Consider the following 56453-nt stretch of genomic DNA (forward strand, 5'->3'; position numbering starts at 1 on the left):
AAGAAAGCCTGTGATCAAAGTGTCGACGACAAACAATGCCGGGAAGCCGGATGGCCCCTGAGGCGGCTAGCCAAGGGCTGGTCGTGAAGGGTAAGCACCATGCTCCGGGCCTACTTTTCTCGCTAGATGAAGATGGATGAAATACCGTCTCTTAGTATTGCCACACTAAATGTGCGAGGGTTGGCGGCTAGTCGTAGGCAATGTCAGGTCCTACGGTTGGTAACGGACCATGACATAGACGTACTAGCCGTCCAGGAAACCAAGGTTGACGGAGAGGAGGAGACCGGGAGCATGGTGCGACGATTCACGACTAGGTACTTTGTGGTGGTGAGTCATGCGGTAGGCACCTCCGGGGGGTGCATTCTTTTGGTGGAGAAGCTGCCGGGTTTACATATTCAAAGTGTGTGGTCCTGTCTGGATGGAAGGATTGTTTTATGTGACTTTACGATCTCTGACTTTGAGTTTCGCGTCATATGCGTTTATGCGCCGAATTCTGTAGACGAGCGTGTCCTCTTTTTTTCGAACCTCTCACAATATGTTTGCTGTAATAAGCGCGTTGTGTTATTAGGGGACTTCAATTGTGTGTTGAGTGCTAGAGACCGAGCCAACAATGCCGGCGTGCGTGATAGAAGTAGTGACGTTTTGTCAAAATTAATTAATGAAAATGAACTTGATGATGTTTTTCAATGTCTGGAAGGGGGGCGTCAAGTGACATTTACGCGTTTTCAAGGCAGTAGTCATGCGCGACTGGATCGCATGTACATTTCGTTGGACACGATTCCAAGATGCCACGGTTATTGCGTTGTACCCGTGTCATTTTCGGATCACTGCCTGGTAAAATGTAACATAGGTATAAGGAAAAGGGAACATGCATTTAATTGGCATCTATGGAAACTCAATGACTTGTTATTAAATGATGCATCTTTTGTAAAGGCAGTGCGGGATGCGGTTAATGAAATACGCGAAGATGCGGCTGATACAATAGCAGAAAAGTGGGAATGTGTTAAACAAAAAGTTAAAAATGAAAGCCTTAGAAAGGTCAAGCTGCCTCAAATTTGAGAGGGAATATAAAGAAAAGGGTTTGCGAACACTACTTCAGCAGCTGATAACGCTTGAGTGCAGAGAGCCTGGTCTGTACAAAGACGATGTGCGGAGCGTCAAGGAAAAGCTTGAACAGTTCGACAAAGAACGTTATCAAGGTGCCATCGTGCGAGCAAGAGCAGATGCACTGGCGGCAGGGGAGACGCCCACTAAAAGGGCGCTCGGTTTAGAGAAGGCACACGGAAGACGAAACCATGTCGATCAACTTTTAATGAATGGAGCTGTTGTTGACGACAACGAGAGCATAGCACACGCCTTCCTCCAATACTATCAGTCGCTCTTTGCATTTCAGGAAGCGAATTTAGAGGGTTTCAAAGCGGACTTTCTGCACCGCATGCCGCGTTTGAGTGATGAAGCTAAGGAGCGATTAGAAGGGAAAATAACGGAGAGGGAAGTCGAAAAGGCAATCGACGATTTAAACTTGGGCAAGTCACCGGGACCAGATGGACTCAGCGCCGCCTTATATAAGACATTGAAAAGAGAACTGGCCCCTCTATTAGTAGAAGTATTTAATGAAGCGTACGAGCAGAAATCATTGCCGCCTTCTTTTGGGAAAGCCCACACCATTCTAATTCCGAAGAACGATAAATTAGATAAACTGAGATTCGTATCATCTTATAGGCCCATATCACTAACAAATGTGGATTACAAGATATTTATGAAGATTTTAGCGACCAGACTTCAAAGTGTCATAAAGGAAATCGTCACGGACCATCAAACTTGTGGAATCAAAGGGCGAACAATTTTTTCTAACATCCATAAGCTGCGGTGTGTGCTCGAGTGCTGTGACGTCACCGGTGGCGGCGTTGCAGTTCTTCAGCTTGATCTTGAGAAAGCGTTCGATTGCGTCGCTCACGTTATTTTGTTCTCCATATTGGATCATGTTAATGTCGGTACCATCATCACTGAGGGTGTGGCCTTGGCGTACCAGAACTGCACTACAAGGTTAATTGTTAATAAGTCGCTGGGGGCCCCCATTAACATCATGCGTTCAGTGCGCCAAGGCTGTCCCCTCAGTCCTCTGTTATTTGCTATATACATAGAAGCAATGTGTGTGGCTATTACCGCAAATAACAATATACGTGGTTTTAGATTGGCAGAATCCGAAGTGAAGCTGCTAGCGTATGCTGATGACGTTGCAGTGTGTTGCACAGACGAACCAAGTGTGACTGAAACAATTGCTGTAGTAAAACATTTCTGTGACGTCACGGGCAGCAAAGTCAATTGGGGCAAATCCCTCGGGCTGTGGCACGGGGAGTGGTCTTCGGCACCGGAATACTTCGCCAATGTCAACTGGGTGAAAACTCCGACGAAGTATCTGGGTGTTCCCCTCGACAGGTACAAGAGCAGCGATGAGTACTGGAGGAACCGAACTAATGAAACGAAAGAAAAAGTGGACAGATGGACAAGCACTAACCAGTCTATTTTTTCAAGGGCGACAATTTGTAATATGTTTTTTATAACGAAGTTATATTATGTTATGCAAGTGTTGCATTGTTCCAGGGCAAATGTGCAAAGGCTCCACAGAGTGTTCGCGGTCTTCATCTGGGGATCAGCATGGGAGAGAGCTAGCCGAACCAATTTGTTTAGAAGAGTGAAGGACGGGGGTGTTGGCTTGGCACATCTTTTTGTTCGACAACTTGTCAACCGCTTTTTGTTTTTTCGAGATGTGCGCGATCCTTTTCTGCGCACCGTATGTCAACTCAGGTTGAGCGACGCATTGCCGGCGTATGTTGTTAGTACGGCAAGCATGACCGGAAAACTTCGGGGTTATCTTAAGGAAGTGGTCGACAGTGTGCGCTTCCTTTCAGTTCGTTTTTCAAAAGATTATCTATGTCAAGTGAAAAGGAAAACACTGTATAATGATGTGTGCGACATTGTGTTCCCAGTGCCCTTATACAGAGCCATATACAGTGGAGGGCCAGGACAAGACGTCCTTAGGGGATTCGGCTTTCTGCCGCGCTAGCGAGCGGACGTGCCGATCATGAGCTCCGTAGGAGCGGCTTCAGCGGCCCAGCAGGGCCGCGGTACCAGGAGTTTTGCCTCAGAAGACCCGGAATACCAAGTTTTGCTGCCTCAATTGCCGACAGGTCGGATAGTTTTAAATACAGTTTTTCTGCATGCGGATGTGCGTGCCAGGCCGTATCGTGTGGAACATTTCCGAGATGCGTTGGCTAGCTTAGGCCTACTTGCCGATGTCATCGCCCTAGGGGCGTATCAGATGAGCCACGTTTGGGCGGTTACTTTCAAGAGCGACGAAGGCGTGAAAAAGCTTTCAAGCGCCAAGAACCTCAAGGTGAATGAACATCGGTGCATTGTCGTTGATCCTGCCAATCAGGCCGTGCGGCTGAAGTTGCATTGGATGCTTCATAACGTGTCGGACGAGGATATACGGACAGCCCTGTTACCGTTCGGAAAGGTCACGGACGTTTTCCATGAAAAGTGGTGTGTTCAAGGAGTTCAAGATAAAGCATCGTCGACACGGGCGGTGTCCCTGGTTCTGAAGACGGGTATGACCGTAGAAGACCTGCCCCATCAACTTCGTGTAGCTGGTGAGCAGACCCTAGTTGTGGTACCGGGCAGAGCACCCCTTTGCCTGAAGTGCCGAAACACCGGACATGTCCGACGTGACTGCCGCGTCCCGAAATGTGCAGTATGCCGTCGCTACGGCCACCAGGATACGGAATGTGTTAAGACTTACGCATCCGTCGCAGGACCTGCGCTTCGAGAGGACGTGGCTGACCTGTTAATGGATGAGGCTGACGTTGATGAGGCTTCCCGCGTGCTAGTACCACCGGCGGACATAGTTGCAACACCTTATGTGCCGGCTGCTAAAGCCACGAAGGTGGTAAATGTGCTGCCTACGAGCCCGAAAGATGCAGTGCAAAGGCCATGCGACGAAGGAGCCAAAGAAGAATCGGCCGCAAAATCCGCCACTGCCGAGGAGGCCGCCACGGAGCACGGACCGGCAACTCCCTTGATGGACGTCGAAGAATCGAGTGCAAGCAATGTGGCTATGAAAAGAGCGAGGGACTCGACCGGCAACCTGGACGGCAGCCTGGACGGCAACCTTGACAACGGGGCCAAAGACGAGCCGCCGCCAAAAGCGCAGGCGGGTCGTCGTGTGCCCGTGCGCCCGAAGCCAAACATCCCGCCGGACAGACGGCCGGCGGCAAAACCGCCTAAGTAGGACTCGGCGCCTACTGGGGCGCCCGGACTAACGTCGTGAAGAGATGGCGTCCTTTTTGGAATCGGGCTTCGCGTACGCTCTAAAGGTACGCGTGTGGATCGAGCGGTTTTCAGTGCAAAAGTTATGCATGCAAATTTTTCTACAGTGTGTCTGGATCGCTTGTTCTTCAGCGACACCGTGCGATCGGCTTGCTTTTGCAGATAAATGGCGGTGAAACTAGAGAGAGCACTGAGAGTTGCCACGTTAAATGTCCGTGGCCTTGGAGCGCGAAGGAGGCAGTATCAACTTAGCCGCTTGTGTATGGAGAAGGAACTCGATGTAGTTGCCTTACAAGAAACTAAGGTCGAAACCCAAGAGCAGACCGATCGCATGGTGACGCCTTTCACGGCGCATTACAATGTGTGCGTGTGCCATGCGAATGGCACATCAGGCGGATGTGCGTTGTTAATACGGAAGAGTGCTGGTATTATTGAAGAAAGTGTAACTGTTTCTGAAACTGGCCGCTTGCTTATTGTAGATTTTTCCTTTTCCCACGATTTGTGGCGGCTCGTATGCGTTTATGCGCCAAACAATGTGAATGATCGATTTTTGTTTTTTGAATGTATCGAGCAATATCTAAAATGTGATCGCTTTGTCATATTACTTGGTGATTTTAACTGTGTGTGTTCTCCGGAAGACCGACTAAAAAGGGAAAGGGTTCGCGATAAAAGTGCTCTCCTTTTGAGCAGACTAATTGAAGACCACAACTTAGAAGATGTGGGCCTAGTCCTCACTGATGGTATGATTCCGCAGTACACGCACATTCAGCGAAATAGCCGAGCAAGGCTGGACAGAGTGTATGTTTCTGACGACTTGATCACCCTTTGTAATAGTTATAACGTCGCACCGCAATCGTTCACGGACCATAGCCTGGTAAGCTTCTCGATTGGGGAAAAAGTTAAAAGAACACGATTCAACTGGAACATGTGGAAATTCAACGAAAAGCTGCTTGATGATGAACCATTTGTGCGCAGAGTTAAGGAAAAGATAACAGAGTTGATGACAAATGAGGGTGAATATTTTACTGCCACATGGGAGGAATTTAAGATTCAAGTTAAGTTCATTGCAATAGAAAGAGGAAGCAGCCTTCAGCACGATAAATTACAGAAACAAAGAGAGCTGCAAAGACAGCTAGAATATCTGTCAAGCGCACAAAATGCGGGTCACGATCTATTAGCTGAAAACGTAAAGAAAGTAAGACACGAGCTTGAAGTTATCGACGCCGAGCGATACAAAGCAGCAGTTATACGCGCTAGAAGCGAACGCCTATGGATGGGTGAGATACCAAACAAACGGGCAATGAGCGATGAAAAGCGTCACGCGTCAAGAAATGAGATCCAACAGATACGTCTTCAAAACGAGGTGACGTCAGACGCTTCGTCGATTGAGAAAGCTTTTGTGGAACACTATCGCGAATTGTTCGGCAATGTGACTCCTTCTGGACTGGCCTTCGAGAGTGAATTCATGAGCGAGATGCCAAGGTTGGATGACGACGTTAGAGAAAGTCTTGAGAGACCAATAGCTGTGTCCGAGATTGAAAGGGCGATAGAAGAACTGCCATCAGGCAAATCGCCAGGGCCGGACGGCCTAGGCGCCGCTTTTTACAAGGCATTCAGTCAGGAGTTTGCGTGTATATTGCACCGACTACTCTCAGAGGCGTATGAATTTAAAAAAGTACCACCCTCATTCCAGACTTCGCACATAGTATTAATTCCGAAAACCGATGAACGGGAAAAGCTCCTTTCAGTAAGTTCATACAGACCGATAAGTCTGACCAACACAGATTACAAAATATTTATGAAAGTACTGGCTCGACGATTTCAAAGCGTGATTCAGCAGCTTGTAGGGCCACACCAGACGTGTGGCATTAAAGGCCGCACCATTTTCACGAACACCCACATTGCAAGGAATGTGCTTGAATGTTGCGATGCCATTGGGGGTCGGGTGGCCATGTTGCAGCTAGACCTTGCGAAGGCGTTCGACCGGGTGTCACATGAGGTGCTTTTCGCTATACTGCAGTACTGTAATGTTGGGAGCGTCATTGTAGATGGCGTTAAAATGGCTTATGAAGACTGTTACATGCAGCTTATAGTTAATAAGTGTCTTAGTTCGCGGGTGCCACTCCGCTCGTCTGTACGGCAAGGCTGTCCCTTGTCTCCCTTGCTTTTTGCCCTGTACCTCGAACCCTTTTGTATGGCAGTCATACGGAATGAAAACATTCGTGGTTTTAGGCTGCACGCCGCAGAAGTTAAAATGCTAGCTTATGCAGATGACGTCGCCGTCTTTTGTGAAGACAGGGAAAGCGTGGTCGAGGCTGTCCGCCTTGCAAGATCCTTTTGTAGGTACACTGGTGCCCAGATAAACTTCGAAAAAAGTGTTGGGATATGGCATGGAAGCTGGGACGCGACACCCACAAAATTCGCCGGTATGCAGTGGACTACAGTGCCTCCACTGTATCTAGGAGTGCCCCTTGAGCACTATCGGGACTCGACACAGTTGTGGACCGGCCAAATAGAATCAATGAAAGAAAAGATAAAAGGATGGCAGGGCCGGGGATTGTCAGTGTTTGCACGTGCTTCAGCTTGCAATATATTTTTAATTGCCAAAGTTTGGTACATACTGCAAGTAATGTTCATGTCCCGTGTAAACGTTCAAAAAATGCATCGAGTGTTTGCTACCTTCATCTGGAACTCCACTTGGGAGCGATCCAGTCGAACAAATCTTTTTCGCACAGTTCGAAATGGGGGCCTTGGGCTCTCACACTTGTTCATTAGACAGATCGTATCGCGGTTCATCTTCCTGCGAGATGAAAGAAATGTTTTCCTCCGTACGGTCATTCAGGCGAAAATGGCAACAGAACTGCCTGAATTTGTTGTGTCCACATCTAGTGCTATCACTAGAGCGACTGGGTACTATCGTGAAGTCGTTGCATCTTTTAGAATACTCTGCGCACGTTTTTCGCTGGAGTACTTGTGCTCAGTGAGAAGAAAGAAACTGTACGCAGATTTAGTTGACAGTATGTTACCTATCCCACTGTATAGGAGTGTTTATTGTGGAGGCCCAGGAAAAGATGTGCTGAAACGAGTCAAAAGGATGCCTGTAAGACCTGCTGCGAAAACTTTCTTTTTCCACCTACACACGAACACCCTCCCCGTTAAAGTATGGCTAGAACAGAAAGGAATATTCGTACCCTGGACTACCGATTGCCGGCTGTGTAAAAAGCCTGAAACAATTGAACACGCCTTCATTGAGTGTTGGGACGCTGTCTTTCACTGGGACATCTTGCAGCGCACTCTTAAAAAAGAACTCCCCATAAACCCCTATGGAATTCGGTTCCTTCCAGTTGAAAGCGATGACGGGCCACCGTTCGACATGTTCATGTTGCTGGGTCTCCACAGTTTGTGGAAAACAAGAATGGCTGTACGTCATGCTGATGTGAATGTGTGCTCTGCGCGAGAGAACTTCATTGAAAGTATGTCACTATTACGAGAAGTGTATCGTGCACAAAGCGAAACCCCAGACTGGGTTAGCATCCTTGATGAGCTGGTGTGCCTCAAGAAATTTTAGCGACCATCCCACCTGATGTGATGTGGGTGCACTGTGTATATGGATTTGTTTTTTTTTGTGTGTTAATGTCTAAGCAGGCAATAAAGAAAAAAAAAAAAAAAAAAGACAAGACGTCCTTAAACGGGTGAAAGGCATGCAGGTGCCACCAGGGGTTAAAACCTTCTTTTTTAAGCTCCACACTGGAACACTTTCCGTGAAGACATTTATGGAAGAGCGAGGCTGTCTTGTGCCGTGGGGTTCACACTGCTTGATCTGCAAGAAGCCCGAAACTATCGATCACGTGTTCTTGCACTGCTGGGCGGCTGTGTTCTTCTGGGACGTGCTAAAGCGAACGCTGAAAAAGGAGTTACCTGTAGACCCCCAAGGGATCCGGTATCTGCCAATTAAGGATGAAGAGGGAGTTCCATACGACTTTATTATGTTGAATGCACTCCACTGTATATGGCGGGCTCGCATGGCAGGGTACCATTGCGATGCCGACGCCCGCCCGGTTCACATATATTTTAGAGAATGTATGTCGCGGTTCGTTGATGTACAGAAATTGCAAGAATGTGCACCGGATTGGCTGTCGAGGCTAGAAGCTCTGACAGCCATGAAGGAATTTTAATTTGACGACGCCGGTCCCATGCGGACAGTTGGCATTATTGTAATTTCTTTTCTTTTTTTTTCTTGCCCGCAAGCTTGTATTCCTGACATGTGTGTAGTATTTGTATATTCAGTGTTATGTCGAAAACCGGCATTAAATAAAAAAAAAAAAGTCCGGGCGAGGTGGCCGAGTGGTTAAGGCGGTGGACTGCTAATCCATTGGGCTCTGCCCGCGTGGGTTCGAGTCCCACCCTCGTCGAACCTTTCGCGCTTTTTGTCCCTGAAAAATACGCAGAGTTGATGGCGCAGATGTAGGATTGACTGAGATCTTACGAGAGGTACCTGACGTCCGGGCGAGGTGGCCGAGTGGTTAAGGCGATGGACTGCTAATCCATTGGGCTCTGCCCGCGTGGGTTCGAGTCCCACCCTCGTCGAATATTTTGCCCATTTTTTCCCTGAAAATGCGCAGAGTTGATGGCGCAGATGTACGATTGACTGAGATATTACGAGAGATACCTGACGTTCGGGCGAGGTGGCCGAGTGGTTAAGGCGATGGACTGCTAATCCATTGGGCTCTGCCCGCGTGGGTTCGCGTCCCACCCTCGTCGAGCCTTTTGCGCTTTTTGTCCCTGAAAAATACGCAGAGTTGATGGCGCAGATGTAGGATTGACTGAGATCTCACGAGAGGTACCCGACGTCGGGGCGAGGTGGCCGAGTGGTTAAGGCGATGGACTGCTAATCCATTGGGCTCTGCCCGCGTGGGTTCGAGTCTCACCCTCGTCGGACTTTTTGCGCATTTTGTCCCTGAAAATACGCTGAGTTGATGGCGCAGATGTAGGATTGACTGAGATCTTACGAGAGGTGCCGGACGTCCGGGCGTGGAGGCCGAGGCATTCTGCTTCCGGCTCCCGAGCTGAACGGATCGCGGGATCATGAGCTCCAGTGGAGCGGCTTATGCGGCTGTTAGCCGCGGCAACAGGCTTTTGACATCGGAAGATAAGGATTACCAGATTATTTTGCCTCGGGTACCTACAGGACGCATGTGTTAAACACAGTTTTTTTGCACGTCGACACTGGTGTTCGCCCGTTTCGCGTAGAGGATTTTCGGGACGCGCTTCAAGCTCTTGGTATGCTCTCTGGCGTCGTCGCCCTTGGAGCGTACCAAATCAACAACGTATGGGCGGTGACGACGAAGACAGCCGAGCCGGCCCAAAAGCTGGCTGCACTGAAGGAGCTTCAGGTCAAGGGGCGTTGCTGCCTGGTCATCGACCCTAAAGAACAGCAGGGGAGCTTCGTCTTCACTGGCTTCTTCAAGGTGTGGATGATGAAGACGTAAAGACTGCGCTGGCTTCCTTTGGCAAAGTCACGGAAGTAACCCGGAAGCGCTGGCGAGTGGATGGCGTTTCCGACAACGGCTCGACGACCCGAGCTGTGCTGCTGCAGCGGAAGGCTGGACTGAAAGTCGACGACCTGCCCCACCAGATCCGCGTCGCCGGCGAGCTTGCGCTGGTCGTAGCCCCAGGTCGCCCCATGCAGTGTCTGCGCTGCCGGGGCTCTGGTCACGTTCGTCGAGTATGTAAGGTTCCCCGTTGCTCCCGGTGCAGGCTTTTCGGACACAACGACACAGACTGTGTACGTTCATACGCAGTAGCCGCGGGGTCGGCGGAGAGCGAGCCGTTGACATCAGACCACATGATGGACGTGACCGAGGCCGAGGAAGCGGCCAAGGGAGCTGGAAGCGGCAACGCGGTGGCAGAAGCGAGCGGGACGACGACGCCGACTAAAGGAGGACCGAATAATGTCCCTCCTCCCGACGAGCCAGAAACCGCACTAATCAGCGTCAGGGTGGCCCACAAAGAAAATGAGAGCCGCCATCCGGCTACTGATACTACGGAGGCAGGGGAAAACGACAACGCGACCCCTGCTAGCGCCCGCGTCGAAAGCGTCTCGGCACCGGAGAAGAGGTCCCTGCAGCAGGAGGAGAAAGTCGACGGAAAGGCCAGCGGTGACTCCGAGGCGCCGCCGGCTAAGACGCTACCCGGCAGGCGCTCCACCCTCAAGCCTAAGCCTAACCTGGAGGCTGACCGTAGGCTCACCCCGAAGCCGACAAAAGACGAACTCGGACGACGGCCACCGGATGGCCACGGAGGCGTCTAGCGGTCAGCTAGACGTTAAGGTGAGCACCATGCTCCGGGTCTTCTCCCCTCCCGTTTAAATCAGTAATGGCTACCAACCCGTCGCTTAGCCTCGGCAAGCTAAATGTTCGAGGTCTGGCCGCGAAAAGGAAACATAGTCAGGTGTATAGACTACTAGTGGACCACGACCTCGACGTTTTAGCAGTGCAAGAAACCAAGGTAGACGGCGAGGAGGAGACCGGGAGCATGGTGCAAAGGTTCACTTACAACTACTATACCGTAGTGAGCCACGCCTTAGGGACTTCGGCGGGGTGTGTCTTGTTCGTGAGGAAGCTTCCAGGCCTGGTTATAGACGGTTAATTCTCGTGCTCTTCCGGTCGACTTGTCGTTTGTGATTTCAGCTATTGCCTTGTCCAATGGTGCGTGCTGTGTATTTATGCGCCTAATACAGTGCAAGAAAGGGTAAATTTCTTTTTGAACTTGAAGCACCACTTCTCTGTGCACAAAACGATAGCCTGTATTGGAGACTTCAATTGTGTATTGAACATGGAGGATAGGTCTACGCGACGCGTAATTTACGACAAAAGCAGCAATATCATGGCGCAGATCATACACGAGTTTGAATTAGAGGATATCGCTCAGTGTTTCGGGGCTGACCGAGAAGTGAGGTACACACACTTCCAGGGAATCAGTCATGCACGATTAGACCGTATCTATCTATCATATCAATCAGTAGAAAAATGCCAGTGCTATGCAGTTACTGCCGTATCCTTTTCTGACCACTGCCTGGTAAAATGCAGGCTGGGCCGCAAAAAAGAACGAAAAGAATTCGTCTGGCAACTGTGGATAATGAATGCTGAGCTTCTACGGGATGATACTTTTAACGAAACGGTAGTGAATGCTCTGAATTCTTTTGGAAAAGACAGTTCTATGAAGTTGGGCGAGGAATGGGAGCTGTTGAAACAAACTATTAAAATCAAGGCAATCGAAAGAAGCAGCGTACTACGACATGAAGGGAAGGCAAGAGAAAGGGATTTAAAAACATTACTGAAAAAATTTGTGACGCTCGAATGCATGCAACCCGGCGCTTATCAAGAAGATATGCGTGCTATTAAGGAAAGGCTCGAGGTTTTCGATGAAGAGCGTTATCGAGGCGCGCTCGTGCGTGCAAGAGCAGAAAGACTAGCATGCGGGGAAATGCCTTCGAAAAGAGCACTGGGATTAGAAAAAAAGCACTCCAGACGCAAACAGATTGAGGCCATCGAATATAACCTGGGTAGTAGTAACTGATATGAAGAATATAGGGCGCGCCTTCTTTGAACATTTCCAAAAGCTTTTCGCATTCAGGCCCGTCAACATGCAAAGTTTCAAGCATTTATTTTTGCAGCGAATGCCACAGCTGTCGAGTGACGTTAAAGAAACGTTGGAAGGACGGATAACTGAAGAGAAAGTGATAAAGGCCATCGAAGACCTGAACCCTGGCAAGTCACCAAGTCCAGACGGTCCTTGCGCCGCTTGGTACAAATCGTTAAAAAGCCACCTAGCTCCTATCTTGACCGCAGTTTTCAATGAAGCATACGAAATGAAAATATTTCCATCATCCTTCGGCGAGTCCCATACAGTACTAATACCTAAAACAGAAGAGACCGAGAAGCTCACGCAACTTTCCTCCTATAGACCCACAGCGCTTACTAACTGCGACTACAAAATACTGATGAAGGTGCTGGCACGGCGTATGCAGTCAGTCATTAAGGAAGTAGTCGGCCCACACCAGACGTGTGGCATTCGCGGAAGAACCATCTTCACTAACATCCATAAGTTGAAGTGTGTTCTGGAGTGTTGTGATGCCATGTGTGATGCAGTTGCGATCCTCCAGCTTGACTTGGAGAAAGCGTTTGATTGCGTTTCTCACGAGGTATTGCTCACCATCCTAGAACATGTTAATTTTGGCCACATAATCACTGAGGGGGTGACCATGGCGTACCGGAGTTGCTATACGAGACTTATAATTAATCAAATGCTGGGGCCACCATTAACGTGAAGCGCTCCGTACGCCAGGGTTGTCCACTTAGCCCACTCCTGTTTTGTGTTTACATAGAAACGCTATGTCAGGCCATCATTGAAAATGAATACATTAAGGGATTTTGCCTCCAAGCAGCAGAGGTGAAGTTATTGGCATATGCTGACGATGTGGCTGTATGTTGTAAAGATACGCAAAGTGTATTGAACGCTATGAGTTATCGTGAGACAGTTTGGTAATTCCACTAATAGCTTCGTGAACTGGCAGAAATGTTTGGGGTTTTGGCACGGGGGATGGGCGTCCACACCAGACCACTTTTCGAACGTCACCTGGATCACGATGCCAGTTAAGTACCTTGGCGCACCCCTTGATGCCTACAAGGACAGTAGCGAGTACTGGAAGGAGCGGACAAAAGAAATAAAAGAACAAGCCGACCGATGGAACGCCGGTCACCTGTCAATGTTCGCGAAAGCAACAGCGTGCAACATGTTTCTCTTAACAAAGATCTGGTACGTAATGCAGGTACTACAGTGCTCTCCGATTAATGTGCAGAAACTGCACGGCGTGTTCGCTGTTTTCGTGTGGGCGTCGAGCTGGGAGCGATGTAGCCGAGATAATCTCTTCCGGCGCGTGAAGGATGGTGGTCTGGAGTTGGCGCACCTCTTCTTGCGTCAACTAGTAAACAGGTTCTTCTTTTTTCGAGACACAAATGACCCATTTCTACGCACCGTTATCCAAATGAGGTTGTCAAGATCACTTCCCGAATTCGTTGTAGGCACCGAAACAATGCCAGGACCAGTTCGTGGTTTCTTTAGGGAAATAATTCAGAGTGTTTCCTTTTTGCGTGTTCGTTTTTCTAGTGCATATTTGTGGAGTGTAAAACGGAAAAAGTTATATCGTGATTTATGTGACTGTGTTTTGCTGGTACCCATGTACAGAGCCCCGTACAGTGGAGGCCCAGGCCTAGATGTATTGAAAAGGGTGAAGAAGATGCCAGTTCAATCAGCCACTAAATCGTTCTTCTTTAAATTACACACCGGTACTCTACCTGTTAAAATCTTCCTTGAACAACGTCGGTTCTACATGCCATTGGGAACCCACTGCCTCATATGTAAAAAAAGAGAAAGCATAGATCATGTCTTCATCCACTGTTGGGAAGGGGTCTTTTTCTGGGACGTGTTACAAAGGACTCTAAAAAAGGAGCTACCTATAGATCCCCACGGAATCAGGTTTCTGCCAGTATGCGACGACGATGGTTTCCCGTACAACTTGATCATGCTTGCGGGCCTCCACTGTTTATGGTGCGCAAGAATGTCGGGTTACCATTGTGACCCGAATGCCGGACCGGCGCGTCTGTACTTTTGTGAATCCATGCAATGGTATGTGGAAGTGCAGAAGTTGCAACAGCCTGTTCCTGAGTGGCGGTCGAGGGTTGAACGCCTTACAGCACTAAAGGAATTTTAATCCGACAACGTCGTGCCACAGTAGCGGACGGCAGCAAATGTAAATATTACTGTTCTTTGTTTCGTTTGTGTATTCATTCCTTTTTGCTTCTTTGGTCTTTGTTTATATCATTTAGGAATTTGTGTTGTGATATGTCGAGGACCGGCAACAAAGAAAAAGAAAATGGCGAGGTGGCCGAGTGGTTAAGGCGATGGACTGCTAATCCATTGGGCTCTGCCCGTGTGGGTTCGAGTCCCACCATCGTCGAACTTTTTGCGCATTTTGTCTCTGAAAATACGCTGAGTTGATGGCGCAGATGTAGGATTGACTGAGATCTTAAGAGAGGTACATGACGTTCGGGCGAGGTGGCCGAGTGGTTAAGGCGATGGACTGCTAATCCATTGGGCTCTGCCCGCGTGTGTTCGAGTCCCACCCTTGTCGAACTTTTTGCGCATTTTGTCCCTGAAAATGCGCAGAGTTGATGGCGCAGATGTAGGATTGAATGAGATCTTACGAGAGGTATCTGACGTTTGGGCGAGGTGGCCGAGTGGTTAAGGCGATGGACAGCTAATCCATTGGGCTCTGCCCGCGTGGGTTCGAGTCCCACCCTCGTCGAAGTTTTTGCGCATTTTGTCCCTGAAATATACGCAGTGTTGATGGCGCAGATGTAGGATTGAATGAGATCTTACGAGAGGTATCTGACGTTTGGGCGAGGTGGCCGAGTGGTTAAGGCGATGGACAGCTAATCCATTGGGCTCTGCCCGCGTGGGTTCGAGTCCCACCCTCGTCGAACTTTTTGCGCATTTTGTCCCTGCAAAATACGCCGAGTTGATGGCGCAGATGTAGGATTGACTGAGATCTTACAAGAGGTACCTGACGTCCGGGCGACGTGGCCGCATTCTGCTTCCGGCTCCCGAGCTAAACGGAACGTGGAATCATGGGCTCCAATGGAGCGGCATATGCGGCTGTTAGCCGCGGCAACAGGCTTTCGACGGAGGAAGATAAGGATTTCCAGATAATTGTGCCTCGGCTACCTACAGGACGCATCGTGTTAAAAACAGTTTTTTTGCACGGCGACACTCGTGTTCGCCCGTTTCGCGTAGAGGATTTTCGGGACGTGCTTCAAGCTGTTGGTATGCTCTCTGGCGTCGTCGCCCTTGGAGCGTACCAAATCAACCACGTATGGGCGGTGACGATGAAGACAGCCGAGGCGGCCCAAAAGCTGGCTGCACTGAAGGAGCTTCAGGTCAAGGGGCGTCGCTGCCTGGTCATCGACCCTAAAGAACCGCAGGTGAAGCTTCGTCTTCACTGACTTCTTCATGGTGTGGATGATGAAGACGTAAAGACTGCGCTAGCTTCCTTTGGCAAAGCCACGGAAGTAACCCGGGAGCGCTGGCGTGTGGATGGCGTTTCCGACAAGGGCTCGACGACCCGAGCTGTGCTGCTGCAGCTCAAGGCTGGACTGAAAGTCGACGACCTGCCCCACCAGATCCGCGTCGCCGGCGAGCTTGCGCTGGTCGTAGCCCCAGGTCGCCCCAGGCAGTGCCGGCGCTGCCGGGGCTCTGGTCACGTTCGTCGAGAATGTAAGGTTCCCCGTTGCTCCCGGTGCAGGCTTTTCGGACACAACGACACGGACTGTGTACGTTCATACGCAGTAGCCGCGGGGTCGGCGGAGAGCGAGCCGTTGACATCAGACCACATGATGGACGTGACCGAGGCCGAGGAAGCGGCCAAGGGAGCTGGAAGCGGCAATGCGGTGGCAGAAGCGACCGGGACGACGACGCCGACTAAAGGAGGACCGAATAATGTCCCTCCTCCCGACGAGCCAGAAACCGCACTAATCAGCGTCTGGGTGGCCCAGAAAGAAAATGAGAGCCGCCAGCCGGCTGCTGATACTACGGAGGCAGCGGAAAACGACAACGCGACCCCTGCTAGCGCCCGCGTCGAAAGCGTCTCGGCACCGGTGAAGAGGTCCCTGCAGCAGGAGGAGAAAGTCGACGGAAAGGCCAGCGGTGACTCCGAGGCGCCACCCGCTAAGACGCTACCCGGCAGGCGCTCCACACTCAAGCCTAAGCCTAACCTGGAGGCTGACCGTAGGCTCACCCCGAAGCCGACAAAAGACGAACACGGACGACGGCCACCGGATGGCCACGGAGGCGTCTAGCGGTCAGCTAGACGTTAAGGTGAGCACATTCTCCGGGCCTTCTCCCCTCCCGTTTAAATCAGTAATGGCTACCAACCCGTCGCTTAGCCTCGGCATGCTAAACGTTCGAGGTCTGGCCGCCAAAAGGAAACAGAGTCAGGTGTATAGACTGCTAGCGGACCACGACCTCGACGTTTTAGCAGTGCAAGAAACCAAGGTAGACGGCGAGGAGGAGACCGGGAGCATGGTGCAAAGGTTCACGTACAACTACTATACGGTAGTGAGCCACGCCTTAGGGACTTCGGCGGGGTGTGTCTTGTTCGTGAGGAAGCTTGCAGGCCTGGTTATAGACGGTTACTTCTCGTGCCCTTCCGGTCGACTTGTCGTTTGTGATTTCAGCTTTTGCGATGTCCAATGGAGCGTGTTGTGTATTTATGCGCCTAATACGGTGCAAGAAAGGGTAAATTTCTTTTTGAACTTGAAGCACCACTTCTCTGTGCACAAAATGATAGCCTGTGTTGGGGACTTCAATTTTGTATTGAACATCGAAGGTAGGTCTACGCGACGCGTAATTTACGACAAAAGCAGCGATATCATGGCGCAGATCATACACGAATTTGAATTAGAGGATATCATTCTGTGTTTCGGGGCTGACCGAGAAGTGAGGTACACCCACTTCCAGGGAATAAGTCATGCACGATTAGACCGTATCTATCTATCATATCATTTAGTAGAAAAATGGCAGTGCTATGCAGTTACTGCCGTATCCTTTTCTGACCACTGCCTGGTAAAATGCAGGGTGGGCCGCAAAAAAGAACGAAAAGAATTCTTCTGGGAACTGTGGAAAATGAATGCTGAGCTTCTACGTGATGATACTTTTAACGAAACGGTAGTGAATGCAATGAATTCTTTTGGAAAGGACAGTTGTATAAAGTTGGGCGAGGAATGGGAGCTGTTGAAACAAACTATTAAAATCAAGGCAATTGAAAGAAGCAGCGTACTACGACATGAAGAGAAGGCAAGAGAAAGGGATTTAAAAACATTACTGGAAAAATTTGTGACACTCGAATGCATGCAACCCATCGCTTATCATGAAGATATGCGTGCTATTAAGAAAAAAGCTCGAGGTTTTCGATGAAGAGAGTTATCGAGGCGCGCTCGTGCGTGCGAGAGCAGAAAGACTAGCATGCGGGGAAATGCCTTCGAAAAGAGCACTGGGATTAGAAAAAAAGCACTGCAGACGCAAATAGATCGTGGCCATAGAATATAACGGTGTGGTAGTAACTGATATGAAGAATATAGGGCGCGCCTTCTTTGAACATTTCCAAAAGCTTTTCGCATTCAGGCCCGTCAACATGCAAAGTTTCAAGCACTTATTTTTGCAGCGAATGCCACAGCTGTCGAGTGACGTTAAAGAAACGTTGGAAGGACGGATAACTGAAGAGGAAGTGATAAAGGCCATCGAAGACCTAAACCCTGGCAAGTCACCAAGTCCAGACGGTCCTTGCGCCGCTTGGTACAAATCGTTAAAAAGCCACCTAGCTCCTATCTTGACCGCAGTTTTCAATGAAGCATACGAAATGAAAATATTTCCATCATCCTTCGGCCAGTCCCATACAGTACTAATACCTAAAACAGAAGAGACCGAGAAGCTCAAGCAACTTTCCTCCTATAGACCCATAGCGCTTACTAACTGCGACTACAAAATACTGATGAAGGTGCTGGCACGGCGTATGCAGTCAGTCAATTAGGAAGTAGTCGGCCCACACCAGACGTGTGGCATTCGCGGAAGAACCATCTTCACTAACATTCATAAGTTGAAGTGTGTGCTGGAGTGTTGTGATGCCATGTGTGATGCAGTTGCGATCCTCCAGCTTGACTTGGAGAAAGTGTTTGATTGCGTTTCTCACGAGATATTGCTCACCATCCTTGAACATGTTAATTTTGGCCACATAATCACTGAGGTGGTGACCATGGCGTACCGGAGTTCCTATACGAGACTTATAATTAATCAAATGCTGGGGGCCCCCTTTAACGTGAAGCGCTCCGTTCGCCAGGGTTGTCCACTCAGCCCACTCCTGTTTTGTGTTTACATAGAAAAGCTATGTCAAGCCATCATTGAAAATGAATACATTAAGGGATTTTGCCTCCAAGCAGCAGAGGTGAAGTTATTGGCATATGCTGACGATGTGGCTGTATGTTGTAAACATACGCAAAGTGTATTGAACGCTGTGAGTATCGTCAGGCAGTTTGGTAATGCCACCAATAGCTTCGTGAACTGGCAGAAATGTTCGGGGTTTTGGCACGGGGGATGGGCGTCCACACCAGACCACTTTTCGAACGTCACCTGGATCACGATGCCAGTTAAGTACCTTGGCGCACCCCTTGATGCCTACAAGGACAGTAGCGAGTACTGGAAGGAGCGGACAAAAGAAATAAAAGAACAAGCCGACCGATGGAACGCCGTTCACCTTCGCGAAAGCAAAAGCGTGCAACATGTTTCTCGTAACAAAGATCAGGTACGTAATGCAGGTCCTACAGTGCTCTCGGATTAATGTGCAGAAACTGGACCGCGTGTTCGCTGTTTTCGTGTGGGCATCGAGCTGGGAGCGATGTAGCCGAGATAATCTCTTCCGGCGCGTGAAGGATGGTGGTCTGGGGTTGGCGCACCTCTTCTTGCGTCAACTAGCAAACAGGTTCTTCTTTTTTTCGAGACACAAATGACCCATTTCTACGCACCGTTATCCAAATAAGGTTGTCAAGATCACTTCCCGAATTCGTTGTAGGCACCGAAACAATGCCAGGACCAGTTCGTGGTTTCTTTAGGGAAATAATTCAGAGTGTTTCCTTTTTGCGTGTTCGTTTTTCTAGTGCATATTTGTGGAGTGTAAAACGGAAAAAGTTATATCGTGATTTAAGTGACAGTGTTTTGCTGGTACCCATGTACGGAGCCCCGTACAGTGGAGGCCCAGGCCTAGATGTATTAAAAATGGTGAAGAAGATGCCAGTTCTACGAGCCACTAAATCGCTCTTCTTTAAATTACACACCGGTACTCTACCTGTTAAAATCTTTCTTGAACAACGTGGGTTCTACATGCCATGGGGAACCCACTGCCTTATATGTAAAAAAATAGAAAGCATAGATCATGTCTTCATCCACTGTTGGGAAGGGGTCTTTTTCTGGGACGTGTTACAAAGGACTCTAAAAAAGGAGCTACCTATAGATCCCCACGGAATCAGGTTTCTGCCAGTATGCGACGACGATGGTTTCCCGTACAACTTGATCATGCTTGCGGGCCTCCACTGTTTATGGTGCGCAAGAATGTCGGGTTACCATTGTGACCCGAATGCCGGACCGGCGCGTCTGTACTTTTGTGAATCCATGCAATGGTATGTGGAAGTGCAGAAGTTGCAACAGCCTGTTCCTGAGTGGCTGTCGAGGGTTGAACCCCTTACAGCACTAAAGGAATTTTAATCCGACAACGTCGTGCCACAGTAGCGGACGGCAACGAATGTAAATATTACTGTTCTTTGTTTCTTTTGTGTATTCATTCCTTTTTGCTTCTTTGGTCTTTGTTTATATCATTTAGGAATTTGTGTTGTGATATGTCGAGGACCGGCAACAAAGAAAAAGAAAAATGGCGAGGTGGCCGAGTGGTTAAGGCGATGGACTGCTAATCCATTGGGCTCTGCCCGTGTGGGTTCGAGTCCCACCGTCGTCAAACTTTTTGCGCATTTTGTTTCTGAAAATACGCTGAGTTGATGGCGCAGATGTAGAATTGACTGAGATATTACGAGAGGTACCTGACGCCCGGGCGAGGTGGCCGAGTGGATAAGGCGATGGACTGCTAATCCATTGGGCTCTGCCCGCGTGGGTTCGAGTCCCACCCTCGTCGAACTTTTTGCGCATTTTGTCCCTGAAAATACGCGGAGTTGATGGCGCAGATGTACGATTGACTGAGATATTATGAGAGATACCTGACGTTCGGGCGAGGTGGCCGAGTGGTTAAGGCGATGGACTGCTAATCCATTGGGCTCTGCCCGCGTGGGTTCGAGTCCCACCCTCGCCGAACTTTTTTGCGCATTTGGTCCCTGAAATATACGCCGTGTTGATGGCGCAGATGCAGGATTGACTGAGATCTTACGAGATGTACCTGACGTTTGGGCGAGGTGGCCGAGTGGTTAAGGCGATGGACTGCTAATCCATTGGGCTCCGCCCGCGTGGGTTCGAGTCCCACCCTCGTCGAACTTTTTGCGCATTTTGTCCCTGCAAAATACGCCGAGTTGATGGCGCAGATGTAGGATTGACTGAGATCTTACAAGAGGTACCTGACGTCCGGGCGACGTGGCCGCATTCTGCTTCCGGCTCCCGAGCTAAACGGAACGTGGAATCATGGGCTCCAATGGAGCGGCATATGCGGCTGTTAGCCGCGGCAACAGGCTTTCGACGGAGGAAGATAAGGATTTCCAGATAATTTTGCCTCGGCTACCTACAGGACGCATCGTGTTAAAAACAGTTTTTTTGCACGGCGACACTCGTGTTCGCCCGTTTCGCGTAGAGGATTTTCGGGACGTGCTTCAAGCTGTTGGTATGCTCTCTGGCGTCGTCGCCCTTGGAGCGTACCAAATCAACCACGTATGGGCGGTGACGATGAAGACAGCCGAGGCGGCCCAAAAGCTGGCTGCACTGAAGGAGCTTCAGGTCAAGGGGCGTCGCTGCCTGGTCATCGACCCTAAAGAACCGCAGGTGAAGCTTCGTCTTCACTGACTTCTTCATGGTGTGGATGATGAAGACGTAAAGACTGCGCTAGCTTCCTTTGGCAAAGCCACGGAAGTAACCCGGGAGCGCTGGCGTGTGGATGGCGTTTCCGACAAGGGCTCGACGACCCGAGCTGTGCTGCTGCAGCTCAAGGCTGGACTGAAAGTCGACGACCTGCCCCACCAGATCCGCGTCGCCGGCGAGCTTGCGCTGGTCGTAGCCCCAGGTCGCCCCAGGCAGTGCCGGCGCTGCCGGGGCTCTGGTCACGTTCGTCGAGAATGTAAGGTTCCCCGTTGCTCCCGGTGCAGGCTTTTCGGACACAACGACACGGACTGTGTACGTTCATACGCAGTAGCCGCGGGGTCGGCGGAGAGCGAGCCGTTGACATCAGACCACATGATGGACGTGACCGAGGCCGAGGAAGCGGCCAAGGGAGCTGGAAGCGGCAACGCGGTGGCAGAAGCGACCGGGACGACGACGCCGACTAAAGGAGGACCGAATAATGTCCCTCCTCCCGACGAGCCAGAAACCGCACTAATCAGCGTCTGGGTGGCCCAGAAAGAAAATGAGAGCCGCCAGCCGGCTGCTGATACTACGGAGGCAGCGGAAAACGACAACGCGACCCCTGCTAGCGCCCGCGTCGAAAGCGTCTCGGCACCGGTGAAGAGGTCCCTGCAGCAGGAGGAGAAAGTCGACGGAAAGGCCAGCGGTGACTCCGAGGCGCCACCCGCTAAGACGCTACCCGGCAGGCGCTCCACACTCAAGCCTAAGCCTAACCTGGAGGCTGACCGTAGGCTCACCCCGAAGCCGACAAAAGACGAACACGGACGACGGCCACCGGATGGCCACGGAGGCGTCTAGCGGTCAGCTAGACGTTAAGGTGAGCACATTCTCCGGGCCTTCTCCCCTCCCGTTTAAATCAGTAATGGCTACCAACCCGTCGCTTAGCCTCGGCATGCTAAACGTTCGAGGTCTGGCCGCCAAAAGGAAACAGAGTCAGGTGTATAGACTGCTAGCGGACCACGACCTCGACGTTTTAGCAGTGCAAGAAACCAAGGTAGACGGCGAGGAGGAGACCGGGAGCATGGTGCAAAGGTTCACGTACAACTACTATACGGTAGTGAGCCACGCCTTAGGGACTTCGGCGGGGTGTGTCTTGTTCGTGAGGAAGCTTGCAGGCCTGGTTATAGACGGTTACTTCTCGTGCCCTTCCGGTCGACTTGTCGTTTGTGATTTCAGCTTTTGCGATGTCCAATGGAGCGTGTTGCGTATTTATGCACCTAATACGGTGCAAGAAAGGGTAAATTTCTTTTTGAACTTGAAGCACCACTTCTCTGTGCACAAAATGATAGCCTGTGTTGGGGACTTCAATTTTGTATTGAACATCGAAGGTAGGTCTACGCGACGCGTAATTTACGACAAAAGCAGCGATATCGTGGCGCAGATCATACACGAATTTGAATTAGAGGATATCATTCTGTGTTTCGGGGCTGACCGAGAAGTGAGGTACACCCACTTCCAGGGAATAAGTCATGCACGATTAGACCGTATCTATCTATCATATCATTTAGTAGAAAAATGGCAGTGCTATGCAGTTACTGCCGTATCCTTTTCTGACCACTGCCTGGTAAAATGCAGGGTGGGCCGCAAAAAAGAACGAAAAGAATTCGTCTGGGAACTGTGGAAAATGAATGCTGAGCTTCTACGTGATGATACTTTTAACGAAACGGTAGTGAATGCAATGAATTCTTTTGGAAAGGACAGTTGTATAAAGTTGGGCGAGGAATGGGAGCTGTTGAAACAAACTATTAAAATCAAGGCAATTGAAAGAAGCAGCGTACTACGACATGAAGAGAAGGCAAGAGAAAGGGATTTAAAAACATTACTGGAAAAATTTGTGCCGCTCGAATGCATGCAACCCATCGCTTATCATGAAGATATGCGTGCTATTAAGAAAAAAGCTCGAGGTTTTCGATGAAGAGAGTTATCGAGGCGTGCTCGTGCGTGCGAGAGCAGAAAGACTAGCATGCGGGGAAATGCCTTCGAAAAGAGCACTGGGATTAGAAAAAAAGCACTGCAGACGCAAATAGATCGTGGCCATAGAATATAACGGTGTGGTAGTAACTGATATGAAGAATATAGGGCGCGCCTTCTTTGAACATTTCCAAAAGCTTTTCGCATTCAGGCCCGTCAACATGCAAAGTTTCAAGCACTTATTTTTGCAGCGAATGCCACAGCTGTCGAGTGACGTTAAAGAAACGTTGGAAGGACGGATAACTGAAGAGGAAGTGATAAAGGCCATCGAAGACCTGAACCCTGGCAAGTCACCAAGTCCAGACGGTCCTTGCGCCGCTTGGTACAAATCGTTAAAAAGCCACCTAGCTCCTATCTTGACCGCAGTTTTCAATGAAGCATACGAAATGAAAATATTTCCATCATCCTTCGGCCAGTCCCATACAGTACTAATACCTAAAACAGAAGAGACCGAGAAGCTCAAGCAACTTTCCTCCTATAGACCCATAGCGCTTACTAACTGCGACTACAAAATACTGATGAAGGTGCTGGCACGGCGTATGCAGTCAGTAAGGAAGTAGTCGGCCCACACCAGACGTGTGGCATTCGCGGAAGAACCATCTTCACTAACATTCATAAGTTGAAGTGTGTGCTGGAGTGTTGTGATGCCATGTGTGATGCAGTTGCGATCCTCCAGCTTGACTTGGAGAAAGTGTTTGATTGCGTTTCTCACGAGATATTGCTCACCATCCTTGAACATGTTAATTTTGGCCACATAATCACTGAGGTGGTGACCATGGCGTACCGGAGTTCCTATACGAGACTTATAATTAATCAAATGCTGGGGGCCCCCTTTAACGTGAAGCGCTCCGTTCGCCAGGGTTGTCCACTCAGCCCACTCCTGTTTTGTGTTTACATAGAAAAGCTATGTCAAGCCATCATTGAAAATGAATACATTAAGGGATTTTGCCTCCAAGCAGCAGAGGTGAAGTTATTGGCATATGCTGACGATGTGGCTGTATGTTGTAAACATACGCAAAGTGTATTGAACGCTGTGAGTATCGTCAGGCAGTTTGGTAATGCCACCAATAGCTTCGTGAACTGGCAGAAATGTTCGGGGTTTTGGCACGGGGGATGGGCGTCCACACCAGACCACTTTTCGAACGTCACCTGGATCACGATGCCAGTTAAGTACCTTGGCGCACCCCTTGATGCCTACAAGGACAGTAGCGAGTACTGGAAGGAGCGGACAAAAGAAATAAAAGAACAAGCCGACCGATGGAACGCCGTTCACCTTCGCGAAAGCAACAGCGTGCAACATGTTTCTCGTAACAAAGATCAGGTACGTAATGCAGGTCCTACAGTGCTCTCGGATTAATGTGCAGAAACTGGACCGCGTGTTCGCTGTTTTCGTGTGGGCATCGAGCTGGGAGCGATGTAGCCGAGATAATCTCTTCCGGCGCGTGAAGGATGGTGGTCTGGGGTTGGCGCACCTCTTCTTGCGTCAACTAGCAAACAGGTTCTTCTTTTTTTCGAGACACAAATGACCCATTTCTACGCACCGTTATCCAAATAAGGTTGTCAAGATCACTTCCCGAATTCGTTGTAGGCACCGAAACAATGCCAGGACCAGTTCGTGGTTTCTTTAGGGAAATAATTCAGAGTGTTTCCTTTTTGCGTGTTCGTTTTTCTAGTGCATATTTGTGGAGTGTAAAACGGAAAAAGTTATATCGTGATTTATGTGACAGTGTTTTGCTGGTACCCATGTACGGAGCCCCGTACAGTGGAGGCCCAGGCCTAGATGTATTAAAAAGGGTGAAGAAGATGCCAGTTCTACGAGCCACTAAATCGCTCTTCTTTAAATTACACACCGGTACTCTACCTGTTAAAATCTTTCTTGAACAACGTGGGTTCTACATGCCATGGGGAACCCACTGCCTTATATGTAAAAAAATAGAAAGCATAGATCATGTCTTCATCCACTGTTGGGAAGGGGTCTTTTTCTGGGACGTGTTACAAAGGACTCTAAAAAAGGAGCTACCTATAGATCCCCACGGAATCAGGTTTCTGCCAGTATGCGACGACGATGGTTTCCCGTACAACTTGATCATGCTTGCGGGCCTCCACTGTTTATGGTGCGCAAGAATGTCGGGTTACCATTGTGACCCGAATGCCGGACCGGCGCGTCTGTACTTTTGTGAATCCATGCAATGGTATGTGGAAGTGCAGAAGTTGCAACAGCCTGTTCCTGAGTGGCTGTCGAGGGTTGAACCCCTTACAGCACTAAAGGAATTTTAATCCGACAACGTCGTGCCACAGTAGCGGACGGCAACGAATGTAAATATTACTGTTCTTTGTTTCTTTTGTGTATTCATTCCTTTTTGCTTCTTTGGTCTTTGTTTATATCATTTAGGAATTTGTGTTGTGATATGTCGAGGACCGGCAACAAAGAAAAAGAAAAATGGCGAGGTGGCCGAGTGGTTAAGGCGATGGACTGCTAATCCATTGGGCTCTGCCCGTGTGGGTTCGAGTCCCACCGTCGTCAAACTTTTTGCGCATTTTGTTTCTGAAAATACGCTGAGTTGATGGCGCAGATGTAGAATTGACTGAGATATTACGAGAGGTACCTGACGTCCGGGCGAGGTGGCCGAGTGGATAAGGCGATGGACTGCTAATCCATTGGGCTCTGCCCGCGTGGGTTCGAGTCCCACCCTCGTCGAACTTTTTGCGCATTTTGTCCCTGAAAATACGCGGAGTTGATGGCGCAGATGTACGATTGACTGAGATATTATGAGAGATACCTGACGTTCGGGCGAGGTGGCCGAGTGGTTAAGGCGATGGACTGCTAATCCATTGGGCTCTGCCCGCGTGGGTTCGAGTCCCACCCTCGCCGAACTTTTTGCGCATTTGGTCCCTGAAATATACTCCGTGTTGATGGCGCAGATGCAGGATTGACTGAGATCTTACGAGATGTACCTGACGTTTGGGCGAGGTGGCCGAGTGGTTAAGGCGATGGACTGCTAATCCATTGGGCTCCGCCCGCGTGGGTTCGAGTCCCACCCTCGTCGAACTTTTGCGCATTTTGTCCCTGCAAAATACGCCGAGTTGATGGCGCAGATGTAGGATTGACCGAGATCTTACGAGAGGTACCTGACGTCCGGGCGACGTGGCCGCATTCTGCTTCCGGCTCCCGAGCTAAACGGAACGTGGAATCATGGGCTCCAATGGAGCGGCATATGCGGCTGTTAGCCGCGGCAACAGGCTTTCGACGGAGGAAGATAAGGATTTCCAGATTAGTTTGCCTCGGCTACCTACAGGACGCATCGTGTTAAACACAGTTTTTTTGCACGGCGACACTCGTGTTCGCCCGTTTCGCGTAGAGGATTTTCGGGACGTGCTTCAAGCTGTTGGTATGCTCTCTGGCGTCGTCGCCCTTGGAGCGTACCAAATCAACCACGTATGGGCGGTGACGATGAAGACAGCCGAGGCGGCCTAAAAGCTGGCTGCACTGAAGGAGCTTCAGGTCAAGGGGCGTCGCTGCCTGGTCATCGACCCTAAAGAACCGCAGGTGAAGCTTCGTCTTCACTGGCTTCTTCATGGTGTGGATGATGAAGACGTAAAGACTGCGCTAGCTTCCTTTGGCAAAGTCACGGAAGTAACCCGGGAGCGCTGGCGTGTGGATGGCGTTTCCGACAAGGGCTCGACGACCCGAGCTGTGCTGCTGCAGCTGAAGGCTGGACTGAAAGTCGACGACCTGCCCCACCAGATCCGCATCGCCGGCGAGCTTGCGCTGGTCGTAGCCCCAGGTCGCCCCAGGCAGTGCCTGCGCTGCCGGGGCTCTGGTCACGTTCGTCGAGAATGTAAGGTTCCCCGTTGCTCCCGGTGCAGGCTTTTCGGACACAACGACACGGACTGTGTACGTTCATACGCAGTAGCCGCGGGGTCGGCGGAGAGCGAGCCGTTGACATCAGACCACATGATGGACGTGACCGAGGCCGAGGAAGCGGCCAAGGGAGCTGGAAGCGGCAATGCGGTGGCAGAAGCGAGCGGGACGACGACGCCGACTAAAGGAGGACCGAATAATGTCCCTCCTCCCGACGAGCCAGAAACCGCACTAATCAGCGTCTGGGTGGCCCAGAAAGAAAATGAGAGCCGCCAGCCGGCTGCTGATACTACGGAGGCAGCGGAAAACGACAACACGACCCCTGCTAGCGCCCGCGTCGAAAGCGTCTCGGCACCGGAGAAGAGGTCCCTGCAGCAGGAGGAGAAAGTCGACGGAAAGGCCAGCGGTGACTCCGAGGCGCCGCCGGCTAAGACGCTACCCGGCAGGCGCTCCACCCTCAAGCCTAAGCCTAACCTGGAGGCTGACCGTAGGCTCACCCCGAAGCCGACAAAAGACGAACTCGGACGACGGCCACCGGATGGCCACGGAGGCGTGTAGCGGTCAGCTAGACGTTAAGGTGAGCACATTCTCCGGGCCTTCTCCCCTCCCGTTTAAATCAGTAATGGCTATCAACCCGTCGCTTAGCCTCTGCACGCTAAACGTTCGAGGTCTGGCCGCCAAAAGGAAACAGAGTCAGGTGTATAGACTGCTAGTGGACCACGACCTCGACGTTTTAGCAGTGCAAGAAACCAAGGTAGACGGCGAGGAGGAGACCGGGAGCATGGTGCAAAGGTTCTCGTACAACTACTACACGGTAGTGAGCCACGCCTTAGGGACTTCGGCGGGGTGTGTCTTGTTCGTGAGGAAGCTTCCAGTCCTGGTTATAGACGGTTACTTCTCGTGCCCTTCCGGTCGACTTGTCGTTTGTGATTTCAACTATTGCGATGTCCAATGGCGCGTGTTGTGCATTTATGCGCCTAATACGGTGCAAGAAAGGGTAAATTTTTTTTTGAACTTGAAGCACCACTTCTCTGTGCACAAAATGATAGCCTGTGTTGGGGACTTCAATTGTGTATTGAACATCGAAGGTAGGTCTACTCGACGCGTAATTTACGACAAAAGCAGCGATATGATGGCGCAGATCATACACGAGTTTGAATTAGAGGATAACGCTCAGTGTTTCGGGGCTGACCGAGAAGTGAGGTACACCCACTTCCAGGGAATAAGTCATGCACGATTAGACCGTATCTCCCCGCAGGGGCGTCTGCGTCAGCAGGCGTTTGGTGTGTTGCGACACCACGTACCCGAGCACACGATGGTTGGACCCTCCCGCGTGTAGCCGTGCGCGGCTTAGCCGTGTCCGGGGAAAGGGGGATCCTTGAGGTTGAGCCGATGCCGGGCGTTCGGGCCTTTAAGGCCCCCCGGCGGAGGCAACACACCTCTTTGGCCTCTGCTTCACGTAGACGGCACCCCCGGACTGACCCACCCGGGGGAAATCGGCAGTCGCCTTTTCCTGTCCTCCTCTCCAATCTTCGTCTTTCTCTCTCGGCTTTTCATCTTTCCTGTCTTCTCATCACTTCTCCTCACTTCCTAGTTTCCTGGCGGCAAGGGTTAACCTTGTGTAGCTAGCCAGCCTTGGTGATGCTGTATTTGGTTATAGCAGCGATGTACGGCTGGCGTTGGCAGGGTTTCTCTTGCCGTAACTTCTTTCACGTCCCCCTGTTGGGCTCCATGGTGGGTGGTCGGCATCGCGGCCGAAAGCCCAACTGTATCTATGGAAAACGCGTTTCCTAAACTCCCTGATCACCCTCAGAAACGAGGGCGCACCGAAGGAGTCTTTCAGTTTTTCGGACGGCAAGTCCACAATTTTCCTCGTTTTCACGTGATCCACTCAGAAAAACCAGCTAAACAAGTGCGAACAATCTCACCGTTCCTTGTATCGAAGACTCTTACCGAAGTGTTTGGTCCAGGATATAAGGCTTCGAGAATGGCTAGCGGTGACCTCCTCTTGGAGCTCCGCGATCAGAAGCAATTTGAGAAACTGCCTAAACTAGTATCGTTTGGAGAGACCCAAGTAGTAGTAACCCCGCACCGCACGATGAATACCTCCCGCGGCGTTGTCTCGGACGATGATTTGCTGGAGCTCACTGAGGCTGAGCTCTTGGAGGGCTTCAGTGAACAGAATGTTATAGATGTCAAAAGAATTAAAATGAGACGAGATGGCAAAGAAATCCAAACCAAACACTTGATAATCACCTTCGGTTCGTGTGTCCTGCCCGAGTCAATTGAGGCCGAGTACATCAAGCTCCGTGTCAGGCCGTACGTGCCCAATCCTCTTAGATGCTTTAAGTGCCAATGATTTGGCCACAGTTCACAGAACTGTCGAGGCCGGCTGACATGTGCCAAGTGCAGTGACAATGAACATTCCTCCGAAACGTGCCAGAAAACTCCACATTGTGTCAACTGTGATGGCGAGCATGCCGCATACTCGCGGTCCTGCCCGTCTTGGAAAAGAGAAAAAGAAATTGTGACAATCAAAGTCAAAGAAAACATATCTTTCAAGGAGGCACGTAGGCGGGTGTCATACCTGCCTAAGAGCAGCTTTGCCGATGTGACGCGTCAGGGGGCAGCGACACAACGGCTTCCGGCGGCTGTCCGACACGCAAGCAGTGATTGGCAGTTACGCCACCTGCCCCCGCGGCGGTTGGTGCTAGCGCTGCTCCGTCACCCCAGCAGACGGGGCCATCTACCTCCGGGCAGGTGACCTCGAAGGTCTCGTCGTCCAACGTGCCGAGGTCTTCACGTCAAGCAAAGCGCTCGGAAGAGCGCGTGTCCAGCGCCTCACTAGAGGCCATGGACACAACCACCAGCAAGACGGCGCCACCAGCGCCTAAGGAGCGGCGAGCATCTCTCGATCGCTCCAAAAGAGATAAAACTCCCGTCACGGCGCCTGCAAAGCGCCGGTGAACTAACCTTTCCTTTCCAGAACACACAGTATCCAACTCCATCAAAATGGATACACAAATTATGCAATGGAATGTGAGAGGTCTCATCCACAATCTTGACGACGTAACAGAGCTCCTACACAAACTTAATCCAAAGGTACTGTGTGTTCAGGAAACGCACTTAAAAGCTACACAGACAAATTTTCTCCGGTCACACATTATTTTTCGTAAAGATCGTGACGAGGTCAACACCTCATCCGGCGGTGTAGCGATAATTGTCCATAAAACTGTTGCTTGCCAACACTTGCCGCTTAGGACGTCCCTCGAGGCAGTTGCGGTTCGCGCAATTCTTTTTAATAAGTTAGTAGCCGTCTGCTCTATCTACATACCTCCAAACTATCACATGAGTAAAATTGAATTCCACGAACTCATTGATCAACTTACAGAGCCATTTCTTATTGTCGGGGACTTTAATGCGCACAACAGTCTCTGGGGAGATTCCAGGACTGATTCGAGGGGTCGACTGATCGAATCCTTTCTTGCTACGTCCGGTGTGTGCCTCTTTAATAGGAAATAACCCACCTACTACAATGCTGCGCATAATTCATACTGCTCCATAGATTTAGCACTTGGATCTTCCATACTTTTGTCTTACTTACAATGGAATGTTATAGAAAATCCATTTGGGAGTGACCACTTTCCGATAAATTTAACCTTACTAACACGACACGACACTCGCCCACAGGTACGTCGCTGGAAACTTGACTCCGCTGATTGGAAGGGTTTTAAGGAATCTACTTACTTATCACAAGATTTTATACGCGATTTTAGCATGGATAACGCTGTAGCATATTTTACCGTTTTTATTATTGATGCAGCTCAAAAGTTCATTCCACAAACAAATGGTCACTCATCCAAGAAAGGAGTTCCTTGGTGGAATGAAGACTGCAGGGATGCACGAAAAAGACAAAATAAGGCGGGGGGCAGATTGCGCCAATATCCTACGGCGGAAAATTACATCGCATTTAAACACATCAAGTCACAAGGACGGCGCACAAGACGGCAGGCTAGAAGAGCAAGCTGGGAGAGTTTTCTTTCAGGCATCAATTCCTATATCCAGGAGGCTAAAGATGGGCTGAGAAGGCTGAAAGGGCAGCAGATCAACCCATTACCTTTGATTGATGAGCGAGGGAATACCTTGGAAAAGCAGGCCGATGCCCTTGGATTACATTTTGCACGTGTATCAAGTTCCATCAGCTATTCACAAACATTCGTTCAATATAAGCAAATAGCAGAACTTCAGTCAATAAACCGTAAATGCAGACCAAATCTACCGTACAACTGTCCTTTTAATATTGCCGAGCTTAGAGCTGCGTTGAGCTCGTGCATGAGCTCTGCACCTGGAGTTGACAAAATCATGTATGACATGATTAAAAACCTACACACTGATCCACACATGACACTTCTGGCACTTTTTAACTCTGTTTGGGCTGCTGGATACCTCCCATGCTCATGGAAAGAAGCTTTAGTAGTGCCGGTCTTGAAACAAGGCAAGGACCCATCCGACGTTTCAAGTTACCGTCCAATAGCACTGACAAGTTGCTTATGCAAACTCTTCGAGAAAATCATAAATCGTCGTCTTTTACATTTCCTTGAATCGAATAAAATGCTCGACCCTTATCAGTGCGGCTTCAGAGAAAGCAGGTCGACTACTGACCAGCTCGTGCGCATAGAGGCAGGCATTCGCGACGCCTTTATCCATAAGCAGTTCTTTCTTTCTGTTTTCCTAGACATGGAAAAGGCATATGACACGACTTGGAGATATGGGATATTGCGAGACCTCTCAGAAATGGGTATTCGAGGGAATATGCTTAATGTAATTGGAAGTTACCTATAAAACCGTACATTTCGAGTTAGGGTGGGCAATGCTCTATCCAAGCCATTTACACAAGAAACCGGCGTGCCGCAAGGAGGGGTATTAAGCTGTACCCTTTATATAATCAAAATGAATTCCTTACGCTTATATATACCGCAGAGCATGTTTTATTCGGTGTACGTAGATGACGTGCAATTGGGTTTCAAGTCATGCAACCTTTCTATATGTGAGCGACATGTCCAGCTTTGCTTGAACAAAGTGTGTAAATGAGCAGAGGAAAATGGCTTTAAACTGAATCCTGTTAAAAGCTCATGTGTACTTTTCACGCGAAAAAGAGGCTTATTTGCAGAGCCCAGCCTAGAACTACATGGACAGCACATACCAGTTGTCACACAACACACATTTTTAGGAATCATATTAGATTCAAAACTGACCTTCATTCCACAGTTAAAGCACCTAAAAGAGAAATGTCTAAAAACAATGAACCTTCTTAAACTTTTATCACATAAAACATGGGGCAGCGACAGGATATGTCTGATGAACGTTTACAAAAGTCTTATACGCACGCGCTTAGACTACGGGGCCATAGTATATCAATCTGCCAGTCCAAGCGCCTTGAAGATGCTTGACCCTGTTCACCATTTAGGTATCCGCTTGGCGACCGCTGCCTTCAGGACGAGTCCTGTAGAGAGTCTTTACGTTGAAGCTAATGAGTGGTCGCTTCATCTTCAGAGGTCATACTCTAGTTTCATGTACTTTCTAAAAGTGATCGCAAACCGCGACCATCCCTCTTATGTAAGCATAAACGACGTGGCATCTGCACAGCTTTTTAATAATCGACCTGCAGCACGAGAACCATTCTCTCTGCGCATTAGAAAGCTTGCTGAGGAAATGCAAGTTCCAGTTCTTCAGCAACACCTAATGGTCCTAGCTATGCCATTGCCGCCATGGCAGTGGAAACCCATAGAATGCGATACACCATTCGTAGAGGTGACGAAACACGCCCCACAGGCACATATTCGAATGCGCTTCCTGGAACTTCAATCGAAGTACTCGTGCATAGAGTTTTACACTGACGCTTCTAAGTCGCATGCCGGAGTGTTTTATGCTGCAATCGGACCATCCTTCTCTGAGTCCGATGGACTGCATCCGGAAACAAGCATATTCACCGCGGAAGCTTATGCAATTTTATCTGCTGTTAAAGAAATCAAGAAAAGAAAGTTGCACAAAGCCATCATATACACCGACTCTCTAAGCGTCGTAAAAGCCCTAATGTTCCTCCGCAATCATCGAAACCCTGTACTTACTGAGCTTTATTCCGTTATTTGCACATCGTACATGTCTCAGCAGCAAGTCATAGTATGCTGGGTACCTGCACACAGGGGCATTGAGGGTAATATGCTGGCTGACCAAATTGCCACATCAATAGCTTCACAAGAAACACATTCTACCACTGCACTACCTGCCTTAGACCTAAAGCCTTTCATCCGAAAGAAACTCAGAAGCCACTGGCAGCGCTTATGGGATGCTGAAACAAATAATAAGCTTCACTTGATTGAGCCAAAACTGGGTTATTGGCCCCCCGCAACAAAAACACGACGAACAGAAGTCCTATTCTGTCGTCTCAGAATAGGACACACATATGCCACACATTACCCGCCGTGGTTGCTCAGTGGCTATGGTGTTGGGCTGCTGAGCACGAGGTCGCGGGATCGAATCCCGGCCACGGCGGCCGCATTTCGATGGGGGCGAAATGCGAAAACACCCGTGTGCTTAGATTTACGTGCACGTTAAAGAACCCCAGGTGGTCAAAATTTCCGGAGTCCTCCACTACGGCGTGCCTCATAATAAGAAAGTGGTTTTGGCACGTAAAACCCCAAATATTATTATTATTACATATGCCACACACAGTTTCCTGCTAACTGGAAATGAGCAACCATCCTGCGGTAGATGCAGTGAAAGGCTCACCGTCCTCCACGCCCTCCTGGAGTGTCGGGAAGCCGAAACAGAGAGAAAAAAACACTTTCCGCTAGCATACCGGCAGCACATCCCTTTTCATCCTGTAATGTTTCTTGGTACGCAACCGTTGTTTGGCACCAGTGCAGTCCTAAGCTTCTTAAACGATGTTGTCTTACATGTTGTTAGCCCTACGAATTTGTAGCACATATTCTCTCCAGAGGATGTCGCTGCGATAATTTATTCTTCTACAGCACATGCCTTCAGGCCCTTCCGTTTCAAGGCCTCTCTAAGGCAGTAGTGCGTCTTGCAAACATTTGCCTACATGTATTTTAAAATATGATCAATCTATCACAATGTACCTCTTGTGTTCATAGTAGTACTCACTAGTCATTGCCATAATTTTATTACATATAGCTTTTATGCACATTACAGAGATCGCTTTTAGGCCCCTTTACAGCTACGTCACAATAACTCACGGAACTCATCTACCCACTGCAAACTCATCAACACTGACCTGGCGCTCTTTGGCCATAATTGACCCTTGCGCCATAAAACAACAAATTCATCATCATTAGAGCGTATCTATCTATCATATCAATCAGTAGAAAAATGCCAGTGCTATGCAGTTACTGCCGTATCCTTTTCTGACCACTGCCTGGTAAAATGCAGGGTGGGCCGCAAAAAAGAACGAAAAGAATTCGTCTGGGAACTGTGGAGAATGAATGCTGAGCTTCTACGGGATGATACTTTTAACAAAAGAGTAGTGAATATTCTGAATTCTTTTGGAAAAGACAGTTCTATGAAGTTGGGCGAGGAATGGGAGCTGTTGAAACAAACTATTAAAATCAAGGCAATTGAAAGAAGCAGCGTACTACGACATGAAGAGAAGGCAAGAGAAAGGGATTTAAAAACATTACTGGAAAAATTTGTGACGCTCGAATGCATGCAACCCGGCGCTTATCAAGAAGATATGCGTGCTATTAAGAAAAAGCTCGAGGTTTTCGATGAAGAGCGTTATCGAGGCGCGCTCGTGCGTGCGAGAGCAGAAAGACTAGCATGCGGGGAAATGCCTTCGAAAAGAGCACTGGGATTAGAAAAAAAGCACTCCAGACGCAAACACATTGAGGCCATCGAATATAACGGGGTGGTAGTAACTGATATGAAGAATATAGGGCGCGCCTTCTTTGAACATTTCCAAAAGCTTTTCGCATTCAGGCCCGTCAACATGCAAAGTTTCAAGCACTCATTTTTGCAGCGAATGCCACAGCTGTCGAGTGACGTTAAAGAAACGTTGGAAGGACGAATAACTGAACAGGAAGTGATAAAGGCCATCGAAGACCTGAACCTTGGCAAGTCACCAGGTCCAGACGGTATTTGCGCCGCTTGGTACAAATTGTTCAAAAGCCACCTAGCTCCTATCGTGACCGCAGTTTTCAATGAAGCATACGAAATGAAAATATTTTCACCATCCTTCGGCCAGTCCCATACAGTACTAAAACCTAAAACAGAAGAGACCGAGAAGCTCACGCAACTTTCCTCCTATAGACCCACAGCGCTTACTAACTGCGACTACAAAATACTGATGAAGGTGCTGGCACGGCGTATGCAGTCAGTCATTAAGGAAGTAGTCGGCCCACACCAGACGTGTGGCATTCGCGGAAGAACCATCTTCACTAACATCCATAAGTTGAAGTGTGTTCTGGAGTGTTGTGATGCCATGTGTGATGCAGTTGCGATCCTCCAGCTTGACTTGGAGAAAGCGTTTGATTGCGTTTCTCACGAGATATTGCTCACCATCCTAGAACATGTTTAATTTTGGCCACATAATCACTGAGGGGGTGACCATGGCGTACCGAAGTTGCTATACGAGACTTATAATTAATCAAATGCTGGGGGCCCCCATTAACGTGAAGCGCTCCGTGCGCCAGGGTTGTCCACTTAGCCCACTCCTGTTTTGTGTTTACATAGAAACGCTATGTCAGGCCATCATTGAAAATGAATACATTAAGGGATTTTGCCTCCAAGCAGCAGAGGTGAAGTTATTGGCACATGCTGACGATGTGGCTGTATGTTGTAAAGATACGCAAAGTGTATTGAACGCTGTGAGTATCGTCAGACAGTTTGGTAATACCACTAATAGCTTCGTGAACTGGCAGAAATGTTTGGGGTTTTGGCACGGGGGATGGGCGTCCACACCAGACCACTTTTCGAACGTCGCCTGGATCACGATGCCAGTTAAGTACCTTGGCGCACCCCTTGATGCCTGCAAGGACAGTAGCGAGTACTGGAAGGAGCGGACAAAAGAAATAAAAGAAAAAGCCGACCGATGGAACGCCGGTCACCTGTCAATGGTCGCGAAAGCAACAGCGTGCAACATGTTTCTTGTAACAAAGATCTGGTACGTAATGCAGGTACTACAATGCTCTCGGATTAATGTGCAGAAACTGCACCGCGTGATCGCTGTTTTCGTGTGGGCATCGAGCTGGGAGCGATGTAGCCGAGATAATCTCTTCCGGCGCGTGAAGGATGGTGGTCTGGGGTTGGCGCACCTCTTCTTGCGTCAACTAGTAAACAGGTTCTTCTTTTTTCGAGACACAAATGACCCATTTCTACGCACCGTTATCCAAATGAGGTTGTCAAAATCACTTCCCGAATTCGTTGTAGGCACCGAAATAATGCCAGGACCAATTCGTGGTTTCTTTAGGGAAATAATTCAGAGTGTTTCCTTTTTGCGTGTTCGTTTTTCTAGTGCATAATTGTGGAGTGTAAAACGGAAAAGTTATATCGTGATTTATGTGACAGTGTTTTGCTGGTACTAATGTACAGAGCCCCGTACAGTGGAGGCCCAGGCCTAGATGTATTGAAAAGGGTGAAGAAGATGCCAGTTCAACCAGCCACTTCGTTCTTCACTAAATTACACACCGGTACTCTACCTGTTAAAATCTTCCTTGCACAACGTGGTTTCTACATGCCATGGGGAACCCACTGCCTTATATGTAAAGAAACAGAAAGCATAGATTATGTCTTCATCCACTGTTGGGAAGGGGTCTTTTTCTGGGACGTGTTACAAAGGACTCTAAAAAAGGAGCTACCTATAGATCCCCACGGAATCAGGTTTCTGCCAGTATACGACGACGAAGGTTTCCCGTACGACTTGATCATGCTTACGGGCCTCCACTGTTTATGGCACGCAAGAGTGTCGGGTTAGCATTGTGACCCGGATGCCCGACCGGCGCGTCTTTACTTTTGTGAATCCATGCGATGGTATGTGGAAGTGCAGAAGTTGCAACAGCCTATTCCTGAGTGGCTGTCGAGGGTTTAACCCCTTACAGCACTAAAGGAATTTTAATCCGACAACGTCGTGCCACAGTAGCGGACGGCAACGAATGTAAATATTACTGTTCTTTGTTTCGTTTGTGTATTCATTCCTTTTTGCTTCTTTGGTCCTTGTTTATATCATTTAGGAATTTGTGTTGTGATATGTCGAGGACTGGCAATAAAGAAAAAAAAAAGGGCGAGGTGGCCGAGTGGTTAAGGCGATGGACTGCTAATCCATTGGGCTCTGCCCGCGTGGGTTCGATTCCCACCCTCGTCGAACCTTTTGCGCTTTTTGTGCCTCAAAAATACACCTAGTTGATGGCGCAGATGTAGGATTGACTGAGATCTTACGAGAAGTACCTGACGTCCGGGCGAGGTGGCGGAGTGGTTAAGGCGATGGACTGCTAATCCATTGGGTTCTGCCGGCGTGGGTTAGAGTCCCACCCTCGTCGAACCTTTTGCGCTTTTTGTCCCTGAAAAATACGCAGAGTTGATGGCGCAGATGTAGGATTGACTGAGATCTTACGAGAGATGCCTGACGTCCGGGCGAGGTGGCCGAGTGGTTAAGGCGATGGACTGCTAATCCATTGGGCTCTGCCCGCGTGGGTTCGAGTCCCACTCTCGTCGAACTTTTTGCGCTTTTTGTCCCTGAAGAATACGCAGAGTTGATGGCGCAGATGGGGGTTGACTGAGATCTTACGAGAGGTACCTGACATCCGGGCGAGGTGGCCGAGGGGAATTCCACTTCCGACCACCGAGCGTGACGGACGTGTATATCATGGGCTCCGTAGGAGCGGCTTCAGCGGCCCAGACGGGCCGCGGTAACAGGATTTCTGCCTCGCACAACGAGTATCAAGTTGTTTTGCCTAGTCTGCCAAAAGGGCGTTTTGTTTTGAATAGGGTTTTTCTACACTGTGATATCAGGGCCCTCCCATACCGGGTGGAAGATTTTCGCGATGCGCTCGCTCAGTTATCGCTCCTGCCGGAAGTGGCTGCTCTCGGGGCCTACCGTATGAGCCATGTATGGACCGTGACCTTCAAGGACAGCGACGCGGTGAAAAAGATTATCGGCGTTGGAGAGCTGCAGGTCAAAAAGGGCCGGTGTCTCGTCATCGACCCCGCCAACCGTACGCCTGAAAGTTCATTGGCTGCTGCCCAGCGTTCCTGACGAGGACGTACGTCTTGTCTTCGCGCCGTTTAGAAATGTCACCGACGTCGTCAGCGAGCGCTGGCGGGTTCACGGGGTGGCTGATAAGAACTGAACAACAAGGCTGGTTACGCAGAAATTGAAGCCGGGCGTAAAGCTCGACGACCTTCCGCATCTGGTGAGCGTCGCCAGGGAACTGGCTCTCGTGGTTGTGCCGGGCAGGGCTCCTCTCTGCCTACGCAGCCGCGGCACGGGCAACATTCGTCGCGAGTGCTGTATTCCACGGTGTGGTGCCTGCCGACGTTTCGGTCATGAAGACAGTCAGTGCGAGCGCGCGTACGCTAGCGTGACCGGACCTGTGGGCAACGGGGACAACTCTGCCCTACTCATGGACGAGGCGGACATGGAAGACACGTCGTCCGCGGCGGGAAAAGCAGCTGACCGCGTGGAAAAGCCGGCGGTACAGCTTGAACAGGAGAAACAAGTCGCTCAGGCTGTTGCCACAGGACACCAACAAGCGACTGCAGAGGGCACCGCGGCCATGCCGAATGCTGAAGAGAAAACCCCACCTGAGACGGAGGTGACCTCCTGCCTCGTTGAACCTGAAGGCATGGACACCCTTACCGGCCCAACTAGCCAAACGACGGGGAAACGGCCCCACAACCAGACCGTTAGCCGGACGGCGAAACAGGATGGCAGCGGCGGAGACGAGCCACCGCCCAAAACGCCACGTATAAGGAGGTCAACCTTGAATTTGCGGTCGAACATTACGGTCGATCCACGGCAGGTGGGTAAACCGCCTCCGTAATTCCGTGCTGTCTAGTTCGAGTGGGGTAGGGGGGTTGGTGAGTGCAATGGCCGTCATCCTGAGCACTAGTTCTTTAGAACCTTGCCAGGAAGGGGGGCCCAAGTTGCACTTGAGTGCCCTTTCCGGAAGGTCGAGCTGCGTCTCCTTTAGAGGCATTAGACGTGGTTATCGGCGCACCTTTATGAGCACTCGTCCTTGTGTAACTGTGATGGGCACCATTATACCGTGTAGCCATGGCGGTTTATATGAAAGGAACGCTACGTGTAGCCACGTTAAATGTAAGAGGGCTCAGTGCAAGAAGACGGCAATGTCAGCTAAGTCGTCTCCTCCTGTATAATGACTTACATATAGTGGGAATCCAAGAAGCGAAAATTGAGAGCCAAGAGGTAACCGACATAATGGTGTCCAATTTTCGTGCTCACTTTGATGTGTGCGTTTGCCACGCTGTTGGTGGATCAGGCGGCTGCGCTATATTCCTACGAAATAATTTTGGCATTTGTGTGCAATCAGTGTTTTCGTGTGAAACTGGGCGTCTCTTAGTGGCCGATTTTTGTTTTCGTGATTCGGATTACCGTGGGAGGGGGGGGGCTATTTGTATCTATGCGCCGAATATTGAAACGGATCTTTCTTAGAGCGTCTTGAAGCGTACGTAAACTGTTCCAAGGTCGTAATACTGCTGGGAGATCTTAACTGTGTTTGCTATACTGAAGACCGAGCAAAATTTTCACGCGTTCATGATAAGAGTGCCCAATTTCTCAACGCAGCGGTGCATGGTTATGACCTGGAAGATGTGGGTATTGTTTTTGCCAGCGGTACTCGCCCGCGATTTACCCACTTCCAGCGTGATAGCCACGCTCGATTAGATAGATTATACGTGTCAGCCGAATTAGTGCCCTTATGTTGTGAATATGATGTGCAAGCTGTAGCATACAGCGATCAATGTTTGGTAACTGCCACGTTCGGGAAAAGACAAAGCAAACACACCTTTAACTGGGATCTTTGGAAAATGAATGCGCAGTTGTTACATGACGATGTTTTTGTCGATGCCGTAGTGAAGGAACTAGAAAACTTGACTTCAGCTAAGCCAGTAAGCTTTGCCATTCAATGGGAAGAATTGAAACAGAACGTCAAAACATTGGCCATTCAAAGAAGCAGTGTCAGACACAAGCAGAAACAAGCAGAAGCAAATCTTCGCCAGCAACTGCCATTTTTTATCAGCATGGAAAGTGTCGAGCCTGGTGTGTATGTTCACCAATTAAAGAAAGTGAAAACTGAACTAGAAAGGATAGATACAGAAAAATACAAAGCAGCACTTGTGAGATCAAGGTCTGAGAAGTTGTGGGCGAGAGAAATTCCAACGAAACCAGCCTTATCGGACGAGAAAAGGTACGCATGTCGGAAGGAAATCCGCCAACTAGCTAAAGACAATCACGTTACGTGCGACAAAAATGACATCAAGCAAGGGATCGCTTTAAAGCCATTTTAGGTCATCCGATGGACCTTAAAGATAGCTACGAAAAAGAATTTCTCTCATTGCTACCAAAGCTCGATCAAGAAGTTAGGACACCTCTGGAACTACCAATAAGCCTGAGTGAGATAGAGTGCGCAATAGATGAGTTGTCCATCAGTAAAGCACCTGGGCCCGATGGCTTGGGAGCCACTTTCTATAAAACCTTCAAGTTTGCATTGGCCCATGTTCTTCACGAAGTTATCAGCGAAGCGTATGAGCGAAAAAGATTGCCCTTGTCTTTCACAACCTCATATATCTTGCTAATTCCGAAGAGTGATGACGAGGAAAAACTTTTGTTGCCAGGGTCATATCGCCCGATAACTCTAGCCAACGTCGACTATAAAATATTCACGAAAGCTTTGGCCAAACGATTGCAAAGTGTAATTAAAATATTGGCAGTGCCACACCAGACTTGTGGCATTAAAGGCCGCAGTATCACAACAAATGTACACGTGGCTCGAAGTGTGCTTGAGTGTTGCGATGCGATTGGCGACCAAGTCGCGATGATGCAGATCGATTTGGCAAAGTCTTTCGACCTCGTCTCGCACAAGGCTTCGTTCTGCATACTGGAACATGCGAACGTTGGCAACGTCATAACGAAAGGCGTCATGATGGCGTACAGAGAATGCTCAACGCGCATTATTGTTAATGGGGAGCTCACCGATAGCTTTCGCGTGCGCTCGTCTGTGCGGCAAGGATGCCCGCTGTCGCCCCTTCTATTTGCTATGTATCTATGTACCAAACCACTCTGTTTGGCGATTGAAAATGACGAACGCATAGCAGGCTATCCGCTGCAGGCAGCGCACGTAAAAATCTTGGCATATGCCGACGATATCGCGATTTTCTGCACAAACAAAGCGAGCATTAAGGAGGCCACGACTGTCCTTGAAAAGTTTTGCGATTCAACTGGAGCCCAGATAAACTGGGATAAGAGTTACGGCTTCTGGCATGGTAGTTGGAAAGACGCGCCGGAGGCCCTTTATCGACTGATGTGGTCGTCGTTACGAACGCAGTACTTGGGTGTGCCTCTCGGAAGTTACCGTGAACCTGAATCGTACTGGCTCGATCAAGTTTCGAAAGCAAAGGAAAAGGCTGACGGGTGGAGAGGAAAGCAATTGTCAATGTTTTCTAGAGCCACTGTCTGCAACCTCCTTTTAGTGTCTAAGATATGGTACGTTATGAATGTGTTGTGTGCTGCGAGGGTAAGCGTACAAAAAAATCACCGAGTTTTCGCTATTTTCATTTGGGCGTCTACCTGGGAGAGGATGAGTCGGATGAACTTGTTCCTCCCTGTCAAGAAAGGTGGGCTCGGTCTAGCTCATTTGTTTCTGCGACAAGTCGTGTCACGTTTTGTGTTTTTACGGGATCAAAACGATCCTTTTCTCCGAACGGTGATACAGGTACGGCTGTGTAGACAAATACCAGGATTCATTGTTTCGACTGTTCACAACATGCCAGGAGCCGTGACTGGTTACCTGCGTGAACTGCTAATCCATTGGGCTCTGCCCGCGTGGGTTCGAGTCCCACCCTGGTCGAAGTTTTTGCGCTTTTTGTCCCTGAAAAACATGCTGAGTTGATGGCGCAGATGTAGGATTGACTGAGATCTTACGAGGGGTACCTGACGTCCGGGCGAGGTGGCCGAGGCATTCTGCTTCCGGCTCCCGAGCTGAACGGATCGCGGGATCATGGGCTCCAGTGGAGCGGCCTATGTGGCTGTTAGCAGCGGCAACAGGCTTTCGACGGAAGAAGATAAGGATTACCAGATAATTTTGCCTCGGCTACCTACAGGACGTATCCTTTTAAACACAGTTTTTTTTTTGCACGGCGACGCTCGTGTTCGCCCGTTTCGCGTAGAGGATTTTCAAGACGCGCTTCAAGGTGTTGGTTTGCTCTCTGGCGTCGTCGTCCTTGGAGCGTACCAAATCAACCATGTGTGGGCGGTGACGATGACGACAGCCGAGGCTGCCCAAAGGCTGGCGGCTCTGAAGGAGCTGCAGATTAAGGGGCGTCGCTGTCGTCATCGACCCCAAGGAACAACAGGTGAAGCTTCGTATCCACTGGCTTCTGCATGGGGTGGATGACGAAGACGTCAAGACCACGCTGGCCTGCTTCGGCAAAGTGACGGAAGTGACCCGGGAGTGCTGGCGAGTGGATGGCGTTTCCGACAAGGGCTCGACGACCCGAGCAGCTCTGCTGCAGCTGAGGCTGGAATGAAAGTTAACGACCTGCCCCACCAGATCCGCGTCGCCGGCGAGCTTGGGCTGGTGGTAGCCCCAGGTCGCCCCATGCAGTGCCTACGGTGCCGGGGCTCTGGCCACGTGCGACGAGTATGCAAGGTTCCCCGTTGTTCCCTGTGCAGGGTTTTTGGACACACCGACGCGGACTGTGTACGCTCTTACGTAGTAGCCGCGGGCTCAGCGCAGAGCGAGCCGTCGACATCAGAACATATGATGGACGTGACCGAGGCGGAGGAACCGGCCAAGGGTGCTGGAAACAGCAACGTGGCGGGAGAAACGAGCGAGATGAGCACGCCGACCGAAGGAGGACGGAACTATGTACCTCCCCCGAAGGACCCAGCAGCAGTGGCGTAGGCAGAAATATCGTTCGGGGGGGGGGGGGGGGGGGAGGGCTCACATTGCAGCTCAGCCTCCTCCTAAGAGGAAACATTAGGTCGGATGCTCCTACATAAATACATGTAGAAGGAGAACTTGTTTTCCTCGGCAACCACTGCACCAAATTTGATGACCTTTGTTGCACTTAAAAGAAAACTTAAATTCTAGTCACTGTTTGTTTCGAATTTTCTATTTAGGTCGTCAATATTTTATTGAAAAGTGGCACAAATCGAAAAGTTTGAGAAAACGAAACAATGAATTTTATAAATCAGTAAACCAGCAATGAAAATTGATATCACAATTCTGTGAATTGCACATAATAGTACGTCTACAGCGGACAAAATTTATATGTTACACATGAGTCTCAACAAATTAAGTATCATGGAAATACGGCTCTTGCAGAACCCTTGTACATAACATAACCAATTCACGTAAGATACGAATAGACATATCGAATTTGTCCGCTTTGAATGGTGTAATGGATGCCGTTTACTGAACCGCGATATCTGTTCTTGATGCTGAGCTATTAATTTGTAAACTTCGCCCGTCTATTTCTTTCGAAGTTTTGAATTTTTCAAAATATTTTAAGAAAAGTTCCGGCCCTAAATCGAAATTCCGCTTCCAACAGACACTACAATTTAACTTACTCTCTCAAATGCAACAAATTTCATTAAAAGCGATTCAGGAGTTATCTCAGAAAAGCGTTTCTGCGTTTTACATGTATCTGAATAGGCCGCGTCGGAGTTGCGCCCAAGCTAAGCTTCCTCTTAAACAATTTGCCTAGGGATCAAATACATGAATAATAACTGCATTGCCATTGCCAAAGATGCTGCAAACGAATTCTTGAACGCTACGCACTGTCAATACAAGCAAAATATGTATTTTTTTCATAAAATAATATACTCGTATGTACCAAAAATTGTGCCCAACATAACTGATGTCAATGCTTCCATGTTTTTTGTCTATTTAATAATAAAGAAAATATAACACGAAATTTAGAACTAGATCAGTTCGAAACCAGCATAGCAGTGCATGCCGCTGATATTAAAAATGTAAAGGCCATGAAATCAACAAGTTGAGGACAAATATGTTAATGAAAGTTTTTCATTCAAGATCCTTGTTTGCATTCTTGTACATATGTAATGTCCAGTGAAAAATCTCAATGACGCTGTCATTTGTTCCACTCTATTACGCAGGAGTATCTGTCACCGGTCGTGTATCGTGAGTTATTGCACCGAAATTATAGTGGCAGCAGATAGCACGTATCAGAAGCTGGAGTTCGGCAGAGTATACGAGGGCGAGTCAAATGAAAGTGAGCCAATGCAAATATATGACAAACGGGGTACTTTATTTAAAAGTAGCCTCCATGAGCATTTAGACATTTGTTTCATTGACTAACGAGCCGCGTAATTCCCGTCTCATAAAGCTCCTTGGGTTGCTGCTTCAAAACGCCTGCAACTGACTTTCACGTCATCGGCCGAGACGAATCTGGTTCCCATGAGCTGTTTTTTCCTTTGCCCCAAAATGTGGAAGTCGCAAGGCGACAGATCTGAGCTGTATATCGGATATTGCAGCGTTTCTCTTTTGAACTTCGCCAGTTTTATATTAACCACATCAGCGACGTGGGGACGGGCATTGTCGTGAAACAAGATAAATCCATTCGTCAATTTTTCACGTAGTTTGTTCTTGAATGCGACGCGCAGCCGATCCGGCGTTTCACAAGATCGGAAACATTTGATAGTCTCTCAAGATTCAGCAAATTCTATCAGTAATGGCCCCTGACGATCGAAAAATAAAAGTCAACAACACCTTTCCGGCGGAAATGATGGACACTGCTTTCTTTGGGGGTGGTGAATTCGAATGTTTCCATTGTAAGCTTTGCTGTCGTGTTTCAGGCTCGTAGTAGTGGCACAATGGTTCGTACTCGATCACACTTGCCGACAAGAAATCCTCACCTTTATTCTAATACCGGATCAGATGAGTAAAGGCAGCTGAACTTGTCCGTATTCTGGCGGTGATTCAAAATCTTGGGAATCCATTGCGCACACAAGAGCCGATAACCGAGATGTGAACAATGACGGTGAACCGAACCGTGACTGATGTTCACACGCTCTGCCAGTTCATCGATGCTTATCCTCCGTTCTTGTGTCATCAGCTCATCAACCTTTGCAATTTTGTTAGGGGTGATTGCACGATGGCTTTGGCCCAGTCTGGGATAGTCTTTGCAACTTTCACGTCCTTCTTTGAACCGTTTGTTCTAACGCTTCACAGTGGCCAATGAAATGCAATGTTCAATGTATACGGCAGCCATACGATAACTAATTTCTTTTTGGGAAACACCTTCAGCTGTCAAAAAGCTCACGGCACCAGCGTCCATTACGTCACGCAACTATGTTCAACCAAGTGTATGAGCGCATTAAAGAACATTTATCCTTACACCTGCGTGCCACTTTTGTAAATGAGAGATACCTGCGTGCTCCGTGCAGGCCTTGCAGATAATGAACAGAACCATAATTGCGCGGGGTGGGTAGGCTCACTTTCATTTGACTCGCCCTCGTACATTCGAAATGCTAAGATACAATGGAATATACAAATGCTAAGATACAGCTTGATAAAGGGCAGAAAATTGCCACTGGAAACAAAGTTCACTGCATGTATACACAATACCTCGCAACAAGGTTTTTAAACATACGTATAAGTCTCCAGTAAATCTACGTATCTAAGAAAAAGTCATGGTATATAATGGATCAAACAAGGCAAATAAACATGTTGTGCAATCACAGATTCACAGAATCCTAGAGTGAGTGAGTGAATAAACTTTTATTTGGTCCAGCAAAATGAAATAAAACGCACAGCCGGCTAATCCCACGACGGGACTGACAGATCTAGTCTGCCGGCCCGATCGCGGGCGCGCTGGACGGCCAGGATTTGGTCCTCAAAGACGGGACTTCGCAGGAGCGCGTCCCACTCTTCCTTGGCGAACTTCGGGCCCAGCGACCCGCACCCCCAGAGCATATGAGGCAAAGTAGCAACCTCACAACAGGTTCCTAGATCCCGCCCCAATTCCATCCACTCCCCCCATGTATCCCGCGCGACGGAAGGCGGTGCGCTTGCTCCCAGCATTTATCCTTTGCGCACACAAGACTCAGCCACCATCGTCGGCTCACCCATTCCCCCTCACCCCCCACACGCTTTCACTCGCACATACAGCATGCGGCGCGCGGTCACGATATTATCGCGTAGTAAGTGGGGGGGGGGGGGAGGGAAGCTTCTCGATATTCACCCGGTCAACAGTCTGCAATATCTTCTTAGCAGCGAAAGTTTGGTACGTACTTCAGGTGCTGCGCATGAATAGGCTAAATATTCAAAAGATACACAGAATCTTTGCCACATTTGTTTGGGGATCCCAATGGGAACGTACGAGTCGTACAAATCTTTTTCGATCAGTGAAAGGTGATGGGCTGGGTTTGGCTCACTTTTTTTTAAGACAGGTTGTACCGAGGTTTACTTTTCTACGAGATCAGAGTCAACCATTCTTGCGCACCATGTTACAAGTTAGATTATGCTGTCATTTTCCTGGATTCATCGTATCGACTTCTAGTGCAGGGCGAACGGGTATGCGTGGTTATCTGCGCGAAGTAGTATCGGCGTTAAGCATATTAAAGGATCGTTTTTCTCTGCAGTACTTGTGCGAAGTTAAGAAAAAAACGGCTGTATAAAGACCTTTTCGACGTAATGATGCCAGAACCCTCGTATCGTACCATGTATGCAATTGGACCCAGAAAAGATGTCTTAATAAAAGGATTGGTAGTACGGTCATCAGCCAAGACCTTTTTTTTTCAGCTACACACTGGTACGTTGTGTTGCGTACTCCAAGGTAGCGTACCGTACTGCTGCCGAGAAGTAGCGGCGCCTGCCTATCGAAGCTCGACCGACATTACTTATTGGGTAGCGTGGCGTTGTCGGCGGGCTGCAGGCATCCGGTAGATCATGGCGACCAAGCAGGGGCGAGACGATTTGCTAGTGCGAAACTTGCACTGTTTATTCAAAGGTAGTGGAAAGAAAATAAGAAAAGCATGAAGTATGAAGTATCAAGTATGAATTCTCTCAAAGTACATTTCGGAGCCCCTTAAATAGGCTCTCTAAAAGTGTGGGCGGGATCTTGCCTCCGTCGATGACACGTGACAGGCACGGAGAGAGGGCCCGTCCTCCTGCAATACCGAGCACGGGCAGGAGAAGTCGATCCTCTTTTCGACGAATCCGGGGAGAAGGTCGGGTGAATGACCTCTCCGGCGCCGTGGGGTCCGGCCAAGAGAAGGTGAAGGGGATGAGGTAGCACACACGATGCCACGACCAAGAGAAGGTGAAGGGGATGAGGTCGCCCGTGGGCTCCGGCTCAGAGGGCAGGGTGAATGACCTGTCGCCACGTGGTGTCAGACGCCAACCCTAACAGCATCTCCGACGGGGGAGGAAGATCCCGACGTGTAGGGGCCAGCAGCCGCTGTACAAGGGATCGGCGTTTCGGTATCAGGATTCCCCGTAGAGGTCACGAACCCTTCGTTCGTAGCAGGTAGATTCCGGGGAGTGGTCATCCGTCCTCGTGGCGCTCTTGTGACTTTTCTCCTTGGTCTGGTCCGGTGAAATTGGTCTTTGCAAGCAGGTCTCGCAACTTTTGTCTCCTGCGTGGGCAAGCAATCACCCCAGAACAGTGCCGGACCCACAACCACCAAGCAGCGAGCACAAGGCCACTCTCCCCCAAGACACACCCGGCTTTTAACAAAAAAAGAATACCCGCTACACCTTTCCCATTTCCTACGCGCGTCCTCCCCCCCCCTTAACACTAAAAACAGCCATTTCTTGAAAGCGCTAAGACGTGGTTATTAAAATCAGCTAACAATGGGCTTCACTTCGGAAAAACATATGAATGCACAAAAAATATGCCACGGAAACCCGGATGAGCATGAGGCTTTCGATACTCTAGGGGCAACGACTTAAACCGTCGGCATTGCCGTTAAGCTTACCCTTCTTGTAGCGAATATCGAAGGTGTACTGTTGAAGAGCCAAGCTCCAGCGCAAAAGACGACCGTTTTTCGTAGACATGGACTGCAGCCATGTGAGGGGACAGTGGTCAGTCTCTATGGTGAATCTTGAGCCAGCGATATAGCCAGCTAGCTTCTGTACCGCCCAAACTACGCAGGCGCATTCCTTTTCTGATGCACTGTATGCTTCCTCACGAACTGAAAGCTTTCTACTGGCGTACAGTACAGGGTGTTCGTTCTCGTCATATTTCTTTTGACAGAGCACCACCCCCATACCCCTGACACTGGCATCACACTGAAGAATGAATGGCTTAGAGTAGTCGGGCGCGTTCAACACTGGCTGACTCGTTAGTGCGTTCTTCAGCATACTAAAGGCCTTTTCTTTTGCGTCATCCCACTTTACCGTTTGTGGTCCTGTTTTTCTGAGAGCATCCGTTAAAGGACTCGCAATCTCGGAATACCGCGGAATATATCTTTGGTAATAACCCGCCAAGTCAAGGACTGATCTGATGTCCCGCTTGGTGCGTGGTTGCGGGAAGTTGTCTATCGCGGTCAGTTTAACCTCGGAAGGCCGACGATGGCCTTGCCCTATTACATGACCTAGATAAGCTACCTCCGCGCGCCCTAATTGGCATTTGGGAGCCTTAACAGTTACGTTGGCCTCTCGTAGCCGACACAACACGGTTCGCAGGTGTTGTATATGGTCCGCCCATGATGAAGAAAAGATAGCTATGTCATCGAGATAGGGAAGTGCAAAGTCCTCCATTCCTCGTAGCACCTGGTCCATAAGGTTAGAGAAGCAATATGGCGCATTCTTTAATCCAAAACTCAGGACTTTCGGACGAAAGGTTCCCATCGTGGAAATAAACGCTGCAAGCCTGCTTGCCCTCTCGGTCAAAGGAACCTGCCAATACCCTCTGACTATTCGAGCGTAGAGATGAAATTAGCACTGCTCACTTTCTCAAGCCTTTCCTCGATATACGGTATTGGATAAGTCTGGTCCTTCGTGATTAAATTGAGCCTGCGGTAGTAGATACATGGCCGCGGCTCTTTTCCTGGGACCTCAACCAAGATAAGAGGTGAGGTATAATCACTCTCTCCTGGCTCGATTACACCTAGCTCTAACATCTTGTTTATTTCAGCGTTCATGACTTCACGTTGACGAGGCGAAACGCGATAAGCTTTCGAACGAACCGGGTCCGACGAGGTTAACTCGATATCGTGAACGATAGCAGTCGTCCTGCCCGGTGTGTCTGAAAATACGTCTTGAAATTCAAACACAAGTTCCTTCAGCTCGGCCCTTTGATTGGGATTCAACTCCGCCTGTTCTACTAACTTATCAATGGTCTCGTCAATGTCTTTTGTCTCCGTCACTGCTGTTAACTCTGGAAAGTCGACAGGCATTTCCTCAGGTTGGTTAAGGGACATGTTCACAATGGCTTCCCTCTGCCTGTAGGGTTTAAGTAGATTGCTATGGTACACTTGTGGTGTCCTTCGTTTTCCCGGTATCGTGATTACGTAGTTTGTTTCAGATAATTTCTGAATTATGTCAACCGGTCCTTCCCATTGAACCTCTAGTTTGTTTTTCAACGAGGGTTTCAGGATCATTACCTTTTCCCCCACTTCAAAGCGTCGCGTGCGAGCCGTCCTGTCATAGTAACGCTTAGCCTTGCTTTGTGTCTTACACATTTCCTGCCCTGCTAATTCCTGAAAAGTGTGCAGACGGTCCAACAGCTCTAGCACATATGCCAGAACCGAAGGATCGTCTGCCCGGCCTTCCCAGGCTTCTCGAACAATGCGGAGAGGGGAGCGAGGGCAGCGTCCGTAAACGAGCTCTGAAGGGGAAAAACCTGTTGATTCGTGCGGTGCAGTTCGAAGCGCGAACATTGCTGCAGGCAAGCAACTCTCCCAATCAGCTTTGTGCTCATAACAAAGGGCTCGCAAAAGCCGTTTCATGACTGAGTGGACTTTCGCTACCGCGTTTGAGTGCGGGTGGTACACTTAGCTATCGATAATTTGAATACCGCACCTTTCCAGAAACGTTGAGGTCAGTGCGCTCGTAAAGACGGATCCTTGATCTGACTGGATTTCTGCGGGAAACCCTACTCGCGCGAAGATATATAAAAGCGCGTTGACGATCTCCGCCGAGCTTAGTTCCTTGAGAGGCACTGCCTCGGGAAATTTCGTTGCGGGGCATAGTGCAGTAAGAATATGTCGATATCCAGACTGCGTCGCAGGAAGTGGTCCCACTGTGTCTATTATGAGCCTGCGAAATGGCTCCGTGATAATGCGAACAAGCTTCATTGGCGCTTTAGCCTTATCTCCGGGCTTGCCTATGCGTTGACATGTGTCGCAGCTTCTTACAAATGCTTCTATTTCTCGAAAGCAGCCGGGCCAGTAAAATTCCTGCAATATGCGGTCCTTTGTTTTACGAATGCCCAGATGCCCTGTCCAAAAGCCCCCGTGAACCAGGTGCAGGAGCTGCTCACGATAGGGACGCGGCACCACGAGTTGGTCGAATCGCACACCCTTTCGACGGGTGTACTTTCTATAGAGGACGCCTGCCCTCTTCAGGAACTTCACGTTCTGTTTGGCTACACTTTCTTTAGCGTCAGGCCTTAGGTTGCGCAGGGTGGAATCTTTTTCCTGTTCAGCAATCAATGTGGCAGGGCTTATATTCAATAACCTTTGACTGTATTCTGCCTCGCGAGTCATTTCAGGCTCTGGTGCTTTCCTAACTCCTTCGTTAGCTGGCGTACCTTCCGCATCATCCCCTATAGGGCTGTCCTGTTCGGTACTGGTGGACGAATCCTCCTTCAAACCTGTTTCCTCTACTACTGGACCCTCATACGCTGCCTTGGCCGCGAGCTCCCGTGCCTTGGAACGAGTTGAGGCTTGCACTATCCCTTCACTAAACCCGATTCCCCTGCGTCGTAGCAAATCCTCAGATTTGTTAGAAAACAAATATGGATACTGAGGCGGGAGATGTGCCGAGACGGCAGCTTCAGTGTCTAGTACTCCAAAAGGTCATTCGATACGAATCTTGGCCACCGGGAGAAAAACACTGGAGGTTTCCACGGCTTGCCTTATCCAAGCACATTCTCCCGTGAACTAGCTGGCCTTCCTCTACGTACGACGGATGCACTACATGCATTGTGGCTGCCGAGTCGCGAAGCACCCTACACGGTTTGCCGTTTACCGCGAGGTCTCGAATGTATGGTTCTAGCAATTTCAGGTTTTCCTCGTTACTAGTTAGTGACATCAACACTAGTTTGGGATTTTTGCATCGCACGGAGATATGCCCCGTTTCCTGGTAGTTGTAGCAAGCTATTGGTTTCTTGGCCTCGAAAGCCCTTTTCTTTTGCCTTTCTGCCATCTGTTCGGGCGACTCCTCCCTTCCCTTGCTGTTCTCGTCACTACTTTTCACTGAATCTGACCTTTGCTTTATACTGATTCGACTTCGACCAACGCTCTGGCTTGTCGGGTCTGTATTTAGTCACCTCCTTCTTAGGAGCTTCGTTTCCTTCGAACGCACGGCGGGTTACGTACTCCTCAGCGAGATTGGCCGCCCTCGTGATAGTGTCTACGCCTGGCCTATCCTGAACCCAATGCTTGATGTTTACTGGCAGCCGGCGGTAGAACTGTTCTAAGGCAACGCACTGCATTGTCTTTTCGGCATCGCCGAGTGCACCCTCTTCTCTGAGCCATTCCTTCAGGTTTACCTCCAAGGTGTATGCAAAATCGGAATATGACTCACTTTTGGTCTTCTCGACTTCCCTGAACTTTCGCCTGAATGCTTCAGATGATAATCTATACTTTTTAAGCAGATTTGCTTTGACTTCATCGAAGTCCTCTGCTTCTTTCCCCATGCGGGCGATAATATCAGCTACCTCACGTGGCAGAAACGTAAGCAGGCGTTGCGGCCACGTGTTTCTCGCGAATTTTTTCTTCTCACACGTGCGCTCAAACTGTACCGGAAAAAGACCTATGTCCCCTCCTACTGCGTAGGGCGCCATCAAGTCTGTCATTCTGCGCTCGCTTTCACGTGCCTCTGTGCTAGGTCTTTCGCTATTTTGTGCTTTCAGAAGCTCAATCTCTAGGCGCTTCATTTCGAGTGCGTCGCGTGCAACACGGTCGCGCTCTTCTTTGGCCTCACGTGCGGCGCGCTCGCGCTCTTCTTTTTCCTCTAGGCGCTTGCGCTCTTCTTTTTCCTCTAGGCGCTTACGCTCTTCTTTTTCCTCTAGGCGCTTACGCTCTTCTTTTTCATCTAGGCGCTTACGCTCTTCTTTTTCCTCTAGGCGCTTTCGCTCTTCTTTTCCCTCTTTCTCGAGGCGCTTACGCTCTTCTTCTTTTTCTTTAATGCTCTCGAGGCATTCCGTCAGTTCCTCGTCGTCTGCCCCGGTCGCTTCGATCGCCTCAATGATCTCCGGCTTTCTCTTTGATTCGGCAATTTGGAGGCCCAACTCTTTGGCCAAGTTCAACAATTCCGGCTTCTTTAGTGCCTTCAAGCTCATGGCTGCCCTTAGTGCTGCTAAACCTTGACTCTATACAACCTTGACGTACTCAAACTTCCGTCAACGGATTAAAGAAGAATCACTGCTATGTACTTTCCAAAAAATACGTAAAAGCCAAGTGATATCTCAGTGAAGAAAAGCCGTGCACTCACCATATCCAGTCATGATCCAGACACCTTCCTTCCGAACGTTGTTGCCAGGACGAAGAGGCTACGATCTCGTAGTTGTCGTCCAAGTTGGGGTCTTCAGGATTCCGTATCCCAATCGCTGCCAGCCAGTTTGTTGCGTACTCCAGGGTAGCGTACCGTACTGCTGCCGAGAAGTAGCGCCGCCTGCCTATCGAAGCTCGACCGACATTACTTATTGGGTAGCATGGCGTTGTCGGCAGGCTGCAGGCATCCGGTAGATCATGGCGGCCAAGCAGGGGCGAGACGATTTGCTAGTGCGAAACTTGCACTGTTTATTCAAAGGTAATTGAAAGAAAATAAGAAAAGCATGAAGTATGAAGTATCAAGTATGAAGTCTCTCAAAGTACATTTCGGAGCCCCTTAAATAGGCTCTCTACAAGTGTGGGCGGGATCTTGCTTCCGTCGATGACACGTGACAGGCACGGAGAGAGGGCCCCTCCTCCTGCAATACCGAGCACGGGATGGAGAAGTTGATCCTCTTTTCGACGAATCCGGGGAGAAGGTCGGGTGAATGACCTCTCCGGCGCCGTGGGGTCCGGCCAAGAGAAGGTGAAGGGGATGAGGTAGCACACACGATGCCACGACCAAGAGAAGGTGATGGGGATGAGTTCGCCCGTGGGCTCCGGCTCAGAGGGTAGGGTGAATGACCTGTCGCCACGTGGTGTCAGACGCCAACCCTAACAGTTGCCCGTGAAACCATGGCTAGAGGAAAAGGGCCTATTTATTCTATGGAGTACTAATTGCCTCTTGTGCCGTAAGCCGGAAAGTATTGATCACATCTTTTTGGCCCGTTGGGATGCCGTATTTCACTGGGACATCCTTCAGCGAACTGTAAAGAAAGACCGTCCCCCCCACCCATTAACACGATACGGTATTCGTTTTCTGCTGGTTCAGTGTGAAAGTGACATACCATATGATATGTTTTGGTTGTTGAGTATGCACGCAATTTGGAAGACGCGTAGGTGGTGAGGCATGCGGATGCAAACGCACGCCCAGCCAGAGAATACCTTATAGAAAGTATAGCTCACACCAGGGATGTATATTGTGCCGGCGAAAATCATCCGGAATGGCTACCCGTTCTGAATGACCTCATTTCATTGTAATCATCCCACGCCAAACAAAGTGCGTTTGACGTTTTTAAACATTATTCAGTGTCATTTTTTTTCTGTAAATGCGTTTGTTTCTGCTGTTGTTCTTTGTACATGATGTGCCATTCAGCGAATAAATAAAAAACAAGAGTGGTTATTGCGATGCACTGTAATACAATGGGTTCTTCTCGTGGGTTCGAAGCCCACCTTCCTCGATGTTTTAGCAATTTTTTCCTGAAAAGCACGCCGAGGTCATGGTGTACATGTGCCATTGACTGACTTGTTACGAGCTGTACCTGATGTACGGGCGAAGTGGCCGAGTGGTTAAGGCGATGGACTGCTAATCTGTCGCGTCGGTTTGAAATCCACCCTCGTCGTTGCTTTTACAATTTTTGCCTGAAAAGTTCGCCGAGCTCAAGGGGCATATGTACAATTGACTGACATCTTACGAGGGCTACCTGATGACCGGGCGAGGAGGCCGAATGGCTAAGGCGATGGACTGCTAATCCATTGGGCTCTGCTCGCGTGGGTTGGAATCGCACTCTCGTCGCTGTTTTCGCTATTTTTTTTCCTGGAAAGTATGCCGAGCTCATGGCGGACATGTGCGATTGACTGACTTCGTACGAGCTGTGCCTGATGTACGGGCGAAGTGGGGATTCTGCCTCCGCCCACCAAGCGTGACGGATGTATGATGACGGACTCCCTTGGAGCGGCTTCAGCGGCTTTGTCTGGCTGCGCAAACAGGACGATGGAACAGGAGGGCACCTACCAGGTTCTTCTGCCAATAGGCGTTATGTTTTAAATACAGTTTTTTTTGCATGCTGATATTACGGCCCGACCGTCCTGGATTGAAGATTTCTGTGACGCATTTACACAGCATTCGCTTCTTCCGGATGTTATCGCCCTGAGGGCGTATCGCATGAGCCATGTCTGGGCTATCACTTTCAAGGACGCGGGAAAGGTAAAGAAGATCTCGAGCATCGGGGAGCTGCGTGTGAAAAGCCGGCGCTGCCTGGTGATTGACCCGGCGAACGAGGATGTCCGACTGAAGCTCCACTGGCTCCTACACAATGTGCCTAATGAGGACGTCCGTGTCGCCTTTGCTCCCTATGGAAAAGTTACCGAAGTAGTCAGGGAGCGCTGGCGTGTCCAAGGTATGACAGAGAAGAGCTGAACTACGCGGCTCGTCACCATCAAGTTGAAAGCGGGCGTGAAGTTGGACGACTTGCCACACCAGCGGAACGTTACCGGTGAGTTGGCGCTTGTCGTGGTACCAGGAAGACCCCCGATGTGCCTTCGGTGTCGTAGCACGGGCCACATCCGCAAGGAATGTCGAGTCCCGTGTTGCGGAATCTGCCGACGCTACGGGCATGAAGACCAGCGTCCTCGCACTTACGCGAGCATTGCAGGCCCAGGAACCAGCGAGGACTCGTATGAGATGCTGATGGACGATACGGATGCATAGGAAGCAGCCCGAGCAGGTGGACAACCACAGCGCCATACTCAGCCTTCGTTCAAGCCTCTAGTGAAGCAGAAGGCGGGGATCTCCCACACAGTAGATGGTAGTTACAGGCGCAGCATAAGCCTGAACAGGACGACGATGACAAGGTGAAGGAGGCGGCGAAAGCCACGGCCGCAAAAGAAAGCAACATGGAGACCCCCAGCATTGATGCCATGGAGATGAACCAGGAAGCGGTGAGCACCACGGCTGGGAAACATCTGGATGAAGAAGGCATCGATGTGAAGCTGCAGCCTGGCGTTGGTGGCAATGAGCCTCCGCTGAAGGCAGGGGGACTGAGACGATCGACTTTAAAACCGCGGCCCAACCTTCCGGCCGAAACGCGGTAGGCGGGGAAGCACCTCCGTTGTAGCACGGGGTCCTGGTCGGTGTCAGCCCCGGTTGTTGGTCGACCGATGTCAAGAGGTTCTGGCAGTCGTGAGGAAGGCTACGTCAACCATGAAGGTAGGCACCATGCGGATAGAGGCGTTTCTTTTAACACATGGCTTTTAATCTCATTACTCCACTTAGAGTTGCGACCTTGAATGTCACAGGGCCGGGAGCAAGAAGACGGTAATACCAGCTTAATCGCCTTCTTCTGGATACCGATATGGACATAATTGCTATACAAGAGTCGGAAATAGAGATGCAAGAGCACACTGAACACATGGTGTCTTCCTTTCAAGCAAGCTTTCATGTGTGTGTCTGTCATTCTATCGGGGCGTCGGGCGGATGCCTTGTATTCATCCGTAAGAATTTACGAGTGAACGTAGAGTCTGTCTTTGCCTGCCCAAATAGCCGCCTTTTGATTACTGATTTCACATTTTCCAACTTATGGTGGCGAATTGTTTGTGTATATGCTCCCAATGTAGAAAGCGAGCGTAAAATTTTCTTTCGATCCCTTGAGCCTTGAGCACTTGTACTGAGTGACTTCAAATGTGTGTGCGCCGCAGTTGACAGAGTGAAGTGTAGGCCATTGAGAGACAAGAGCTCTGAAGTGTTGAATACTTTTATCCATGAGTATAGTCTCGAGGATGTTGGCAATGTGTTCTCCACTGGGACCCACCCAGAAT

The 56453-nt window shown here is 49.5% G+C and overlaps 19 non-coding genes across 19 annotated transcripts; all 19 read left to right on the forward strand.

The window, feature by feature from the left end:
- The first annotated feature begins 8659 nt into the window (after nt 1-8659).
- On the forward strand, nt 8660-8741 carry TRNAS-GCU (transfer RNA serine (anticodon GCU)). The gene has a single exon. It is a non-coding gene; the product is annotated as a tRNA-Ser (tRNA).
- A 93-nt stretch (nt 8742-8834) lies between these two features.
- On the forward strand, nt 8835-8916 carry TRNAS-GCU (transfer RNA serine (anticodon GCU)). Its single transcript has one exon. It is a non-coding gene; the product is annotated as a tRNA-Ser (tRNA).
- A 92-nt stretch (nt 8917-9008) lies between these two features.
- On the forward strand, nt 9009-9090 carry TRNAS-GCU (transfer RNA serine (anticodon GCU)). The gene has a single exon. It is a non-coding gene; the product is annotated as a tRNA-Ser (tRNA).
- A 93-nt stretch (nt 9091-9183) lies between these two features.
- On the forward strand, nt 9184-9265 carry TRNAS-GCU (transfer RNA serine (anticodon GCU)). Its single transcript has one exon. It is a non-coding gene; the product is annotated as a tRNA-Ser (tRNA).
- Nucleotides 9266-14265: 5000 nt separating this feature from the next.
- TRNAS-GCU (transfer RNA serine (anticodon GCU)) lies at nt 14266-14347 on the forward strand. Its single transcript has one exon. It is a non-coding gene; the product is annotated as a tRNA-Ser (tRNA).
- Nucleotides 14348-14439: 92 nt separating this feature from the next.
- On the forward strand, nt 14440-14521 carry TRNAS-GCU (transfer RNA serine (anticodon GCU)). Its single transcript has one exon. It is a non-coding gene; the product is annotated as a tRNA-Ser (tRNA).
- A 92-nt stretch (nt 14522-14613) lies between these two features.
- Nucleotides 14614-14695, forward strand: TRNAS-GCU (transfer RNA serine (anticodon GCU)). Its single transcript has one exon. It is a non-coding gene; the product is annotated as a tRNA-Ser (tRNA).
- A 93-nt stretch (nt 14696-14788) lies between these two features.
- On the forward strand, nt 14789-14870 carry TRNAS-GCU (transfer RNA serine (anticodon GCU)). Its single transcript has one exon. It is a non-coding gene; the product is annotated as a tRNA-Ser (tRNA).
- A 4993-nt stretch (nt 14871-19863) lies between these two features.
- Nucleotides 19864-19945, forward strand: TRNAS-GCU (transfer RNA serine (anticodon GCU)). The gene has a single exon. It is a non-coding gene; the product is annotated as a tRNA-Ser (tRNA).
- A 92-nt stretch (nt 19946-20037) lies between these two features.
- TRNAS-GCU (transfer RNA serine (anticodon GCU)) lies at nt 20038-20119 on the forward strand. The gene has a single exon. It is a non-coding gene; the product is annotated as a tRNA-Ser (tRNA).
- Nucleotides 20120-20211: 92 nt separating this feature from the next.
- TRNAS-GCU (transfer RNA serine (anticodon GCU)) lies at nt 20212-20293 on the forward strand. The gene has a single exon. It is a non-coding gene; the product is annotated as a tRNA-Ser (tRNA).
- Nucleotides 20294-20387: 94 nt separating this feature from the next.
- On the forward strand, nt 20388-20469 carry TRNAS-GCU (transfer RNA serine (anticodon GCU)). The gene has a single exon. It is a non-coding gene; the product is annotated as a tRNA-Ser (tRNA).
- Nucleotides 20470-25458: 4989 nt separating this feature from the next.
- On the forward strand, nt 25459-25540 carry TRNAS-GCU (transfer RNA serine (anticodon GCU)). Its single transcript has one exon. It is a non-coding gene; the product is annotated as a tRNA-Ser (tRNA).
- Nucleotides 25541-25632: 92 nt separating this feature from the next.
- On the forward strand, nt 25633-25714 carry TRNAS-GCU (transfer RNA serine (anticodon GCU)). Its single transcript has one exon. It is a non-coding gene; the product is annotated as a tRNA-Ser (tRNA).
- A 92-nt stretch (nt 25715-25806) lies between these two features.
- TRNAS-GCU (transfer RNA serine (anticodon GCU)) lies at nt 25807-25888 on the forward strand. Its single transcript has one exon. It is a non-coding gene; the product is annotated as a tRNA-Ser (tRNA).
- A 93-nt stretch (nt 25889-25981) lies between these two features.
- Nucleotides 25982-26063, forward strand: TRNAS-GCU (transfer RNA serine (anticodon GCU)). The gene has a single exon. It is a non-coding gene; the product is annotated as a tRNA-Ser (tRNA).
- An 11108-nt stretch (nt 26064-37171) lies between these two features.
- TRNAS-GCU (transfer RNA serine (anticodon GCU)) lies at nt 37172-37253 on the forward strand. Its single transcript has one exon. It is a non-coding gene; the product is annotated as a tRNA-Ser (tRNA).
- Nucleotides 37254-37346: 93 nt separating this feature from the next.
- On the forward strand, nt 37347-37428 carry TRNAS-GCU (transfer RNA serine (anticodon GCU)). Its single transcript has one exon. It is a non-coding gene; the product is annotated as a tRNA-Ser (tRNA).
- A 93-nt stretch (nt 37429-37521) lies between these two features.
- TRNAS-GCU (transfer RNA serine (anticodon GCU)) lies at nt 37522-37603 on the forward strand. Its single transcript has one exon. It is a non-coding gene; the product is annotated as a tRNA-Ser (tRNA).
- Nucleotides 37604-56453: the final 18850 nt, after the last annotated feature.

The sequence above is a fragment of the Dermacentor variabilis genome, chromosome 1, assembly GCF_050947875.1.
Source record: "Dermacentor variabilis isolate Ectoservices chromosome 1, ASM5094787v1, whole genome shotgun sequence".
NCBI lineage: Eukaryota > Metazoa > Arthropoda > Arachnida > Ixodida > Ixodidae > Dermacentor > Dermacentor variabilis.